General features: G+C 31.8%; 3 protein-coding genes, 1 long non-coding RNA gene and 1 pseudogene across 15 annotated transcripts; 1 reads left to right on the top strand and 4 right to left on the bottom strand.

Annotated features, from left to right (window-relative positions):
- Positions 1 to 5,286: 5,286 nt before the first annotated feature.
- LOC111317574 (basic leucine zipper 43 pseudogene) lies at positions 5,287 to 6,254 on the bottom strand (annotated as a pseudogene).
- A 6,537-nt stretch (positions 6,255 to 12,791) lies between these two features.
- On the bottom strand, positions 12,792 to 14,865 carry LOC111317575 (fe(2+) transport protein 1-like). The gene is made up of 3 exons (XM_022920011.2): positions 14,257 to 14,865; positions 13,730 to 13,879; positions 12,792 to 13,566 (listed from the first exon to the last, which is right to left on the bottom strand). The coding sequence occupies exons 1-3, from the start codon at positions 14,863 to 14,865 to the stop codon at positions 13,261 to 13,263; spliced, it is 1,065 nt and encodes a 354-aa protein (XP_022775746.1). The 3' UTR covers positions 12,792 to 13,260.
- Positions 14,866 to 15,426: 561 nt separating this feature from the next.
- On the top strand, positions 15,427 to 40,310 carry PHYLLO (2-oxoglutarate decarboxylase/hydro-lyase/magnesium ion-binding protein). Of its 12 annotated transcripts, none has more exons than XM_022920930.2 (29): positions 15,427 to 15,610; positions 15,703 to 15,903; positions 16,327 to 16,547; positions 17,614 to 17,731; positions 17,888 to 18,004; positions 18,577 to 18,678; positions 19,263 to 19,322; positions 19,503 to 19,571; positions 20,195 to 20,299; positions 20,370 to 20,564; positions 20,914 to 21,012; positions 21,250 to 21,819; positions 22,027 to 22,225; positions 22,855 to 22,878; positions 22,964 to 23,157; positions 24,301 to 24,368; positions 24,846 to 25,004; positions 30,404 to 30,529; positions 30,624 to 30,755; positions 30,841 to 30,958; positions 31,150 to 31,305; positions 31,493 to 31,738; positions 31,931 to 32,098; positions 32,223 to 32,366; positions 37,279 to 37,740; positions 38,166 to 38,465; positions 38,554 to 38,711; positions 38,825 to 38,932; positions 39,674 to 40,310. In XM_022920930.2, the coding sequence occupies exons 1-29, from the start codon at positions 15,458 to 15,460 to the stop codon at positions 39,936 to 39,938; spliced, it is 5,037 nt and encodes a 1,678-aa protein (XP_022776665.2). In that variant the 5' UTR covers positions 15,427 to 15,457; the 3' UTR covers positions 39,939 to 40,310. The 12 variants fall into 12 exon arrangements, with proteins under 12 accessions (XP_022776665.2, XP_022776661.2, XP_022776663.2 ...); XM_022920926.2 differs by having other exon boundaries at positions 16,327 to 16,361; positions 16,460 to 16,547; positions 17,603 to 17,731; positions 22,027 to 22,251; positions 22,855 to 23,157; XM_022920928.2 differs by having other exon boundaries at positions 16,327 to 16,361; positions 16,460 to 16,541; positions 17,603 to 17,731; positions 22,027 to 22,251; positions 22,855 to 23,157.
- A 1,265-nt stretch (positions 40,311 to 41,575) lies between these two features.
- LOC149520199 (uncharacterized) lies at positions 41,576 to 42,377 on the bottom strand. The gene is made up of 2 exons (XR_016327367.1): positions 42,150 to 42,377; positions 41,576 to 42,032 (listed from the first exon to the last, which is right to left on the bottom strand). It is a non-coding gene; the product is annotated as an uncharacterized LOC149520199 (long non-coding RNA).
- Positions 42,378 to 63,910: 21,533 nt separating this feature from the next.
- On the bottom strand, positions 63,911 to 64,402 carry LOC111317732 (Defensin-like (DEFL) family protein). Its single transcript, XM_022920148.2, has 2 exons — positions 64,351 to 64,402; positions 63,911 to 64,238 (listed from the first exon to the last, which is right to left on the bottom strand). The coding sequence occupies exons 1-2, from the start codon at positions 64,400 to 64,402 to the stop codon at positions 63,988 to 63,990; spliced, it is 303 nt and encodes a 100-aa protein (XP_022775883.2). The 3' UTR covers positions 63,911 to 63,987.
- Between the last annotated feature and the right edge of the window lie 7,687 nt (positions 64,403 to 72,089).

Below are 72,089 nucleotides of genomic sequence, written 5' to 3' on the forward strand. Positions count from 1 at the left end.
GGTAAACACTTTATCTGGATACTGTAGTTATATTTCAAGTAAAATTAAATACTCCTCAATAATTGGCACCAAATATTCCTGATTAAAACTGAAGCATTTATAGGATATATCCCAAAACTGTATAGCTGTCTTGACCAGTTGTTCATCAATCACTACTAAAATGAAAGATGCAATTTGCCCATACTTCTTACAAAAACTTTTTTTTCTTTCTTCATTTAACTGACTCCAGATGATAGTTAAGTCTTTTAAATTATTTTGTGTGAGATCCAAATGTACTTTTTTGGGTAACTCAAACACATAATCGGTGGGCAAGCAATCTTCACTTCTTTGTTGGGTTCCTTTTGACCAAATATATACTTCATTATATGCTTCACAGGAGACATTGATTGAAGATGAGCAAATCTGTAGTTTTACAAAATCCATAAAAATTTTTTAGGAGAAAGATGTCCTAGAGAAAATACCTTAATGCAGAATTATATAATATGATTAATGTAAAAAAAAAAACAGAAAAAAGGAAAAGAAAATAAAATTGAGTTAGTGAGAATGTGATTTAAAATTAAAAAAAAACATTTTTTTGTAGATTTTTTTTATTTTGTTTTGTTTTCATTTTTTGTTTGTGTTTTTTATTACACACAACCTTTATTCCTACATGTTTTGGGCTTAGGTATTTTCTGTAAAAGGGTGGGTGAGGCTCTACCTAAGGTTAGTTTCCTAGGCTTAGTATATGCTTGGTTTGGATTGACATGTGTCTAAAGGTCTCCAAATTATTCTTCAGTGTCGTCCATGTTGAGCTAGTAAAGTACCATGACCTTACATATTATAGGCTACAAACGAAAAAGGTTCAATTTGAGTGAAAGTATTTCGATGGCTATTGCGGATGTTATCACCTCACGAGAGCATATGTACTTTACTTCTTCCTATAAGAAAAGAACTCCGATATAGAGCTCATGCATGAGGTGCAATGTGTCATTGTGTATGCATATGTTTCCTAATTTATTGAGAATAACACATATAAAAATACATAAAGGGCATAGTAAAAGAAACGTGTGTGAAATTTTCTTTTGTGTTTTGTTTTCGATTTCTTTTGTTTTTATTTTTTTTTTGTTTTTTGGTTGCTTGAATAAAAATATAGGAAATAAAAAATTAAACATCAATTAAGACTGTTTAAATAAAAAATTAAAGATAACACTAGTTAATTTTAGCCTGACTCTTGAAAACAAATGGCTTTCCTAGTAAAGTTACCAAGCTGTCGTAACGATTTTGTGTCCGCCCAACAAATTTAGAAAAAAACGAAAAAAAAGAAGTTGCCACCAATCTTTTTTTTGCTAGGTGCAATTGGTCACCTATTAAAACTTATCATTTTAATTAGATTTTAAAATTAATTAAAATTTATTAAAAAGATAATTTTATGGTCTACGAAACAGTCTGGGTTCGAGAGTCGATTACGTGTGGAAAAAGATTAGCACTCCTACAGTGCCCGTTTAAAACGATACCAATTAATTATGTATTATCCATTGATTTTGATAAAAAAATAGTCTTATTTTTGGTATTTGAAAAATAATTTTCTTAATTTCCTTTGTTTATTAAAATTTTGATTTTTTTAATACCTTTTATTATTTTTCCATATTTATTGTTCAAATTTTATTTGAGAAAAATAAATTAGAATCATTTTTATTAAAATAATTCTTAAAATGTTTCAGTATGTTGGTAACATTAGAAGAACTCATTTTCATCTAAAGATTTATTAGGCATCGCTTCTCGAAATATCTTAAAATCTCATCATCATAAGTTCGAATTTACTTTTCGTAAAAACTTTATTAAGCATGCAATGCAAAATGCTGATATGTTGATGCATGTATTTTATTCTCTTTTTTAGAAATTTTATTGATTGTTTTATTTTTATTTAAATCTTTGAAGAAAAGAGAAAATTTTATTATATTGACGATTTTCTATAAATATTTCAATATACTGGTAATATTTAAAAAAATCTTCTCACCTAGGATTTTGTAAAACATCATTACTCGAAATACTTTTAGAATCTCATTATTGGATAAATTTTTTCTACATTTATCTTATTATTATTTTTAATTTTTTAGTAAAAAGAAAAATTTTTATTGTGTTAAAATTTTTTTATAAATACTCCAATATACTGGTAGTATTTAAAAAAAATCTTCTCACATAAAAATTTAGTAGGTATCATTACTCAGAGTACCTTTGAATCTCATCGTCGGATAAAATTTTTTTTCTTACATTTTTATTATTTTTATTTAATTATAACTTTTTTACCAATTGTTTTATAAGGTTTATTCCAAATTTTAACAAAATTATCAAAAAAAATTTTATTATATATTTCATCATTTATTTTTTATTTATTTCAACAAAAATTTATTCTAACAGATATAAATATTTTTAATATGCATGAATATTAATAATAAAATTTAAAGTAACGAAAATAATATATAAAAAAATTCAAAAAATTCAAAAAAAAAATTTTTTTACTTGACCGGTCCGGTCATCATTGGTTTGGTTAGTTTGACATAGTTTGATTTGGTCTGGGTTGATTCAGTTGGATTGATTAGAAGTCAAATAAAAAGGTGGGTCATGGGTCGGTGCGTGGACCCCGGATCAGATCACGAGTTAACGTGCGAATCTTTAGGGCTAAAATGGTATCGTTTTGTCTTTATTGAAACAGCGTTGGTTTGGCTCTTGCAATCAAATTTTTTTTCGATCATTTCTTCCCTTTCCCAGAAAAAAAAACTCTCTTTTTTTTTTTTTCAGGCAAGTTAAGGGCTGGTGGCTGTTTACTACGACAGTCGCTGTGTTCCTTGTCGTCGGTGAACTCCGACCATCGTATCGATCGTCGAAAAATCTCAAAAAACATCAAAATGCTCCCCACAGCCTTCAGAGTCTAGATTTGAGTCTGATTTTACTAAAAAAGGTTCTAAACAATGCATATTTGACCTGAAAGTTTAGATCGAAATTTTTTTATTTGTGTTTGTGTTATTTTTTTTGTTTTGTTTTATTTTTTTTGTTTGACGTTGTGGTCCTCGTTTTGAGAGGTTGAGTTTTTTGCTTGATTTGTGTTTGCTTAGCTCGTTTTGTCTTGGATTTTTTTTGTTTGACAAAAAGTTTTTTTGAATCTATCAATTTTTTTTTTTTTTTTTGCTTTTGCAGAGCTTTTGGGTTTTTTAATCGATGGCTCCCATTTTTTGTGCAGGCAATGAGCTCTATTTATAGAGCTTTTTGGGATTCAAATCTCATATTTTCAACCGACCTAAACTTTTAGTGGTCAAAATTTATGTTACGAAATTAGGCAAGGTGTCAAGTGGCTACCAGCAGTTAGCGGTGGCGTTGTTTTTGGACTTTCAAGGAGGATGCATTTAATACATTCATATTTTAGTCCAACCAATCAAAACAGAAAAGAAGAAGAAAAATAAAAAAGAAAAAAATATAATAATAATAAAATACAAAAATGTTGTTTACATGCTATTGTGATGCTGATTGGGCTAGTTGTCCAAACACTAGACATTGTACGATGAGTCATTATATTTTCTTAAGTTCCAATCATGTTTCTTGGTATACTAAAAAGCAAGTTTCTGTTACTCAATATGGTACTAAAGCAAAGTATATGACTCTTTTTATAGCTTCGCTAGATATATTTTGGGTTTCTTATATATTGGATGAGGTTAGATTTCCTCTTGCACTACCTTGTTCTGTATATTATGATAATATGGGTGTTATTTAATTTGCTATCAATCCAATCTTTCATACTTGTACAAAACATATAGAGACTTCTTATCATTTTGTTCAAGACCTTGTTTGCAAGCATTTTCTTCAAGTCCTTTTGAAATATGTAAATATGTAAATATTTTATCAATAGTTGTACATTTAATTATGTGTAAATATATATGTACTCTCTCATTTTATAAATATACAAACCATAACCCTAAATAAGATAAAGCAGAATATTTGTTCTTTACATATTCATTCCAAATAAGCATTGTTGGAAATTTTTTTGAAGTATAGTTTGATGCTTTCTGAGATATAAACTTTAGAATATCATTAAAGCATAGCAGTTGAAGATTATAAGAATCAAGTGATTATTCATAATCTCAACATGTGAAATAGCTTATGATTTCATGGACATAGATTGGTTTGAGAATCAATGATTCTTAAGAACTTAATTATTTTTTGCCTGGTCTGAAATGATCTCCCAAGAAATGGCAAATCTGTTAACTGCTATAGAGTGTTCGGTTAGCAGACAGGTCAAGCAAAGGAACCATAACGAACATTGTAACAATTATGCTAAAAAAAATAGATGCGTTAACAAAAAACTAAGTATATTCTGCATTACTTGTTTATCTCTGTAAAGAACAGACGAAGCCTACAGGTTGTACCCATTTGTGCAGAAACTGGTTAGTGGCGCCATCACTTGGACGAATATCCATAACATAGGAGCAAGCATGGATTGCACGATCATACACGTAACAACGAGAAAGCAAGAGAGATATGGATAGGACTTGCTAATGCAGTTGGATCTGGCATGGTGAAAAAGGGTATTGTTCAAGCAGGCACCTGAAGCGTAGGCTGTGCTTGATGTCGCTTCTTTTTGGTGAAAACAATGTAAGCTGGGCTGAACCCAAGCTATGCAGGCAAATTGATGCCCTCACAAAAAAGCTGAATTGGGTTATGTTAGTGGAGAGCCTTTTCAAGTGTTTTGCCTGGTATAGTAGTTATTTGAATGATTAACCACTAATAGCAGCATCTCCACCACCATTTGTCCACTTGCCCCTGTTATTGTAAGCAACACTAGAGATTGGACTGGCTATGGGGCCTCTTTGTGGCACGACTGGATCTTGTTCACACAAGGGCCACCACTCTAAAAGCAGCTTGTTTCTTGACAATTGTATACCGCACATGATAAAAGAACAAAAAACGTTTTTCCCCTTATGGCAGTAAAATTGGTGAAATATAATTCATATTATGCGTCAGGGTTTTCTATTTTTTAGTCTCTCAGTGCTGTATACTGTTTTTTTCTAATCCATATTTCAGGTGAAATTCTATAACCAGAGTTGGTGGGGTTCATAAAATGATTAATAGATAAAAGTCATGATTGAGTTTTTGATTTACTTCTGATGGACCACTGCAGATATCATTTTCACATATTCAACTCTGGAATGTTATGCGGCGAGAAGAGCTGCAAACAGTTGCTTCAAACCATGGACAGTTTACTGAACGTCTGTAGACCATTAAGCTGATGAGTTAGGATAAAATGATCAAAAGATGTTATTGCATGATTTGATTCTGATATCATACAGATCAAACTAAGGCAAAGTCTTGATTAACAACCGTAGCAAACTGAGGTACATATATAGTAAGATAACTCTCATCTCAATGAAGCAAGTCTACAGAGTTAGCAATGGATTGGTTTGTCGACTCAGATCTCAGGTGAGCAGTGTTGCAGGGAACCTCTTCCAGCTCTCTCAATGCAAGAGAATATGGACTGCCGATTTTTAGGTCCATCAGCATCTGGCGAAGATCAGAGGCTTCTTCCTTGAGCCTTGCATTTTCTTGAAGAACTCGGTCATGGCACTCTGATACATGATTTAACTTGTCTATGAGACTGTGGTTCTCGTTGCGAAGCCTAATCACCTGTGACCACAGTTCATCCAGGTGCTTCTGTTTCCGCATCCTTGACCTACGAGCAGATTCTCTATTAGATATCATTCTTCGCTGTTTCCTTTCATCGATGACCCCGAGCTGGTGTTCCTCGGCTTCATCTGAAGTTGAATTATTGCTGATACTTGAGGACTGTGCAGTGAATTCATGAGCAGGCAGTGGGATGTGGGAATTAGGTAGACTGTTTAAGAATCTACTGAAATGAAAAGCTGGTATTGCATTTTGCATCATGGCAAGGTTGGCTGGAATCAGGATCGGGTTTTCTGGTGCTAGGTAGTGAAGTCCTGTGAGCTCACCAGGAATCATGGTTTAAGTTCTGCAGTAGATGCCTGAAGCTGAAGCGTTCCAATTTGCTGCAGTGATTGTTGAGCCTTTGAAGGTAGAGGAGGACGGAATGAATCGGGGAGGTCTTATAGGAGGAAAAAGGTTTCTAAGGTGGGCCAGTTTTGGCAACAAGTGTAATAGTATCAGAGTTTGCAAGAGCAGAATTGAAACATTTATCATTAATGTATAAATGTTGCTGTGGTAGCTGATGCACCACTTGCTTTACATCACATACATTATTTCTAAAGGAAAAAAATGCTGCTCTAGGTGTTTCAGTCATGATCTAGTGACACTTATGTATGTATGTATGCATGAGATTAGGTGTGTGAGCACGCCATAGAAATTTCAGATTTGGATAATCATCTGGCATCTGACATAATGCTTAAAAGAAAGAAAACTTGCTTACGGAAGTCATAATTTGACAAGAAGAAAAAAAAGGCAATTGAGAAATGGCGTTGAAGTCAATGTCAATAGAGTGTTTCATACTTCAAAACTCCAGCAGGATTAAGGCTTTGTGCCTGATGACGCAATGAAGTCCAGTTTAAAAGGTAAACCATTAAATAAAACATAGTTTCTGACTAATTTTATTATAATCAGATGACTCATTAAGCACTTCACTTTTAAGACTGGAGGGTCCCATAAGAGTGCAATTATCTTGATAGTTTAACATCAGGACCGAAATCCCAGCAATCCCATCGTCTTTCATTGAACTGAACTGGGCAAATTTCAAACATGATTCTTGTGGATGCTCGTTATCCTTATGCTTGATTTCTTCAATCTTCCCTGTTTTTCCTATTCTCTGTCATTTGCATATTTTGATCTCTCAGGGCAAAGTTTAATACACCAAAGTAATGGTTTAAAGAAATAGTCCTGATTCCATACTAATACTTTAATACTTGCCTGCAATTGCTAACTCTTAGACATTGACTCAAGAACACTATAGAACAGTTATCTTGCAATTTACATGTGGGAATAGTTCGGTGCCTCTTTAACAGGTTATCAGGGTTGTAATTCTTTCATGACATATCATCGATTGGCACATTCACCATCCAAGTTCCTAAAGTAAATTTTTTATTTTTTAATTTTTTTTATAACTGAACTATGAAATGGCAGCATCTTTGTCAGCACATAATCAGTTGTTTGTTGATGATTAATAATTAATACATTGATGCTAATCTATATCCTTTATTGCCCACTTTCAAAGTTGATAAGGGAGAGATTATAAAAAATAAGATTAGATTGAAATAGTCTTGGCAAATCTCAGAGGCAGCAACTTGCAAACGCATGTTTTCTGCTATTTGTTAATGGAGCACAATATTCTATCCACATCTAATTCGTTTTAGAGTTTTAATAACACTACGAAGCTTAGGTGATTCCGCACTAAAAGACTAGATGCGAGTAGGGGAGCAACATAGAGAATTTATCATTACGACTTCATGTCTGTGCATGAATGCAAGAGGAGAACTGCTATAAAAGAAATGATGACAAAATATTTATATTTGAGTTAGAGAATGTAGCCTTAATTTTCCTCATGTCCTAGTCCTAACAGATATCTTGATGCCTTATCCCCTTTTTAGCTAGGCTCTGCTGATGTCAAATGCAGCAAAGTTATGCCCCACCTGTTAATGAACTAATTGTAATTACAAAGGCTGCCCTTAAGAGGGTAATATAAATCTCAGTGATCTTGGACTAAGCTATTGCAGAAGATTGACAGGCTATAAGGGTATTGGGAGATTTTGTCTGAGTGTGCAATGTGTACTCAACTGAGAAAATAATAGTCATTGTGTTTGGATGCTGTTGTTGGCATGGATCACATACCTATTTGCTAGATCAGTAGAATGAGAATAAGAGAGGTTGCTTTATTCCATTATCTGAAAGGATAAGGAGAATGCAGAGATTTGTGATCTCTTATGAATGGGAAATTTGGAAGCTATTCAAAATCTTTCATGTATATAAATATACATTATACTTCTCAGATATATATGAAAAAGAAGAATCAAAGCCAAACTTTTTGAGCAACACATGAAAAACTAAAGCTGCCAAAAGGAGTTGGATTGGGCCAGACAAGATTGACTGATAGTAAGTTTTGTGGGCAGAAAAATATACAAAACTTGGATGGGTCATTCCTACAACTTGATAGCTTGTGGGTACCATAGTATATGCAATTTGTGGAAGGTGAATGGCAAATTGGCTGTTCATCCATGATTTCAGGTGCAGAATATGAGCAACTGACATATGTCACTGATAATTTGACTACACTCTGCGATTGAAGATGAATTTTGTCCTGTTAATCAATGTTGGTGGTATCAGCCACATTCTTTCGGCCAGGGAACATCAATCACTATGGGTTGCGAACTTGTGGTAGCAACTGATAAAAGAAAATGAAGTATGTGAAATGTTATCATATTCCAAGTGCAGCTATACTTGGAACCTGCAATTGCACTAAATTAAATTGGTGTGCTAAGGTAGTTGTGGCATGCAATATGGCATGGAACTCAAATCCTTCACAACACTGACCATGCCCTGCAGTCCATAGAAATTAGCAGACTTTAATCCTTCACATCACTGACCGTGCCATACAGTCTATAGCAATTAGCACTAATTCCAGAAAACTTCCCCTTGATTTCAAATGTATTTAGTTTTTAGCTAAAGAGATGGATCAAGAGAAGGACTATGACACTAGAAAAGCTAACTCATGAATATGCAAACACCTTTTGAATCACATGTATCAATTGCATACACCATACAGGATTAATCCTATGTTTTGCCTAAAATTGGACCTCTTTCTTCGATAAACGAAAATGGCTTGATTTGATTAATCATTGGCAAATTGGAGATGAGCTAAGGTTTTGGGGACCTACCAATTAAAGAAAACAACAAAAAAGTTTGAAAAGTAAAGGAAGAATAAAAGGTATCATAAATGGCTTACACAATTGCTTTTTCTTTATCCTCATACATGCCTAGCCTAAGATGTTGCTATAGCTAGTATACAGACAGAGGAGGAGAAGGGGCACCACAAATTTGAAAGAGGTGCTACGTACGGAGGGGGACTGGATTTAATACCTAACCCATTTTGTGCCAAACATCATCTTAGAGGGCAACATTGGAATTGAAACACGTAATTCTGCCCCAGTGGGCCCTTTTTACTAGCGAACATGATGGGTGCCTGGTGCACCATTTCTGCACCCAATTGCACAGCCTGTCAACTCAACCCATTATATGAAGTCTCTCTCCCTTGCACACTGGTGCCTATGTCCATAGAATAACTTGTTTGTTTCCAAATTCACAATGAAACTAAGGCTTAATACCATGAATATTCAAGATGACTACTATATTTCACTGCTAGTGAGTTTTATATATGCAATATCTTAGGAAAATTTTCATCAAAAGAAAGTGAAGCCATGACAACTGTTAGGGGAGTCTGCATATATATACTTGCACATTGGCAAACAATAATCCATCATGGATATGGGCTATGCAATATAAGGTGTGCATTACTTTTACTACTGCCTCTGAAAATTTTGTTGTCTTAAAGAATTGGCTACTTCAGTAATGGTAGGAGTCTCTTGGAAATTCCGTGACCACACAGGCTACCATATCAGCATCTGCTTTCAAACCCTTTTAGGCTTCTCCATCATGGAATTGCAAAATATTGGTACCATCACCTGTACCAAATGTGCACTGTCTCCACTTTCCCCCCACTTAAACAACCTCTACTTTTTTTCTCTCTCCCCTTTTGATTTCTTTCGTGAGGTCATCACCATTTGCAGTGATTGGTTCAAATCGGATAAGCTCATCACATCTTTCCTCTTCTACTAAATTTCATGATCCCCATTCCCCATATTTTATTAGAATACAAGTTGCATTTTCATCAGTTTTTTCTTTACTGATATTTTTCAAAGCCTTCACACTGCCTTGTTGTCAATGACGCATAGTTTGTCTGTTTTATAATAATAATGGTGGATGGTGCATTTAGAACATTAATGACTTGCATGCTTGTATTCTGACGCTTATTTAACTTTATTAAGGTCTTAATCCACTAACAATGTGGATACTAAAGTTGTTTAGGTGCTTTAAAGAAATGTATTAGTTTAATTAGTGATCTCAATATTATATAAATCAGTACTACACCTTCATTACCCTTCTGGATTTTGTTTAATAGTGCTATGTTTTGAGCTTTGATAGCCCTAAGGGCTCCTACAGGAGCCATTCATCAATCATTAATTGGATTTTTTTTTCATGAAAGGAATGGTGTCCCCATCATATTCTTCCTAGTACAATCCTATAGTCACAGTGTTGCCAAACTTGCAACCAGTAGACGTGCTCAGTGATCAATCTCTTTCTATCAGAATATTCATCAATGATATGACGGTCCACATCTCTTGTGAATTTGTCTTGCAAGTAATCCAATGGAAAGACCTAAGTTCTTTCTGGCAAGCCATTGGTCGCTTGCTTAGTGATCTCATACCATATTCCTGAAAACGAATCAGCATTAAGAGGTTGATATGAGCAACCTTCTTAATAATATATTATTTGAATTCCCATAGGAATGACCGAGGAGACTCTTCAAGTACTCTGAGCCACAATTCTCTTTGGCCCCACGTATTAACTAGCCAATTCACTAATACCAAATACATAAGCAATATGCTCATACCGGTTTTGTGGAGATGTATGATGCTTTTCTTACCATCATCATCACTTTTGAACCTAACCAAAAAGGTGGCGTAAGCATGTCAACTTCAAAACTTTGGTGTCTCCATTAGCAAGTAAATTGCATCAAGGGATTAGCTCAATTTTCAAACAGTTTACAGTATGGTTAACTAAACCATGGTTGTTTATATGTGAAAAGTAGTCCAAGTTTTATCCAACTATGATTTCCCATTTATGACATTGCTTGATCTATTATAGTCCAAGATTCTTTTAGATATTATGTCTGCCGGTTAATTTGTCCTCCAATGCTTATGTGCAGAAGTAACATATAATATAGTAGCATACTGTACAAAGATATGCTTTTTTCTTATATCAGAATAAGAAATAAATAATAAATTAGAATATGAATCAAATTTCGTTGAATTTAGTCTCATTATAGTTGATCTCACTGCTTAAGCAATACATACAAAACATAAATGTGTCAAGTAGCAGGCTGGCTGCTTTACTGCAATTGATTTGGTTGCCCCATTTTAGAGCATCTTGCACTTAATAATGGAATCTCTTATAAATTTTTCTGCCAATTAATAGTTTTTTCCTGTACCACATTTCTAGTTCTTGGAGATTTTTAGAGTTTATTGCAGATATACTTGGTGTTGACTTTACTCTCGAGAAAGATCCATGAAACACACTCCTGTGTTATAGCTAATTCCTCATCCTCTCAATGTGAAGTCATTTAGGGAGCAAGAAGTGCTATGCAAAAGGTCTTGAGTGGTAATGAGTGCATTTTTGATTGCACAAGGGGACACTTTAGGCCTATTGGCCTCCCCATTTTTGAATAGGACAAAACTACTTGCCTTATATATTTCCTTTCTCACACATTGAAACATATAATCACATTATCAACTTTGTCAATAATTCTGATACTCTTCTTTTTCTTTATAATTCTTTTGATATTGTGGTCACTGTTAATGTTAGCCACTTGCTCTATCTTCATCTTTAGAAACTAACAAGATTGCAATATGTATTGTTCTAAACAGCTTTAACTATTGATCCATCTGAACTTATGGACAAAAACAGAAACAAAAGCATTATCCATATCTGAGACCAGCTTTTGACTCCAATCAATCCCTCAAAGTCTAATGGATGATTCTAGTAAGTTTTTATGCAATTGTAATTAACCTGTTAGGTACTTGTTAATTTTATGTGCAGTGAATTGGCATTTTATGATTGTCCGACATATAAAACTGTATATAACTCGAGGGATGAAAGGGATACTTCAAGATTTCTAGCAATTTATTTGACCTAGCAAAAGGTGTATGTTAATCAACAAACAAAGGATAACAGGGCACATCATCAACCAGAGATGTTAAATGGTGGAAATGGAAAACTTTTCCATATGCTGAAAGCGCTCTGTCGATCTCATTGTTTTGAGGAAGGGTTTTGTATAACATTACTATATTAATTCATAGAGTAAGTCTGTCCTTATAGCTTGCCAGGTTGCCTATTCTTGCACCAAAGAAACTTTCTGGCTATAAGCATTGGCTTAAAGACATCTATATCTGAGTAACATTAGCCAGTTTTAATTATAATGATAGTGACAAAATTGAAGTTTGCAAACTTATCTGATATTAGTTACGGAATTGGAATGATTATAGATATATACTTGCTGATCAGCCGTGCAATTTGTCATAATTAAAGCGGTAAGGCCAATAGTTGAATGACAAATTGAGAAAGCGAACTGAAAGGTCCATGTTCAAGCATGGACCTAATTCCACTGGTTGCTTCAAGAGAAGCTGACGAAAATAAAATCCCATTGGTTTTATTTGCTGTCATTTTTGCAGCAGAACTCAGTGCCATCACGAGCGTGTAGGCATGCACTTTTCCATTAGTTTCTCATGCTTACAGCACCCACTATAGGAACTTTTCTGCTCTTACCTCAATATTTAGTTTGTCTTGGTTGCTGGCATGTGGCTAAGCCTAGAGCCTAAAACTTATTCCACTCTCTTGACACTTTACTGTGGAGCTACAGGGTTCAAATCAAATAGGCCAAAATTGCTTTCTTGGGTCACAAGTGAGTCAGGAACCTTGACAAACTGCAAGGCCTTGCCTTCCAAAATTCTCTGAATCCAGGCAAACGTAATCGTTGATCCTAGTCAAAATCAAATTGCTGTTTTGATCAATAATTCATGAGTTAAGATTTTGGTGATTGAGTAATTGTGATGTAACCAAATTTACTTGGCCAGAGAAAAACCTTGTGTTTGAATAATGATAACTTATAATATGTTATTTCACCTTTCCTAAATCAGTTGACAATCACAGAATTTTCATTTTGAGAAATTTAAAATGCCTAAAACTTGGAAGTATCGTTCCTCTCTGCTCTGCAATAAATCAGGCAGAATAGAGTGCTGACTTGGTTTTCTTTTTGGTCAAGAATGCAAATTGAACGAAAAACTACTAGAACATAAGATTATAAGATTAACTTTCTAGCATAATGCCCCCATTAATTAAACTGTATCAAAAACAGGAGTTGACAAAGCTGATATGTTGAACACAAACTCAAAAGGAAAAAAAAAATCAAATGCAAGACAGATTATGTAGATGAATTCACTAAGCCCATTTTGCCATCAATGCCATAATTCCAGCACCCAGTAACACTGCAATATATGCCCAAGCCTGGAGCTTCATATTTGCTTGAAGCTTAAGCCCCATAAACTCAGCAGCCAAGAGATCTACCATAGCCATATAATTCAGCAACCCTGCTGAGCAAGCATTTAGTAATCCTACTACAATGAGTGCTGTCGGGCTGGTCTCACTGTATACACTTGACAAACCAATTCCTAGAACAATTCCAAATGGAGTTGTGGTTGCAAAGAAGAATGCCATTACAAATTTTGCCCTGTCCCGATATTCAGCCTGCAGAATCATGTAGAATATTGTTCATCAGTAACATATATAGTACTCAACAGTAAAAGAGAAAAAAATAAAAAACCATATGAAAAGGGATGAAAGCTACATATAGACTAGCTAGAACAATAAAATTAAGAATTGAGTATGGAAAAAGAGATGGATCACTCACCTGGAGTATGCATCCTCCAAGTCCCATTCCCTCAAACATTTGATGGAAGCAAATGGCAGCAATTAGTGGTCTTATGGTGCATGGATTATCAGAGGCTCCAATGGCAAGACCTATTACCACTGAATGAACTACAATTCCCAACTCTAGCACCTGCATTTGCAAAATAGATGGTGATTAGTTGCTTGCATGATTATGTAAACAAAATACAAAGATAACTCTATAGGCCAAATTCTCTGTCAGATACATTGATGTACTAATGTCATAGACAATTAATGGACTGATAATTTATAACTTGGCAAAAGCAATATTTTGATTTGCTTCTAAATTATAGAAGCCGATCACCATTCACCAGCAAGCTTCTACAAATCAACCAGTACTGAACCTAAATTCAATGAATGAGAAAAATTCTATGAACCCAAATTCTCATTAATCTATATTTGTAGGGCCATGGTAATTAGTTAGTTCTTTCCTTTTAGGTCACAAAATTTTGATACTCATCATTTTTACTGTCAAACTCAATAATGTACCTGAGCAATTACACGATGCCTTAACAATTGTGCTTCTTTGTCGTCCTCGACAACGTTACCTAGTGCATGGCCATGTCCATGTCCATGTCCGAAATTCTCCACTTGGCCGTTCCCGTTTTCCAACATCCCACCATTATCAGCCACAAGAGCTTTAGCAGAACGTTTCTTGTACATACTCATGGCAAACGAATCCACCATAAGGGTCAATAAAGCCGACAGCATTGCCACGAAAGTCGTGAAAGGGAACTTCTTCCATGGGTTTTCAGGCAAACAATCGGACATCAAGTCGTTAAAAGAGTCCGGTAATACGTGCATGTACCCTGTTGCTAGAATAACACCAGAAGCAAATGCCTTTACCACCATGAATAGGTTCCTTTCGGGTCTAATTGCTGGCACTACACGAGAAAGCAATGGTGAGCACACACCTATCATACTAGCGACTAGAATTGAACCAATTGCAATGAGTTTTAGTTTGGTAGCTTCTGCTTTGTCATGGCATCCATGCATTGATTCTGCTTCACATTGAGCAAATGCAAGTGGGGTTGATAAAAGGATGAGAATAACAATGGGAAATGAGAGTACCGCGTGAGATTTTGACGATGAGGCCATGGCTGCAAAGAAAGAGTAACACAAATATATGAGAGCTTAGTGTTGTGCTTGTCAGTTTACTATAAAATATGAAGTATTTGAAAGATTCATGCATTTATCATTTCGCTAACAAATGTCCCAGGAAGATTCTAACAATCTGTTTGAAAATGTCAAAACTGCTGATGTAAATTTTTTTTTGTCTAAAATACCCTCAATTGTCTTCCGATGGGGTGAATAGATATAATTAAATATATGGTAATTTTCATGAAAAATTGGGGTATTGTGTCAATTGCGACTAGGGACTAAGAAAAACTTGCGCTAGGCTTATGTTAATTGTGGCCCACCACTGACTTTGACCTCTCCTATTTCACCAGCACACGTCAAACAACTGTCTTTTGCTGACGTGGATTTTTCCCGATTAATTCATACATTTTTCTGATAGAAAATCTACGAAAGGTTGAGCCCAGGATTTAGTCGGTGAAGCCCAAGTTTTTAATTTAGAGGCCCAAGGCAGGAAAACCACCTCCTGTTTTCCATCGATTTCATTTCATCTTCAAGAGTCTGAAACTTTTGCATCTTCTCAGGCTTCAAATACAAACTCAAAAAATCTCTAATGTTATTACTAAGAGACAACCTTTCTATACCATTTCTGGTATTAAAACCAAAATCCCATCTTAAAAACCATGTTTTTCACGCCAAAAAAGAAACCCAATTTCCAAGACTTCCACTTTTCAGAAAAAAAGACTTCCTTTCCTGCAATCTCAAGGTGTTTCCTTTGTTATTAATTTTATATTATTTTAACTTATAGTTTGTTTGTAACTGGGTTGTGATCGTTTCCTGTTGTTGGGATTTGATTAGATGGTCAATGGGGTGAGGTTTGATGTTCCTGTAATGGATGCTAATGAATTGGAAGATGGTGATTTGATGATGGAGACCTGCATTACACGCACTTTGCCTCCAGCTTTGACACTTGAGCATGGTCTCCAGGGTATTAAAGAGGTGGTGGAGGAGTTGAAGCTTAATCCTCCTTGTTCTTCTTCTGGGGTTTTGAGATTTCAGGTATAGCTCACACACAAGAATTTTACTTACATCGAGGGTATAGGAATGTATGGACATAATTGCTGTTTTCCGGATTATGAATTTAGGGGTATTATGGTTATTGTTGTAGTAGAAATTTTCAAATTCGTGGTTGTTACATAATTACAATGGGATTCTGTTCATTTAAAGCTCCATTTTTTAAAGTCAATTTGCATCTCAAGACGATTTCCAATGAGAAAAGAAGCTCCTTTTATGCCATATCTTCTAGATATGGTTATGGTGTGCAAATTTGTGTGATATGAATATATAGGTATGTGAATCAATACATACATAATTGATGTGGTTTATTAGTCAGGATAAGAAGAAACTATATTTTGACGAATAGATTGTTATTTTTTTGATTAATTTGTTAGAATCAATGCAATATAACTGTTGTATTTGCAGGTTGCTGTGCCCCCCAGTGCAAAAGCGTTAAATTGGTTTTGCTCTCAACCAGAGTCTTCTGGTGTTTTTCCTTTGTTTTTTCTTTCTAAGGAGATGAATAGTCCCACATGTAAATCATTATACCTGAACACAGCTCGTGGAGTTTTTGGAATTGGAGCTGCTGTTTCCTTTACAAACTCTTCTTGTGTCCCAGGAGAGCTCGGTTCCATCAAAAGGTTAAGGTTATTCTTTTTTTGACTTGTGTTTCTTCTTTTTCTTTTTCTTTTTTTTCTTTCTTAAAGTTCTTTGGGCAGTAAACATGCTGTCATAAAATGTTTGAGTTAATATTCTTGATATCCATGTCTATCAAATGATTCTTTCAGTGTGCCCTTCATCATGTGCTAGTTTTGTAGTGATTTGTATTGCGCCTAGTTTTAGCTTATTGTTTTTGACAAAGATAGAACACAAGAACATTATATTCATACATTTGATTTATGCTGAAAAATTGATAAAAGGAGAAGTGGTGTGTGATGGAAGTAGCCAGAAAATGATCATGCTTTAATCTACTGACTTTTTGTTAAATGTTTATTCTTTCCATTGGTTCATGAGCTTTACAACTGTAAACAACTTTGATTTACATCTGTCGTGGCATATGGTGACCGAACTTTAAAATTTTTGGTTCAACAGTTCTTCACTTACTCTGTTCTAGCCGTATTTGAGCATATTGTGGCCCTGTATGCATTTTTTAATGATTACTTGAGCATCATAGCTGTTCTTATTTGTTTTCTGGTACAACCGTAGCTTTTTTTTTTTTTTTTGGGTGCAACTGTAGCTTTTTTAAGAAACAACTTAATTTGTGTACTACAGTAATAACATTAAGTTGAGATTTTAGTGTAATTTCTACATTGGTGGGATAGTTATGTACAGGTGAAAGTTTGGATATTATTGACTCCTCTATGAAGTTAGTGTCTCTTTCCTGTTTGACCTGGAAAAATTTGTGTTTGGTTCTACCCTAAACTGCATGTTTGGTGTGAATGCAACTTGATTGTACCAACTCACACAGTACAACTACTGAAGGACCTCCCTGGAGTATGAACACTGAACAGAGAAAATTGAACCTTGAAGTTCAATGTTCTTGAATTATGGTTTTCCAATAATTAAATCTAGACGTGTAGTTTTTTTTTTTTTCCCAATTATGTATTTTTATTAAATATTTCTTTGGGAAGGCACCCGTTTTTTGATTAGTGGAAGGACTGTTAATATTTACTTGTTCCCATAGCTAAAAAATATACTATAGTTTGTCTGCAGATGTCTCTCAAATGATTCAATCCTTATGTCAACTTATGGTTTTGTGGATATTAATTTCAACACGGAATTGTCTTCTGTTAAGCACATGGCTGGTTCTTTTTACTTTTTCATTCCTCTGGTAAGCTTCTTTGCATTTTGCACTTCTTTTATGCAGTTCATACCTTTTTTTTATTTTTTTACCTAGTTAATAATTTAAGTTTGAATATTATGTGATTACTTTTAATCTCCTGCTGAAAGCGCTGCATATATTTATGGTTTTGCATTGTTTCATCAGATTGAGTTAGATGAGCATGATGATATCTCTATTTTAGCAGCCACATTGGCATGGAGTGATTCTTGCTTGTGTACATTTGAGCAGGCCATTCATTCTTATGAATCAGCCCTTTACCAGGTGCTCATATGTTCCCATCCCTTATCATGTGGAGTCTTACTTTTGGTTCATATAATCTTGTAAATTATGTTAGGAAGATGATTTCTGAATTCCAGTTGTTATAATATTTTGATACCAAGTTCAAAGGACTAATTAAACCAAGATGCCTAAACTTCTATGTTGACCCTTAAATTTTATATTATGGCACTTGTATGATGTCCCACATACTTTCTGTTACATGAAATATTTTAGTATTTTTTGCTAGGAAATTATAAAACCTTATTCTTAGTATTTTAGAATTAATTAGATTTATTTAGTGTATATAATTGTCTTTCACTCTATTCTGCATTGTAAAATTTGGCTAAATGAATAAAATATCAAATTTTAAGCTAAAACAGAAGCTCCGTTGACATGTGTGGGCATTTGGTTTTTCATGTAAAACATATTTTCTTGATTTTAAAGTTGTAAATGTAGTTGTTGAAACAATGATTTAGTTTTTCTACGTCTGGTTGGATATTTTGGCAGAAGTGGTTATGTTTTTCACTCTCAGTTCTTTTTTTTGAAGCTTCTGTATTTTTGTTGAATTTGTTCAGGCAAGTTCTCATTTTTGGCCCGCTACAGAGAGATGCCACTCTGAAGGCATAAGAGCTGCCATTAGAAAACTTAATATGGTTGAGGATAAAACCGTGCAAATGGTATGCATTCTGCATTCTGCACTCTGCTTTCTCTTCCCTTCTTTCCCAAGTTATGTATTGTTTGCAGATTCTTGTTTGGATTCAGTGACTTTTTATTTTCTGCTGCCTGAACTTTTGATCTTTGCTTCTTTGAGGATGCTGACCAATTTTGGTTCTAGCAAATTAGACTTTCATATGGTAATCTGTAAGCTCTCAATATTTTGAAGATTTATGTGTAAGTGTTAAGTCCATGCTCCAAACATTTGAGTTGAGAAATTAGATGCTTTATTGTTGATTTAACTAGAATTTTCTGCTCTCAGCATAGTTATTTTCTGTTTTGATCTGTTGTCAGCCTCTTTCTGTTTTTCTTGAAGTGGTCCAAGATGCTGTGTATAACCTTTTTTGGTATATTGTAATTGTTTCGTCTTTATTCTTACCCACTTTTCTGCTCTTCATGTTGAAGACTAAAAACAAATGATTGTGATTTATGTCTTCAAACAAAATTCTTTGTATGCAATTTTCAGTTTGTTTCTAGGAAAGACCAAAATTGAGAGTTATGTCAATGTTATTTTTAGGTGTTATTATTGATCAGAATGTTTTAATAGGTATATATGAATGCTATCTCATTGAGCGGAAGGGATTTTGGAACTTATCCCATGGAACTGGTATCTCCTTCTTCCTGGTAATTATTCGTGCTTAATTTTTTGTATTCCAATTTGCTTTAAGTGTGGTTTTATTTTTAGTAATTTTATAAGCTACAATTTAAAGTCCAACTATTGTTTATTGTCCATAGTTAAACTGAATTGTTATTTGAATGGTCTTAATGTAATAATATTTCCTTGCAGAAAGGGGCATCTTCTTTCAGGCAGTTCTGTTGCAAGTTTTCGCCAACTGTTGGTGTTGCCTGCAACATGGTATGATGCTTTGTGCTGGTTACTTTGGAAAGCATGCTTTTAAATATTTTGTTTGGGCAGCATGTGTAAATAATTGAAATTTGAAATAAAAAACTTTGTTCTAGTATTTTAAGACTAAGTGTTAGAAGAAGGAACGGCAATTTGTGGCAGTTTCAATTGGTTTTTTGCACAAACGCTTTGTTATATAAAAAATGTTTCGTTAAATATAACTGCAAGGTTTTGAATTGCTTCATTTAAGTAAAGAATTGATTGCTCTTCTTGCTGGTGTTGTATGCTACGTATATACGATGGAAAACATTACCAATTATTATTTTCTTCAATAAGTAAATTTTTGTTTATCCAAAGAAGCAGGAAGAAAAAATTGAGATGCATGAAATTTGTAGTTATGAAGATACATAGAAAAGAACTTGAAGGCCTAATTTTTTAGGATTAGTCAAACTAAATAAAGTTATCATCTTTAATTTTACCATTAATTTTACCATGTATCAAAGATAATAACCTTCATATGCCTTTTTTCCACGTCCATGCAGCAAATGATGCTGGTTTTATGACCTTTATAAAATGTTGCAATAAACAAACTGGATGATGGTTTTTGATGTTATATCTCTCTTTTGGATTGTCAGTTGGATTGTGTCAGTGAAATGACCTATTGCATTCAAGATCATGCAAATATCAATGTTGTTTGGGCATCAATTATAATTGAAGAGTGCTCTCGCCTTGGTTTGACAGTAAGGCTTATAACCCATTGTCTGATATGTCTTTACTCAGCCGCATTTGCCTGATAATTCTTCATTGCAGTATTTTTGTATAGCTCCAGGATCCAGGTCATCCCCTCTTGCTCTTGCTGCTTCTCGTCATCCATTAGTAACCTGTATTTCATGCTTTGATGAGAGATCACTAGCATTTCATGCTGTCGGGTATGCAAGAGGATCTCAGAAAGCGGCAGCCATCATAACTACTTCAGGCACTGCAGTTTCAAACCTTCTTCCAGCTGTGAGTTTCAATGGACATCTATGAAAAATTCAAATCTTATTTATTGCCAGTCAAGGAACATCATATGGTCAATAATTTTCCATTTTTTTCTTTAATCAATTTGCCTATAGGGCTTTCACTACTTATCTTCTTACAATGTATTCTGCATAATCATAATTATGGAAGTGAAAAATCTTTAATTTGCGCTCTCTGTCCTTCTCATTTACTTACTTGAATTAGTTCCATGTTAATTTTTTGTGATTGTTTATCTCATTCTCTAATTTTATCCACTTTATCCAAATATTTGGCATACTTATCTTTATATTGCATTTCACCTAATTAATGTGTTTTAATTATTGATAATATATAGGTTGTCGAAGCCAGTCAGGACTTTGTACCACTTCTGGTACTCTCAGCAGATCGTCCTCCAGAGCTTCTGGATTGTGGAGCAAACCAATCAATCAATCAGGTAAAAAGAAAATTGAAATAATCTATTTTAAAATTTATTTTGTATTTTTCTTGTATCACAACTGTTATTTCTCTTATATCCTACATTTATACCTATACATCCATTTTCATATTTATTGGAATTTATTTTGTATTTGCTTGTATGGCAACTGATTATACTCTTAAAATCTGAATATATATATATATATATCCATTTGCTTATTTGTGAATAACATCTTTCTCTTAATTTGTATGCTAGGTTAATCATTTTGGTTCTTTTGTAAGGTTCTTCTTCAGTCTTCCTCCCCCCACTGATCAAATCCCTGCACGGACGGTGCTTACCACACTTGACTCTGCTGTTCACCGGGCAATGTCTTCACCAATTGGTCCTGTTCATATTAACTGTCCATTTAGGGAGCCATTAGATGATAGTCCAAAAAATTGGAAATCAAGCTGTTTGGAAGGACTAGATACTTGGCTGTCTAATGCTGAACCATTTACCAAGTATATTCAAGTGCAACATTCTTATTTATATAATAATGGTACTCATGGCCTAATGGCAGAGGTTCTAGAAAAAATTCAAAGGGTTGACAAAGGGCTGCTACTCCTTGGTTCCATCTCTACAGAGGATGAGATATGGGCAGTTCTTCTCTTGGCAAAAAACCTTCAATGGCCTGTTGTGTCGGACATATTGTCCGGCGTAAGGTTTAGAAAGCTCTTGTCTTCCTTTCCTGAAGTTGAAGAGAATATCTTTTTCATTGACTATCTTGACCATGCATTGCTCTCAGATTCAGTTAGGGATTTGGTTCAGTTTGATGTGATTGTTCAGGTGTGGCTTCACTTCTTTCCTCTTTCACAGGGTTTACTACCCTATTATTGTTTTTCCCCAAAATGTTTTTGTTTACTGTTGATAACAGTTCATGAAATAAATTTTGCTATCTTATATCTAAGTGGGTATTTCATCATTGATACCAAGTCATTCATAATCATATTGCTTTCTTCTTATTGATTTCTTCTGATTCTTAATTATAAACAGATTGGTAGTCGGATAACAAGCAAGCGTATCTCTCAGATGCTTGAGAAATGTTTCCCATGCGCATATATCTTGGTTGACAATCACCCATGCCGTCATGATCCTTCACATTTTGTAACGCATAGAATCCAAAGCTCTGCCATTGAATTTGCTAATATTTTACTGAAAGCCCAATTTCCACATAGAAGCAGCAAATGGCGTGGTGATCTTAAAGCATTGAATATGATGGTTTTTATCTAAAGCTGTGATTCTCTCCATGTTTCATTTAGCTTTGTGCTGATTATTTTATTGCTTCATCCATAGTCTCTGCTTTCTTGAGTTTTATGTTTTCTTTTCAGTCACTAGGAGATATGGCGCAGTAGGTTAAATATGGTTGCACCTTGTCTTTGGTTGGTCTAGCTGGCAGTGGCAACAATTCAGGACTAAATGAATTCATAAAATGTAGCTAGAATAGTCCTTGAATACCATGTTTTTGTATCATGGCTACTTGTTGATAATTTTTTATGCTGTTCTGTATTCAGGGCATTTAGACTGATTTTCATCTTGATTCTAGGCTTTAGCTTGATGGTCTATAGGGGAAATTCGACAGTACCTATACGGCATCTCGTGATTTTGCATTTATTGTGTTTTCCCTTTGTAGTAGATGATGCAGAGAGTTTAGTAAATATGATTTGCATCTAATAGTGGAATAAATGAGAGTGTATAATGAGATATAAATTTTCTTTATAATGACTGATAATTATTTTCTATGTAAATTGGTCATAATTTTGTCTATTGTTCTCGTGTTCCTCCTTTTGTGTACCTCTGAAGTTCTCTTCCCGTCTATTGTAGGTTGGACAGGAGATATCATTTCAAGTTTGTGCTGAACACCGTTTGTCAGAACCTTATATAGCACATGTAATTTCAAAGGCACTTTCAGCTGAGTCTGCTCTTTTTATAGGGAACAGCATGGTAATACGTGATGCAGATATGTATGGATATAATTGGACAAGTGAAAATCGCGGTGTTGCAGATATGGTGTTGAAGACAGAATTACCATGTAAGTGGATATCAGTTGCTGGAAATAGGGGTGCTAGTGGAATTGACGGTTTGCTCAGCACAGCTATTGGTTTTGCTGTAGGATGCAATAAGCGAGTATGTAATCAATTTAATCCTTTTGGCATTTTTGAAGCAATTATGCATGTTACTTTTGGTCGTATTCATTGATTTAGGGGACTATTCCTTCTTCCTCTTTTCCTGTTTTTGTTGTACATGGAATGCAAGAATGATATCTTTCCTAAAGGTAGCAAACTTGGTAAAATCTTTGAACTTCTAAGTGACCACTTTTAGCTTTCTTTTTCTTTTGCCCATAATTAATGAAGCTAATTTCATGAAACTAGGGAAATTGTTGATAAGTTTTTGTTTCTTTTCTTCTTCCTTTAAATAATAAAATTCTCTTCAGATCTGTTGTGATGTAATGCTTTGTGATTTATCAGAAACCTAATCCAGAATAGCCGATGAACAATTTTTTACTATTTTATAATGTCTATCGGAGTTGTTTGTTAAATCCTTGTGCTATTTCGTTGCATCAATTCTGGTTTCCAAAAGAATCCCATTGGGAGAAGACATATGTGATTAGTTACTTGTTTGTGCATGGAGGCTTTGCACTCTTCTCTAGTTGGAATGCCCATTGTTTTTTATTCATTTAAGTTTGCCTACATCTCTATCTGGTCTGTTACTTTTCAAATTCTAGTGAAAATTATACCTAATATGAATCGAGTTACTCAATCCCACAAAATTTTAGCTAGATTAATGATTTGAAATATATTTCAAAAAAGGGGGAGAAATTCAACTGAGCATTGACTAACATAAACTAATCTATGTTCTAGTTGTCTATTTGTTGGACAAGACTGACATGACAGTGTATATTGAGCTTCTTACACTTACCCCTTCTATATGGAAATTTAGCTATTGAAATTAAGCTGATCTTCTTTTCCTTCTTTTGATCAACATGTACCTTGGGCTACCTAGTAGGGTAGTCCAATTTACAAGTTCTAATTAGCATCTTCAGCATTCTTTAAGGCTTAATCTGGAATTTGGGTATATGGCTCTTGTCTATATATAAAAATTGGTAGCAATTTTTTGTTACCTATCTAGTTTCTGAAAAATGAGATCAACCGTAAATTCCTTTCATGAAATAAATATTTATATGCATTATATTATGTTTTCAGTTTCTCTTGTTTCAATATTCCATTTTAGTTTTCCATTTTAAGTATATTTATAAAAATATATGTTTAGGTGCTATGTGTGGTTGGAGATATTTCTTTCCTTCATGATACAAATGGATTGGCAATTCTGAAACAAAGGTAAGATTCTTTGTCCTCCCTGTTTTAAGCAATAATCTCTAAAAAAAAAATCTAAAACGAGAGGAGTTCCAGTGCTGGTAAACAGGAAGTACACAAGAGAAGGGACCAGAAGAAAAGAAAAAGGAATTCTAAAATCTAAAGCATCTGAAAACTCAAAATAATAATGGGTAAAAGTGAACTTTGTGTTGCAATTCAAGAACACACATGAATTAGACATGACATGCTAGAACTGCCTTTAGATGATGCCATCAGAACTTAGACTTGTTAGTTTACTGTTATAATCTCATTACTTTAACAATGTTTGTGTCTACAGGTGACACGCATGTAATCAGTGCCTTAGAGAAAATTTGATGGTTTCCGTTCTCTAAACAGTTGTTTAACAATTCTGATTTACCTTATAATGATTTATTCTTATCTATTTCATGGTGGAATGTGGACCATGGAAAAATTTTTTACATTCAATTTATTTGTTTAAAGGATGTTGCGGAAACCAATGACGATACTTGTGATAAATAATCGTGGTGGCGCAATATTCAGCCTCCTCCCGGTTGCAGATAAAACTGAACCAAGAGTGTTGAATCAGTATTTCTACACTTCCCATAACATTTCAGTCCACAAACTGTGTGAGGCACATGGGTAAATCCTACAACTTTTTGTTGGTTTGAAATAGTTCTCATGATGATCACATGATCATCATGCATGGATTGGATGGTTTTGACCCCATTTTTTTTGTTTTGAGTTACATATGGTTTATATAATAGTTTCAACATATGTTTGAATATATGATATAAAATGAAGACTGTGTCTGGTAATTTCAAAAAATCCAAATTTTCATGTAACTTTTTTTACTTAAAAGCAGAGAATGCACTTATAAGTTGGAATGTATTGAGGTTGTCTCAAAGTCATGATTTGTGTAGGAAACTTAAAGGACAATTGTCCTTATTTCTTCTTATTCAATCTACAATGAAGGAGTATCTCTAAATAAATAGGAATACAAAAGTTCCTTATTTGGAAACAACTTACATGAAACAAAAAACAAAAAATAATAAGAGGAAGGAGAATTATTCTATTCTAAAATAGAAACAAATATGTAAAAATTTGATAATTGGAATGGTTGACTAAATCAGAAGAGTAAATGAGAAATATTTCCAAAATAAGCTGCACTAATGTAGGAGAATCAGATTTGCACTAATGTAGGAGAATCAGATCTGCACTAATGTAGGAGAATCAGATTACTACTCCATCTCAAGCTGGTTTATGAATATTAATCATATTCAGCCTGGATTTCAATCCGACAAAAATGCTTATAGGAAGAGCTTTAGTCAGAATATCTGCAATTTATGAACTTGTCGGGATATAGGCTAGTTTGACCGACTCATTTTCTATCTTTTCCTTTATGAAATGTCGGTCCAGCTCTATGTGCTTGGTCCTATCATGATAAACAGGATTTTTGGCAATACTTACAGTAGTTTTATTGTCACAAAACAGTGTCATAGATGTCACAGTCTGAACTTTTAATTCTCCAAGTAACCTCATCAGCCAAATTCTTCACAAATACAATGGGACATTGCTCTAAACTCAGCCTCAGTATTGCTTCTAGCTACAACAACTTGCTTTTATACTTCTCCAAGTGACCGAATTGCCCTCAACATAAGTGCAATATCCATTAATGGACCTTCTATCTTTTACTGATCAAGCCCTGTCAGCATCTGTGTACACCTCAACTACCATGTCCCTTGACTTCTTAAAATATAGGCCTTCACCAGGACTCTTTTTTAGGTACTATAGGATGCGATGAACAGCTTTGAGATGCTCCTTGATTTAATTATTCATGTATCTACTTACCATTTCTACTGCAAACCTGATATCAGGTCGTGGGAGAGGTAAATAAGCTTCCCCACTAGTCTTTGGTATCGCCCTTTGTTTGTGAGAAAGCTTCCATTTTCCCTTCCAATTTTATCATTTGAGTCCACCGGTGTATCAGCAGGTTTGCATCCAATCATGCCGGTTTATTTGACTAGATCAAGTACATATTTACATTGAGACACTGATATTCCATTCTTAGATCGAGCCACTTCCATCCCAAGGAAATATTTAAGGAACCCCAAGTCCTTTCTTTCAAACTCCTTTGCAAGGAGTTTCTTCAAATCATCTATTCCTTCCTTATGATCTCCAGTGATTATGATATCATCCATAAACAATAAGAATAATTGTTTTTCCATTATTAGTGAACTTAACAAACATAGTATGGTTAGATTGACATTGAAGGAATCTATAGCTGTTCATTGCCTTTGTCAACCATTCAAACCAAGCTCGAGGATATTGTTTAAGTTCATATAAAGATTTTTTAAGTTTGCACGCTTTGCCCATGCTATCTTGCCTTTCAAAGCTAGGGGGAATTTTCATGTAGACATCCTCCTCCAAGTCACCATTTAAGAATGCATTCTTGTTATCAAGTTGGCGGAGAGGCCAATCCAAGTTGGTTGCTAGTGACAATAGAACTCTAATTGAATTGAGTTTGGCTACCAAAGCAAATGTCTCCTCATAGTCTATCCATCGGATTGAGTGAACCCCTGTGCAACAAGTTTAGCTTTGAACCTGTTTATACTTTCATCTACATTGTGCTTTATTGTGAAGATCCACTTACATCCAACCGTGTTTTTTCATTTGGGCAAATCTGAAATATCCCATGTCTCCTTTTTCTCTAGTGGCTTGATTTTTTCAAGAACTGCTATCTTCCAATCTGGTTCATTGAGGGCTTCCTAAATATTTTTTGGAATTTGTATATTGTCAAGGTTAGTAGTAAAGGCTTGAAAGTTTGGATTTAACTTGTCATATGAGATGTACTCGCAGCTAAGGTACTAGGTGCTTGATTTCACACAATCTCTTAATGCAATAGGAATGTCAAGGTCAATAGTTGGCTCACAAGTTTCAGGTTCAGATTCAATTGGGACATTGCCTGTGTTAGTTTTAGGTTTTTGGAGACATGGATCAGGTTGATTTTTAGTGTTGGGCTATGTACAATTGTCCACTTCTTGCATAACCTTAGGGTTTGAAGAGTCAAGAGTTGTCTAAATAGGTTGGGTTTCGGAATCTGCATGGCTGATAGGTTAGGTAGGTTGAGAATCTAGTTTTGAAGGGGTTGGTCGGGAATCTGGTAAGGAATTTGGTTTTGAAGGGGTTGGTTGGGAAATTGGCAAATCAATAGCTAAGAATTGATATTCCTAAGTAGTATTCTCTCCCTGAATATCATTCTTGTTATGGTATGGAAGATTCTCAAAGAAGGTGACATCCATAGAACTATAGAATTTTTTTGTGATGGGTGACTAACACCTATAGCCTTTTTGGTTTGGGGAATAATTGAGGAAGATGCATTTTAAGGCTTTGGGATCAAGCTTGCTATGGTTTTGTTGGCTAATATGAACAAAGGCAATGCAACTAAAGAGTGATGGGAATGGTAAAGATCAACCGAGTTTGTGGGTAGGAAGCAAGGAGAGTTTGATAAGGTGTTTTAAAGTCAAGAACTCGAGAAGGCATTCGGTTAATCAAATAAGTTACAATGAGGATAGCTTCTAAAAAATATTTAGGCATATTGGAAGTCAACAAGAGGGATCTGGTCACTTCTATCAAATGTTTGTTTTTGCGTTCGGCAACCCCATTTTGCTGTGGAGTGTCGATGCAAGAGCTTTGATGGATAATGTCATGCTTGGTCAGGTAAGGGCCGAGAATAGAGTTGAAGTATTCCCTTCCATTGTCAGTTTTTAGGACTTGGATTTTGGCTTGGAATTGGGTTTGTACCATGCTATTGAAGTTTTGAAAGATTGGCTAGCCTTGGATTTTTCTTTCAAAAGGAATACCTAAGTGAGTCGAGTATGATCATTGATGAATGTAACAAACCACTTAGAACCTATGATATTGTTAACTCTTGACGGTCCCCAAATGTCACTGTGAATCATTGAGAAAGGCTGGGATGATTTATAGGAAAGGCTAGGGTAGGTATTTCGAGTTTGCTTGGAAAGTTAACAAGTTTTACATTGAAAATCTTTAGAGATGTAATTGAATAATAAGGGAAATAGCCTTTTTAGGTATGAAATATTTGGATGTCCTAATCTATAATTCCATAACATCATAAGGTCATCTTTACTAGTACTAGAGGCTAAGGCTGTACAAGAGTTTTGTGGTCTCTCAAGTGCATCATCTTGAAGAAGGTAGAGCCCTGCACACATTCTAGCACTGTCAATAATCCTCCCTGAGCCCAATTCTTGAAATTCACACAAGTTGGGAAAAAATTTAGTAACACAACATCTGTCATTCATAAGCTTACTGATAGAAAGTAGGTTATAGCTTAAATTAAGGACACGAAGGATAGAGTTGAGTGTTATGTATTTCGAAACTACAATAGAACTTGTTCCTGCCACCTTTGAGAGAAAGCCATTAGTAATTTTTGCAGCAGAACTATCATAGCAAGGTCTATATGTGTTGAATAAGGATCCATCTCTAGTCATGTGATCTGATGCTCCTGAATCAACAATCCAAGATTGTGTATTTTCCCATTGAACGCTTAAGTCGTTTAGGAAATTACCTTTTGTGCTAGTAAACTAGTTTCAAAGGTTGCAGACTTGTTTTGAAGGGTTTGTTGGAGTATCATCTCTATGCGACTTTCCTTATGCCATGCCTCTGCAAAAGAAGAGTCTCACTCCTGCTAGCCATAACGGAAACTCGTGTGGCTATAGTGTAATGGTTTAGGTTGAGTTGCTCTGATACCATGTAGGAAACTTAAAAGACAATTGTCCTTATTTCTTCTTATTCAATCTACAATAAAGGTGTGCATCTAAATAAATAGGAATAGTGAAGTTCTTTATTTGGAAACAACTTACATGAAACAGAAAACAAAAAAAAGATAAGGAAGGAGAATTATTCTATTCTAAAATAAAAACAAATATGTAAAAACTTGACAATCAGAATAGTTGACTAAATCAGAAGAGTAAATGAGAAATATTCCCAAAATAAATTAGGAAATCAGGCTACACCAATGCAGGAGAATCAGATCTGCACTAATGTAGGAGAATTATATTTCTACAATTTGAAATGCCAATTACATCATAACTTAGGTTCCACCGAGATTTCTTAATTATGTGTTTAAACAATTTGTGAAGGCAATGATATTTCAGCTTATTTACATTTTAGGTTAAAAATCTTTTGCAGTTCTTATGCAACTATATATTTCCTTTTCTTTTTGTCTTCAATACAATTAAAAGCTGCCGTAAATTTGAAAATATTTCTTGTTATTAGAAGTCTAAATCCATGTTGTATGCTGAGATTTTGAGGAGTAAGTTGGAAAGCCCTTTCCTCAAATCAAATTCTGAGAACTGAAATTTGATCAGCCAAACTTCTAAATGGCAGGTTGAGGGGGTGGGGGGTGGGGAAGACTTCTGAAGGTGAACAAGCTGATAGCACCAAACATGAATTATATTTCTTCTTTCTGGACCATTTTGTACTAGCATACTAGAGTAATAATGAAATTTGAGTTAAGGAAGATGAAGGTAGGCTTATGATGGGGACAATAGGAGTCATTTTAAAAGCTTTTTTGGTCATAAGAAATATGGAAAATTGATCCATGCTGCTGATTTGGCCAAGCTGAAAGTAGGAAATATGGATGAGTTTAATCATGCTATGACAAGGTCAAATGAGGGGTATGAACTGAAGCTGCAAGAAAGAGCCTGATTATAATGTATTCAGTTGAAGATATATTCCTTAATAGAGCTTAATGGTGAAAAAATGTACATCACTAACTTTGTTCAGGTTGTCTTATTCTAATTTATCAAGAAAAAAGCTTTGACATCATTTTTAAGAAATCTGAGTGATCCAGGTCTTTCTGGAATTGTGTTTTGTAAGACAGTACATCATACCTATTCACTTATTGTGTGTCTTTGTATATAATGAGGATTAAATAATCATGCTTAAATTGCAATCTACATGTGCCTTCTCATTAAGGTCTTATGTTGGTGACCTCTCAATTGTTGCTAAATACACAGCGTGAAGCATTTGGAAGTAAAAACGAAAATGGAACTACATGATGCTTTACTCTTATCTCAGCAAGGAGAGACAGATTATGTCATTGAAGTTGAGAGCTCTATTGATGCTAATGCCACTTTCCACAGGTAGCTAGGTTCTAAAGATTCTTGAGTAATTATGATTCCTTAGTTAATAGGTCAATGCCTGGATAATCTGCTGATATATCTCTCTCTTGATCAGTTATTTAAGAAAATTTGCTTGCCAAGCAGCAGATCATGCTTTGGGTATCGTTTCAAAACTTTCTGTTCCAGAATCCACGTCACAAGGGTGCTTTCATTGCAAAGTCCATTCAATGAGTTATTCGCTCTATAGGTAATGCTTTTGTAAGAAGAATAGATTTGAAACTTTCTTATCGGGGATTATTTAGTATATGTCTTTCAAATTTGTGTGGTTACAGAATTTCACTTTGTGCTCCACCTACATCAAGTATGTTTGATCATGGCTGCACTAGATTTTATAGAGAAGGTTTTATTTTGTCTTTGACTCTTGAAGATGGACATATCGGGTATGGAGAGGTTAGTTTCTGTTAAATGCATTATTTGTTTGTTTATAAGTTTGTATGTTATTATCACTGTTTTTTTTTCCTTTTCTTGAAATAATTATTCTATCTTGATTAGTTAGTTTCCTTATAATCTTCTGTAACCCTTGTTATTATGTTAGCTACCAGTCAGTCCTATTTATTTTTGCCTTACTCTGCTTTAAACAGGTTGCGCCTCTTGAAATTTGCCATGAGAACCTGCTGGATGTAGAAGAGCAACTACGTTTTCTTTTTCATGTGATGAAAGGAGCTACACTTAATTATTTTCTGCCAATGCTCAAGAGTTCATTTTCTTTTTGGATATGGCAAAATTTAGGAATTCCGGTAGGCAGATGTATCTTCTTTCTGTTAATAAAACATGTGTATCTAGTAAACAGAATGTCAAAAAGGAAAAATGCTGGAAAACAAAAAATTAGAAGAATGGTCGCTGCTAAGTGCATATCTTTTTGAGATTTTTTTTTTAATGGGTCCTGATCTTCAGTGCTTGGCTTCTTTAATTATTGTTATGCAGGCATGTTCACTCTTTCCAAGTGTTAGATGTGGTTTGGAGATGGCAATCCTCAATGCTATAGCAGTAAGCCAAGGTTCAAGTTTATTGAACATACTTCATCCTCATAGGGAAAGAGAAAAAGAAAAATCTGAAAGATTGTCAAGCATTCGGATATGTGCTCTTATTGATAGTAGTGGAACCCCAGAAGCGGTTGCTTGTATTGCTGTTGGTCTTGTGGAAGAAGGATTTACTGCAATTAAGATAAAGGTGAGTTAAACCTAAGTGATTGTGCTATTGGTATTGCAATTGACTTATGTTAACTGGTTTCTTTTTCTGTCTTTTCTCAAAAACACTTGCCATTTTTTTCCAAGCCTTCTGAAGCATATGATTAGTTAATTTTATTGAGGTCCTGTGTATTTTTAAACTGAATTTGGTTCATTGATTATTCTTCTACAATAGGTTGCACGTAGGGCAGATCCTGTCGAAGATGCTGCTGTTATACAGGAAGTAAGAAAGAAGGTTGGTTGCTGTATTGAACTTCGTGTGGATGCCAATCGTAACTGGACGTATGAGCAAGCTATTCAATTTGGCTTCTTGGTGAAGGATTGTGACCTGCAATATATTGAGGTACAATTTTTAGAAAATTAGTAAACATGACTGCTTTACTCCCTCATTGGTCACAAGTTTATTACTGATTTGGGTAACAATTTTGGTATTTCAGTTGTGTGACTTTAACATTCATATATTTCAGGAGCCTGTTCAAGATGAGGATGATATTATAAGGTACTGTGAAGAAAGCGGCTTACCTGTGGCATTGGATGAAACTATTGATAATTGCCCAGAAAATCCTCTGAATATGCTTGTCAAGTATAGTCACCCCAGAATAGTTGCTTTGGTGAGTGACATTAAATTAGAGCTTATTAAATCAACAGGGCATGCATCATTTACTCATTTATTCTTGGTGACATCATGTGGTGGTGAGGCACTGTTAATTAGATATGTGTTTCTTATTAAGTTGAAGCACTCTCTTTCTAAACCTCAACCTTTATGCTTAAATTTGCCCATCCAAATTGTAAGAATGTTGAGCTAGAATTATGCAATCACATGGTTAGAATCATTAAGATAAGCATTTTCCTTACAAGTTTTTTGTATCGGGAAATATGCTAGAGCGCAGGCTAGAAAGTGCATTTGTCCCCTCCATGGTTGTTGATATAGCTACTGCAATGATCAGTAATTAAGTTAATCCATGAGAAGTTGAAAGCCAACATCTGTAATACTGGTTTCCAACATTACAGGAGCATTATTTCTGTTAAGTATCCATCATTCTTATTGTTGCAATCATCATAAATCATAATTGCTATCATCATTATCAAGAGCAGCATGCTTCTGATAAGAGAGCAGCATAACTTACAAATGGGAGTTAGCATGCCATTTCTTTGATAATAGGAAACTACTCTTCCTTGTCGCATCTTTTAGAGCATCAAAGTGACTTTTATCTAGAAGTAAACTGTGGAAAAACTAAGAAATAAATCAGTGTGGAAACTGAATGTATATTGAAAACTGCTCATTGAGAATTATACAAGAATCTTAGGTTTATATACAACTAACTAGGGGTTAAACTAGGAAACTAAATCTTCCTAAAAAACTAATCCTATAATTGAGGGATTGTCTATCCTAATTTTAGGGATACAAATACTTAATTCTAGAGATACAAATATAAATATACAGATTACAAGATTACAACCAGTTGTAAATAAGTGTTTTCCCACACTTCCCCTCAAGCTGGTGAATAGGTGTTTTCCATTCCCAGCTTGGAAATAATTTCTTGAAATGTTGCACTGCTGAGACCTTTAGTCAACACATCTGCAAGTTGACCCTTGGTTGATACATAAGGTGTACAAATCAACCCACTGTCTAGTTTCTCTTTTATGAAATGCCGGTCTACTTCAATGTGTTTTGTTCTGTCATGTTGCACAGGATTGTGTGCAATGCTTATTGCATACTTGTTATCACAGTAGAGTCTCATTGGTCTATCCCACTTGATCTTCAAGTCTTCTAGGATAATCTTTAACCATAGTAGTTCACAAATTCCTTGAGCCATTGCTCTGAACTCTGCTTCAGCACTTGATCTTGCCACTACATTCTATTTTTTACTCCTCCAAGTCACAAGATTACCACCTAAGAAAGTGCAGTAGCCTGAGGTGGATTTTCTATCAGTTACTGAACCTGCATAATCAGCATCTGTATATGCTTCTAGAATTAACCCCGAATTTCTTTTGAATAAGATTCCTCTCCCAGGATTGGCCTTTAAATAGTGCAATATATGGTAGACAACCTGTAGGTGCACTTCTTTAGGACTATGCATAAATTGACTTACCACACTCACAGCATATGCTATATCAGGTCTAGTATGTGAGAGATAAATGAGTCTTCCAACTAATCTTTGGTACATCTCTCTATTTACAGCAGCATCTTCATTAGCTTCTCCAATTTTATGATTAGGATTTATAGGGGTATTTGCAGGTTTACATGCAAGCTTCCCAGTTTCCTTCAGAAGATCCATCACATATTTCTGTTGTGAGATGAAAATACCATGCCGTGAGTGAGCTACTTCAATTCCTAGGAAGTATTTCAATCTCCCTAGCTCTTTTATCTCAAATTCTCTAGCCAAACACTGTTTTAGAGATTCTCTCTCTTTTCCATCATCTCCAATTACAATTATATCATCAACATACACTAATAGAACTGTGACTCTCCCTGAATCAGTGTTTGATAAACAATGTGTGATCTCCTTGACTCTGTTTATATCCCATTGCTAGCATCACTTTGGCAAATCTCCCGAACCAAGCTCTAGGAGACTGTTTAAGGCCATATAAAGCTTTTTTCAGCGTGCATACTTTGTTTGCTTCTAGATGACCTCCAAATCCCGGTGGAACCTTCATATATATTTCTTCTTCCAAATCACCATGTAGAAAAGCATTCTCTACATCAAATTGTTGAAGCTGCCAATTGTAATTTGCAGCCAATGATAAAATTCTAACTGTATTCATCTTGGCAACTGGAGCAAAGGTTTCCTGGTAATTCACTCCATAGGTTTGAGTGTAGCCCTTAGCCACTAACCTGGCTTTATACCTTTCAGCAGTACCATCTGCCTTGTATTTTACTGTGAAATCCCATTTATACCCCACTGGATTTTTTCCTTTAGGCAACTCTACCAGTTCCCATGTCTGATTTTTCTCTAAGGCCTCCATTTCTATTTTCATGGCTTGCCTTCATTTTTCACTGGATAATGCCTTGGATAATGTAGTTGGAACAGAAATAGTGTTTAGGCTCACAAGAAAATTTTTGTGGGATGGTGAGAAATTTTCAAATGACACAAAATTAGAGATTGGGTATAATGGATGCTTGGTACATTCTCTGGTTCCTTTCCTAATGGCAATAGGCAGATCATAATCACTAGTTATAGTTTTAGGAGATTCATGCTCATTTTGAGAAAGAGTCAAAAACTATAGTTACCTCATTTCCAGAGTTAGGATCAGGTTCTTGGACTGGCACTGGTTTAGGATCTGGAACTTTCCTTCTTGAGTGCACCTGTAATTCCTTCATAGAATCAAGAACAATATTTTCCTTTGTCACATCTTCCGTATTTGGAATGGGTTCAGACTCAAATTCAGTGTTTGACTTGGGCTCAGTAGAAACAGGTTTCGACTCAGAAGAATTAATAAGTGTAAATGTTGAAGAAGGGGGCAAATCAAGCAAAAAGAAGTCTTTATCCTTATCTTCCATGAATGAAGTCTCCCCCTGAAGATAAGGTTGAGTAAAAAATGGTTTATTTTCTTCAAAAGTGACATTTGCAGACACAGAATTTTTTGGTAGGAGGATGATAGCACTTATATCCTTTTTGAGTTGAAGAATACCCCGTAAAAATGCACTTAATCGCTCTTGGATCCAATTTTCTCCTGTTATGACTGTGAACATGAACAAATGATGTACAACCAAATATCCTAGGTGTGAGATTGTTTGTGGTATTGAGGTTGGGATAAAATTGTGAGAGTAGTTCCATAGGAGTTTTAAATCCCAAAACTCTTGAAGGTAACCTATTTATAATGTGTGGCAGTGAGAACAGCTTCCCCCCAGTAAGATTTAGGTACATTTGCTTGAAAAAGAAAGGCTCGGGTTGTGGCTAGTAAATTGCTATTTTTCCTCTCTGCCACTCCATTCTGTTGTAGAGTATTAACACAAGATGACTCATAGATAATTCTCTCTTTTTGGAAATAGGGGGATAGACTCTGGTTGAAGTAGTCTCTTGCATTGTCAAACCTAAATCTCTTGATTCTCACTCCAAATTGATTTTGGATCATGTTTTGGAAGCTTAAAAACACACTATTCACAATCTGATTTGGATTTAAGTAAAAAAACCCAAGAGACCTTGGTACAATCATCTATGAATGAAACAAATCGTCTCACACCAGAAATATTAGGAATTGTAGAGGGACCCCAAATGTCACTATGAATCAAGTAAAAGAGAGTAGAACTTCTTTTGTTACTGATTGGAAAAGACACACGTCTATGCTTTGCAAGTTTGCAAATATCACAATGAAAATCTTCAACATTTAATCCTTTGAACAAAGAGGGAAACATGTTTCTCAAAGTTCCAAAAGAAGGATGTCCAAGACGAAAATGATAAAGCCAGATTTTGTCTTTATTAGAAGATTTTTCAGAAAGAAATGACAAAGGTAAACTATTCTTGATATTACTTGTGTTATTTGATGTCTCAAGATAGTATAGTCCATCCTTCTCCTTAGCAAGTCCAATCATCTTCCTCGAACTCTGGTCTCGAAATTCACAATAAGAGGGATAAAAAGTTACTTTGCAATTCATATCTCTGGTAAGTTTTTGTATAGATATCAGATTAGTAGACAATCCAAGAACATGAAAAACATTTTTGAGAACAAACGAGGGATTAACTTGAACATCTCCTAATCCTGCCACTGTAGTAAGTGAACCATCTGCAACAACAATTTTCTTATTACTAGGACACAGGTTATATGTACTAAACTTTTGTGATGAATGTGTCATACGGTCTGTGGTCCTGAGTCAATGACCCAAGAACTCGTAATAGGCTTAGCCAAGACATTTAATCCATGAGAACCAGAAGCTTTACCTGAACTAGAAACCTTACCCAAAGAACATACCACAGTAGGCTTTTCAAGAATTTTCAATAAGTTTTTCAGTTTTTCAATCTCTTCCCTGTCGAACTCTCCTTGTTTCTGAGACATCTGTAGTACTCCAGTGATTTTCTCAGTTGACATTTCCTCAAATTGGGTGGTAGTGATATCTTTCTTTGAAAGGGTTCGGCAATGAAGGCCTAAACAGGATTTGGCAATGAAGGCCTAAAATAGAAGTTAGCAATGAAGACTGAAAATTTTGCTTCCCAAGAAGAGCCTAAAGCTCTGATACCATGTGGAAAAACTAAGAAATAAATCAGTGTGGAAACTGAATGTATATTGAAAATTGCTCATTGAGAATTGTACAAGAATCTTATTTTTATATACAACTAACTAGGGGTTAAATTAGGAAACTAAATCTTCCTAAAAAACTAATCTTATAATTGAGAGATTGTCTATCCTAATTTTAGGGATACAAATATTTAATTCTAGAGATACAAATATAAATATACAGATTACAAGATTACAACCAGTTGTAAATAAGTGTTTTCCCACATAAACATTATTATGAAATTCTTTTACCTCAAAGTGACTTTTTGCTATAATCCTGATCTTCATTGGTTTTATTCGTCCTTTCAGGTCATTAAACCAACCGTAATTGGTGGATTTGAAAAGGCTGCAATGATTGCACGATGGGCACAGAGACAGGGAAAGATGGCCATAGTTAGTGCTGCATTTGAAAGCAGCCTAGCTTTGTCCACATATATTCAGTTTTCCTGTTATCTGGAGATGCAGAATGCTGACACATGCAAATTGATGAATAATAAACTAGCTCCTTCTGTAGCTCATGGTCTTGGGACATATCGCTGGCTTGAAGAAGATGTAACAACTGATGTGCTTGGCATTGGTTGTAATTCATTTACTGGCTTTATAGAAGCATCTGTTGCTGGTGCTACCCATCTCCTGCACAAATTTCAAATGAACCACAATGTTATTCATAGAATGTTTACTGGTGAAGAGGTCCTAAGATACCAGTTGACTCTGGATTCAAATGATTTGTCCTTTTCCATCAATGTACTAGAGATTGGTCAAAGAATTGAGGTATGAAACTTGATGACATTTATTACCTCTTTCCTTTTTTCCCTTTTGCATATTGGAAAGAAACTATCATTGAATAGTATCTTATCCACAACGAGGGGGCAATTGTGAAATTTCATTGGTTCATCTCTTTACCATTATTATGTTTATCTTAAGATATTAATGCTTGTGAAACTTTATTGCATATATTTGTGTGCTTGACTGCATTTCTGTTGGTAGGGAACTGTGGTTGGAAGATGCCCATGCACTTGGGTTTTACTTGTGAAAGGAAACTTGAGACATGCTGTAGCAATTGTCTGTGCACTTGGTTTTACCTGCAAAAGAAAGCTTGAGACATGCCATAGCTATTGCTTGTTTTGAGTGATGCTGCACTTATATTTTGTGCTCCCCTATCGAATGTTAACCATTCCATAACTTTACTGATGCAGGGTAGTTTGATTGTATTTCTTCATGGTTTTCTTGGAACTAATGAGGAGTGGGTTCCTATCATGCATGCCATCTCAGGATCGGCAAGATGCATTTCAGTCGACTTGCCTGGCCATGGGGTAACAAAGATAAAGAATCATGGTGATGACAAAGATGCACAGCCACCAACATTGTCAATTGAGATAGTTGCAGATTTGCTGTCTAAATTAATTGAACACATCACTCCGGGTAAAGTTACTCTTGTTGGATATTCTATGGGAGCAAGGATTGCATTGTACATGGCACTTATGTTCAGTGATAAGGTACATTCATGGAGTTTGAGGTATCAGGTATTGGTTGTCTTTGAAGTAAAATATAATATTTGCATTGCTAATAAGCATAACTGTTTAGATTGAAGGGGCAGTTATATTATCTGGAAATCCTGGATTAGAAGATACAGTTGCAAGAAAAATTCGTAGGGCTAAAGATGATTCTAGAGCTCGCTCTCTTGTTACACATGGTTTAGAGCTCTTCTTAAACACCTGGTATTCAGGAGGCTTGTGGATGAGGTGCTTTCTTGTCTTTTTGTTTTAGCACTTTGAGCTTTTATGCTAGCCTAAGTTACATTAAAAAGTGCTTTGCTTGTACTTTGGTTCACCTCTAGACTGATTTCATTGAACAGCTTGAGAAGCCATCCCTATTTTAACCAAACTGTTGCTAGACGGTCACTGCACGATGACGTGCGGGGTCTTGCGAGAGTTTTGTCTGATTTAAGCACTGGAAGACAGCCGTAAGCTCTTTTATTTATTTATTTTTTGTAAATATCCTTATATAGTTTAAGTTTGTTAATAGTCCAGGTTTTATTTGTGAAAGTGAAAGCTTTTATGAAGGTTCCAAAGCAAAGCAGCACGATAAAAAGAATGTAAGAGTCATGTATGACTTTTGAGTCTGGCATAGACAATCAATCTTGAAGGAAACAATGATTATATTCGGAACAATGTTTTGGCTGCAAGCTAGACAACATTAAAGCGAATTAGTTCTCTAGTCACTGAACTTGTATCCAATTGCATAGCATCTTGAAATATTATTCTCATGCTCTCTTTCCCTGAAAATATTTTCATGATTGGTTAGTTAATGATTACTTGTGAAACAGCTTATGTAATTGTTAACATTGGATGCATTACCCTAAATATGAAAAAGTCTACCGCATATGACACTATCAAACTATGAGATTAAGTTTAGTCTTCAGCTTCCTCATCCCTTCACTTTTCTTCTTAGCACACACCTTGTCTAGTTCCATGTTGCTGTAAATGAAGCCTAACCCCATTCATTTAAATACGCCATGAGGAGACACTGAACCAACGCTTTATTCACCAAGCCAAGGAGGTTTGGTGCAAAGAGTGCTCCTTGTATATACATCAACAACCTTACTGCATTTTGATTTTTTTTATATCATATGAGAACATAATGTTTCTGAATTGAAAGTACTTATAAATGCATGTCTTTTAACATTTTTTAAAATTAATTATAGGTCATTATGGGAAGACTTGAAGCATTGCAAAAGACCTCTTATGCTTATTGTTGGAGAGAAAGATGAGAAATTCAAAAAGGTGGCTCAAAAGATGTGGCACAAAATTGGTCATGGTAGTATCGACAGAGATGATCCAGTAAGCAAGCTCCATGAGATGGTTGTGGTTCCCAACTGCGGGCATGCAGTCCATTTGGAGAACCCTCTCTCCATCATCAGGTTAGTGAGACAATTTTTGACCCGTCTAAAAAATGCTCAGTTCCAATAAAAATGCGTCATATATTTGGAGCCCTTGACAAAAATGCATACTTTTCTGAACGTGATGAAAACCAATAAAATTCATGTTAAGTTGGATGAATAAGTTTTCAAGTTTGTTCAAGCTTTGGTCACTGTCATTGTGCAAGGAAATTGGCCATTAGCTATGTAATAAAAGTATAAAACTGCAATTGGCTACTGCCATCGTCTTGCACCAGATCTAGAACTACCCTCAATGGTTTATGTAGCTATAAATCTTGTTCTGTTTTTAGTGAGATCTGTTGACTTTGAATATCATTCCGTTGTGAATAAACCATCTTATCATAGATTCATTGTGAATCTTGAAATTATATAATAATGGAAATAGCAACTTTAGTCATCTTTATATCCGGTTTACTTGTAAGTTTTATTGGGCTTGGCTTCGGATAACCCCCAACAATTAAGAGATCCATTCTAGAAAAAGGGAACTAATTGAGGTAATAAGCCTCCCAACATACCCATTTCCCCATCTATTATCAGCATGTGCGGTTGCTGTAACGATTTTTTTCTTTGGTTTTTTATAATTATCGTGGTTCTATCCATTAAAGTGTATTCTCTTGAAGACGGATTAAATGGCTAAGTTGATCTATTAAGCAATTTATGCATGACATATTTAATAGATAAACTCAGTGACTAGTACCAAATTGAAACCAAAATAATAACTTGAAGAAGAAAAATGAAAAATGAAAAATTTCATCTATAACAAAAGATAGTAAAAGATCTAAATTTTTTTAGTATAAATGAATTCATGGAATGAGAATATATGTAGGAACAGATTGAAATTGAAATTTATTATATGTTATTTCTATAAATGGTTGCATGAATTAATTAAGTTTTGGATTTGAAATCTTTTTGCCCTTTGGGTCTGCAGACATCCATGGGTTTCTTAACGACTCAACCAAACCTTAACTAAGGTAAGACTAGGGGAAAAAATGTTCCCACCATGAATTTTTTTTTGTCGAGAATTCTTGTTAAAAGAATTGGTGAGTAAGGATTGATTGAAAACAAAAGGTAGGTATAGAGAGAGTGGATTGAAAAGGAAAGTGGATAAGGAAGGGAAAAAAAAAAGCAAAGGACATAAGAGAAGCTGTGGAGCCTACGATTATGGTCATTCAGAGGAGAAAAGTAAAGAGTGAGATTACGTGAAAAGATATATTCATACTATTTTATATTATTGGACTGGCTTAGGGATGGAACAATGGACGGATCTTTGGTTGGGAATCAGAGTGAAAGGAAGAAAATTCAACTTTGCAGTGGAAATTTGGGAAGTAGTGGACTAATTACAAAGATACCAACAATTTTTGTTGGACGAAATCATAATGTCTTTCCATTCTTTTGTCTCGTAAAAATTGCACTTATAATCAAACAATTTCAATTATAATTATATAAATTAAGAAGACAATATATAATTTGATGAAATTCATATATAAAAGATTTGAATTCAAGATCTCAAGACTTAATCTAGTTAATTAATGTAATCACTTTTAAATAGTAATATTTGATAAATTTAAGATTTATATTTTAATACTTATAATTTTTTTTATCTTTAACTTGCGGTATTTTATATATATATATATAAAACTGAATTGGAGATTTAAAGATTTCAAAACCTGCAATAAATCAACTTTAGTTCTTGTAGATCAGGCTGGTTCATTTTTTTTTTTCTCTTTTTCTTAGTTTGGCTTTAAAGGAAAAAGTAACTTTTGTGAAAACAATAAAGCAAACCAAAGCAAAATAAAAGTGCCATTTTATTTATTCACTCTATCAAATTCCAAGATATGGAGAAATCTAATTCCACAATAGAAAGTGCTACAGCATTCTAACAGTAAAAAGACCATTCCTTTCCTAGTAACGCCCTTGATTTCTTCCCATATATATTGTCAATCTATTAATTCCGAAGAAGCCATTGGCAACGGCGAGGTTTGAGTATGATCAGCTCCGTCGCAAATGCACATGCAATCAACGCAGCGGCTAGGAAACCCTTGACATACTGAATTGCAGTCTATCATACGCGGACAGCAAAAGGGTCCTCTTGCTTCAGCTTCGGGCAACCTCAACAATGGCGATCCTGTCAAACAAACAAACAAACAAACAAACAATCTTACTAAAAATGGTGATAGAAGATTAAAAAAACCAAAAGATGTAAAAGAAAAAGAGAAGATCAGGGGAGGGGACAGAAACCAACCAGATGCCATGAACAAGAAGATACAGATAACCAGCTGCTTGCCCCAAGTAGTTCCTTCCATTATTATTATAACGGCTATGGTATTGCTTTGCCTTTTTGGCACTGTTGTTAGGGAGATTTTGATTGTACAGGAATGGGTTTTATTAGGCAATACTTATAGAGCCTAGAGAGAGCAGTAAATGTTTTATTTCAAATCGTATCTAACTTTTTATGCTACCATATCTGATTCAATTAATTTTATCTGTATATTCCTAAGTTGACTCTTTTTTCCTAATTTTTAATTTTTCAAATATTTTATTTTCACACAAAACCAAAAAAAATTTAGCACATGTAATACTATGCTACATCTATAAATTAGATTAAAAGATGTCCGAAAATTTTAGGCTTGCAGGCGTTTGAATTAAATAAACAAAATCGATAATTTATAATTTACTTCAATTCGTTCGTATAATTATTTTTAAAATATTATATCTAAAAAATTTAAAACTCAAATTAGTCATGTGATTTACAATTCTTTCATCTATTTTAAGATTGAGAATTTTTTGTTATATCATTGTCTTAACGGATGGTGAATAAATTGTATGGTTGAATTCCCATGCTAGGCTGATTATAGAGAAGTAACTTAGTTCCATTATCACCTTAGGTTAGAGCAACATATACCATTTTTTTACTTTTTTTTTTTTTGGTAATAATTACACCATCATTTCCATTTTCTTTGCCATTTTATAATAGAATTTTATATATTTGAAGATATTTCACCGAGTCATAAATTACTTGACATTTTTTTAATTCATGAAGACTCAGCTTATTATTTATTTTACAAGATTCAAAATTGAAACCTCCGTCATATTTAATCAAATTTTCAATTGATTGACTTCCTTGAGAAAAAATGCTAATGTTATGTTTGTCACAAATATTTTTTTTGAATATCTATCATAGTCTGTCACCACTTGGCTTTAACACATTTAGGCCAACATATTAATTCCCGTCAATGACTTAGTGATGTTTGGTATAAAATAATATCGTTTTAAAATTCAAGATGATTTTTTTATTATAATTAAATTATTGTGTTCGATAATAATTTAAAAATTTTATATAACAATAATTTTAATCACTAAAAATAATTAGATCATTTATGAAATGATTTGAATTCCATCCAAAAAAAAATGAGAAAAGTTATCTCAACAATTATTTTAAGATAAATTTAACCTCATAAAAATAGTTTGAAAAACATATTTCTCTTCAAATTCTTATTTAATTTTATAATTAAATTGATTTTTAATTATTTTAATTATAAGACAACTTATGTGACCTCAACCTTTAATAGTTTTGAATTATTTTTCATCAAAACTTATTCATATCTTATAATTTTCTACAAAGGATTATTATTATTATTAAGCCAATCAATTGGAAAGGACACTGCAAGGATTTGTTATATTATTAGGGAAATAGGAAGAAAAGGGCCAGAGAGTAAGCCCTCTCCTACAGCCACAACAAATCAAAGCAGAGGGAAACAAAGCAACACACCCCTACAAAAGGAAAAACCAAAATCATAGCATGACTCCACACGGCAAAACAACACACAGCCGGACAGAAAGAAAGATCCAGAAGTCATACGCCATAGCCATTTGGCATTGGCTTCGCGTAATACATTAGTAAACAACACAGCTCCAATCTCACTCATTGGAATATCAATTTTTCAGAAAACTTACGAAAGTCACCGAGGCCTGTCCACGACTTCGTTCTTCCACCAGCTAACAGCAATTTTTGAGTCTGATTCAATAATTACACATTCTTCTTCTTCCACTTAGCTAATAATTAATGGGTTCGTACGTTATAAGCTGTTCATTCAATAAAAATTGAAATTGTTACTTTCTTTTTAAGTAATTTTATCATATTTTGAGGGATTTTTGGTGATTTTTTTCAATGTAATATTAAATGCAGTCATTTAAGATTATTAATGATTTATAATATTATACTAAATATATAATTTAATATCACTAATGATTAAATAATGATTATAGTTTTATCATTATAATAATTAAATCACTACATTGATTTAAAAAATGATACTTAACGTTAACTTAAAAAAATCTATTTTCTTATAATTAATTCCATTGAAATTAGATTTTAGAAAGGAAAATGGATTGGTATCATCTATTGAAAATGATTGAAGATTAAGCAAAACAGGTTTGATCATGATTATGGATCAAATTATGTAATTGATAAGTTACATGGAAAATAAGTGGAGATAGATTTCTCTCTCTAAGTGAAAATGATTCGAAATTATGGAATTGAGCACGAAAAGTTCCACTACTTTTTTTTTTATTCACTTATTTCTTTTCCAACATATATAAGCAGTCAAGGACCCTCATTTTTAGTCCTTGAATAAAAATAAAATAATTTTTCAGGCACCACACTGGTCACAGAAACAAGAACCACCTACACAGTTATGGATTACGCAACCTGGTGGACAAGGTTTGGCACAGTCAGCATCGTTTTCGCATTTAGCATCCACAATCGATACAACGTTAGAGGCTAGCTCTGAGGCAGGCAAGCAACTACATTTGCCAGTTTTTAAGTCACAAAAGCCGCCATGTTTACATATGAATGCGCACTCTATGTCACGAGAACATTCTCTTGCTACTGAGTTTGATACACCTGCAAATTAAATAACAATGTTTCATCATGCAAATACTTCATTTAATCGATTTATTAAATTCTAAATATATAATGATCAAATATTGAAATAGAGAAAAGTTATATATGCTAACAAGAAGCTACAAGAAACATGACAAGAAGAGAAGCAACGCCAAAAGAAGCCATAGTCTTGAAGATGAAAAGAGATGAAAATAAGATTTAATTCTCTGTATTTTATATATAACGCAGATGAGAATGAGCTGATGATCTTAAACAAAGTGCGGCCTGTATTGGGGATTTTATAGCAGAATTTCCATGCCCTGTAACATTTATAACCTAAACGCATCTAAGTCATACGTTACCAGTAGATGATATACTTGCCAATTGTGTATAAAAAAATCCTTGGTAGAGATTTTGCAATTTAAATCATACATCACACTTATGGCAATAGAATAACTGCACTAATGAATCAAATATAGTACTATATATGGACGAAAAAAACCGTTTGTCTTATCATTTTATCCTAATATGGTAATGATTTATTGATTTTATTCTAATTTTGTAAATTAATTTATTTACTTATGAATTAAAAGATCTTGCTTTTCCAAATTTATCCAATAATACATGTCATGTTAATGAGTACAATAATTGAAACAAAAATATGGAGCAAGTGCATGACTACGTTTTCCATTTGAAAAGGATGCATCTTTTTAATTTTGGTGCATAAAAGTTCAGGTAATTGGAGGTTACCTAATATTAGGATCAAAGTATGCCATAAGCTTCAGTGAGTATTTATATTGGATTTATCGATCGCCCACCAAGAGACACTACATTTTTTTTCATTTCACGAAAGTAATAATAATAATATATTAGTTTAAGATTCAAATTATGGCAGTCTTAAATATAAATAATAATATATAGTTAGTTATTTCATGCAGTTTTCTTTAATAAAAAAAGAAACAAAACATATAAGAATAGTTTTTTTATTAGTTGGTAATTTAGTTAGGATCAACATCTAGATAAAGAGAGAGAAAAGAACCATCTTAATATTATTAATTTTTCAATTCAACGTTGAGGAATTATTTTGAACTTAAATTATCAAGGCGTCATATAACTTTGTTATCTAATCTTTATTTTTAATTTTATAATTTTATTTGAGAATATCAAACAAAGAACACAAAAATAAAAAATAATAATGTCAGGCCGTAATCATCAAAGGGTGAATTCCTACTTATGAAGAGAGTACTCTTTCAAATTTAAAACATATCAATATCATTATATTAAAGTTATCCCTATTAAATTTAAATTTTTCATTTGGATTTTTGAGCTCTAATTTTTAAACAACTAACACTTGCCAAAAATAATGATTTGAGGGTTAATTAAGGTATGTAATTATAAGAGTAAAGTTGAATTTGACTTTGTTATTATCTTTATACTTTTTTGTTATTTGCTTTTTTCTTACATTAGAAATTAAAAAAGGAAAGAATTTTGTGAAAAAATAATTATTATGTGATCATAGTTATTATGTAATTTATAATAATTATTTTTCAAAAATAAGGAAATAGAATTATATTAATATTCATATTCATATATATTAAAAAATATCAAAAATATTATTTACATAAACAAATTAACATTTAATTTAATTTAAAATCATTTTAAAATATTAATTAAACAAATAAATATTAAAAAAATATCGTCGGTGAAATGAGGACAATATTCTAGTATATATTATAATTAACTTAAACATGATTTTATTCTAATTTTATAATTATGAAATATAAAATATAAATGATGATTTTGTATTAGATGTGTTTGGTAGAATAAAAAAGTGGAAGGATGAAAAATAGAAAGAAAATGAATTTTAAGCGTGTTTAGGAAAAAAAAGTGAGAAAAAAAAAAGAGAAGATAACTATTTTGACAGTTATTCTCAAATACAAATAATTTCAAATTGAAAAGATAAGAAAAAATGGAAGAAATGTGAATTCGTGTTGCATATTTACAAAATCTATGTTGAATTTAATAATTCAATATAACAATTAATCAACCCTAAAAACTTAATTTAGAGAAAAAAATAAAAATATAGGGAAAGTTTTAATTATATGAAAAAAAAAACCCGTCTTAAATTTTTATTATTATTATTATTATTATTATTATTATTATCATCATCATCATCATCATCATCATCATCATCATCATCATCATCATCATCATCATCATCATACGATTCAAGTGGATGGAGACCAGAACTAAATAAAAGAAATAAATTCAACTCCCTCGAATACGCAAGCAAAAACAAAAGACGCAGATTTGAACAAAAATGAAAAACTTTATTTTATATTATAGAAAATTACATCTCATTTTGTCTTTATTTGTTTGATTGTTTAGGAAGCATAACTAGAAACGCATTGTCCATTAACACAGCTTTGGAGAGTGCATTTAGAATCACACTTCTTGTTGCAGTCAGAGTCATTGGAACAACTTATTTTTGTTTGAAAAACAGTGCATTGGCATTGCCCATTGATGCAATGTGCAGTTCCCCCATGACAGTGAATTGCTTTGCAGTCTTGTTCACTGTGGCATGGCAAAAATATCTGCCCTCTCACTCTCTGTACCATTGAAAACGCCATTGCTGCAAAAACAAAATTACATTTAATTTAGTATTATAACATGAACATTAACATTACACGCCTAATTTCCATCACGTGTTCTGAACTTGAACGAGTTCCACAACCCCAGGAACCATTGATTAAGCATGCATATGCAACAGAGAAAAATGTACAAATTATCAATTGGTTAATTTACTGAGAGTAAGAGAGGACTTACATGATGCAATTAGCAAAAGGATAAGAAATTTCATATTAAAGCAAGCTTTTTCCATAATAATGTTTAGGGATTGGAATTCTGAGAAATTAAACTGGTGAAAGGAAGGGTATTTGCTGATTCCCTACGATGAATATGAGGATTTCTGATTGATCAAATCACCACTGTTTATATAAGGTGGGATATTATGACCAAAACGCTTCCATAACTGTAATTAGTAAAGTCTCAAAATGTTTGGACTTGTAACGTTTCCTGTAGAAGCTTCTATACATTTCATGATATGGCAAGATATTTAAGTGACTTAAATATATTGCCATATATATACATTTTCATCCTCCTAATTTTGGTAATGCAGTGTAATAATGACCAATCACATGGTGATAGTTTTTTTTTTTTGCCTATATTAAATAGGAGTTGGTAACTGAAGAAATGAATTAATTTAGATAAAAATACACCAAAAACTTCATTAAAAAATAATAATGCCCCTTAAATCATTTGTATGATGATAAATAAATTTGGCCATGGGTCATGTCCTATTTTAGCTGAGTTTTGAACAAAGTTTTTAAGATCGATCCAAACTTAAATTATTATTTTATTAACAAAAACTATTTTTTAAAAAAATTCAATTCTAAAATATAATTTTAAATATTAATCATTTACATTATAATTTAGAGTTCACCATTTTCTATCATCTTCAACTTGTCCAAGTAAAAATAGAATATAAGATATTATAATGAATGTACACTCATCAATTGAAAATGGCAAGAATATACATCGCAAAACAGGATTTCAGTGGTCATCAAAACTAACCCAAGGAGGCAGGTTTCTCACTCAAGAAATATAAAGTTAATGCTGAAATTAGTGCAAATTAAGAAAATTAGTCGCAAAATGTGTAATAGCTTAAAAGTGGTCAGTTTCCCTTTTTTCACACCTTCTACCTTTGAAATTCTGTCGGCGCCACCAACAGTTACAGCACCAGAAGGCCCAACTGCAGTTATATAAAGTGATGCATCTTTTGATGGTTCACCCACCTGTTTCAGAAGAAAAAGTAAAGATGATTCAAATGAATTATGGTCTTTACGTATACACTCTAAAGGTTCATCCAAGGTACACCATGGTTTCTCAACACACCAATCAAAATTTTCAGTTAAAGAAAAAGTAGGACCTATTTGAGTTTAGAAAGGATAATAATTCCATTATATTCAACATAAAGCTAACTCAAAATCTTCAATGCACGTACGGTATAATATTTTGAAGATCAAAATGTGTCAAAGGTCTTGTACTATTCAAATTTTAAAAATTTAATCATTTAAATTTAAAATAATTTAATCATTATATTATTATAATTTAAAAATTTTAATTCAATCACTAATAATATTCATTTATTCATTTAAATAACTGACATGATTATTGACGAAACATTTTCATTAGTTGTATTAGTTTTAGTGGATTAAAATATTGGCCTCGTGACCCACATAAATCCACATCATCATTAATAATTTATTTAATTTTTATTCTCTAATTACATCTCCCTAATAGTTTCTCTAAATATCATAAACAAAAAAAAGTCTGAAATTAAAAAGGCAAAAAGCGATTTCTTGCCTGCAAAATTCCTAATCCTTACCATTCAAATATCATGTTTTTTATGTCGTTTCATTCCCTTATTCTTCAATATATATATTGCAGCTCTCTTAAAAAAAATTCCAAATCACAGAAACTAGAAGCTTCTCCGTCGTCGCCGTCGCCACCACTTCGTCGATCACCGTCGTTGGCTCGCATCTATTTGAGCCCAATTTTTCACCAAAGCTTCCTCTCGACAGCCCCTTCCCCGTTCCAAGCTTAGATTTTTCCAAAATGGCCTAGATCTACCTATATTTGAAATCCAATAGTAAAACTTTAAGTCGCAAAATCTCCTCCTACCACTGTCAGATCCTTCTAAGATTTTGATATGTTGCTACCCTTTTCCCACTCTTCGTTTCTACCGTTCCGATCATCCAAAATTTTAGCCGCCGTGGACCTCCTTTATACTGCAGTCGCTCATTCCGCCAGCGATAGCCCCTCTTTTTTGTCTTTCCTTGTTCTTCCTTCTTTACTTCTTTATAAATCCAAACCAAACCCACCTAAGAACACCTATAAACCCATGAAGTCGTCCTTTTTTGAAACCAAAGTTGCTATTTTATATATATATTTTTTGATGTGTTGGTGCTGCTTCTCCCTTTCTAGGGGATGCGTTTTTTTTTTTTTTTTTTGCTTGTTGGTGATGGGCATTTTGCTGGTTGATGGAGCGCTGGTACTGTGGATTGGTTCCATAGTTTCGGTGGTGGATTAGTGGGTGATGGGCTTAGGTAGTGTCTTTTTTGGTTGTGGGGTATGTTGTCAAGATGTCGATTTGGGATTTGAGAACAAATGAAAAACAAAGGACTTGAGAACAAAGGATTTGGGTTCAACGGTTCTTCTTTCTATTTTTTTGTTTTGATTTCTTTCAATTTTAATTTTTTTGTTAATGATATTAAGAAAATATTAAGTATAAATAATATTTCAAATAAATTGTTAATGTTGATGTAGATTTATATAAGCCACGTAACTAGTATTTTAATTCACGTCAACATAAAAAATAATAAAAATCAATGAAAATCTCACGTCAATAGTTACGTTAACCAGTTACGTTAACCATTAAATTGATAAAATTTAATATTGTTAATAATTAAATTGAAATTATTAAATTATAATAGTAGAAGGATTAAATCTTTTTAAATTAGATTAGAGAGATTGAATTGTAAAATTTCAAAAAGCATAAGGATTTATAGCATGTTTTGACCTATTTTAAATAATATTGTACAATATCATTTAGGATGAATTATTGTAAAAAACACTATCACTTAAGACCTTTTGATTTCCAAATCAATTGTGTGATTCATTTACAAAATTTTATTATTGATTCTAAAAAATTTGTTAGTAAGAATTTAATATATTCGACTAATTTATAAAAAGTATAATTTTGTAAACTTGAGATTTTATAAAATATTATTTTAATGATTATTTGAAATTTTAATTTAGTTTGATATTTATTGTTTTACATGCTTATGAGATTCATTCTATTAGCATACAACACTATTACATCTTAAATTTTTGGGTTTGAAATGTGACAAATTAATGATATTAGGGCTAAATTTATGATTCTGTGGATATTGGAGTTCTTAGTGTGATTGATATTTAAACACAAGTTTTGAAATTTGTGATGAAGATAAAGGTGATTGACGTGGATAAAAAAAATAATGACAAGTTTGTAAGTAATTGATTTTTGTATTAGTTTTGATAAAATAGTAACCTTAAGCCCAAGGTTATTAAAGAGATGTATTTTGATATTTGGAGAACTTATACGTGGAATTGAGATAAGACTTTTTATTTCAATGATTTATTTTAAGTTTTGTTTATGGATCTCTCATAAATCATTAAGCACTATTTTTGTTGTATCTTGGAGTCAAAATTTGAAATATTTGAGTTGTTGTGAGATGATAGATCTATAAATGAAGTGACTTTGATGGGATTTTGATAAGTTGAATATTATATGTCTAAGAGTTATTATTTGAATGAAAAAAAAAAAAAAAGATCTTTTAAGGACATCTAATATTGAAATCAAATTCTTGATATATAAAGGTTTTGAAGTTTTGTTAGGACATGTGGTGAATCTTTGACTATCGAACTAATTGTGTTTCTATGATATTAAGTATGAAATGTAGGAGTTGACAAGAATTAATACTGTTAAATTTGAGGTACTTTTGGATTGATATTTATGAAATTTTTATGAATATTACTATTATTTTTTAAATTTGTACTTTTGGTTAATTAAAATTATGATGGATGTAAGAATATTCACTTAATTAGGCAAGATTTTGACTTTAGTGAATAGCATCTAAACTTAATAACGTTAATTTATATTTTGAGCATTTGTTGAAATTCAGTCATTAGATATATATTTTGGGGTATTATAAAATGTTGACACTTAATGTGATTACATTAGGATTATAACTTTTGATTGAGATAGAATGTAAATATCATGTAGTAGTGTTTAACAGAGAATATCATTTGTTATGGTATAAGACATATGCCATGATTTTTTAAAAGAAACTAAGGCTGTGATCATTGAAAGATGTCTTTAATGAAGTACATTTTGAATGAGTATTTTGAATTATGAGATTATGTTTTGTTGAGAATAAATCATTTTGCAATAAGCATAGAGGATATATTAGATAAAATTCTTTTGTCAAATTGTTAATAATAATATAATTGGTTACAAAGAAATTTTGAAATATTATGATGCTACGAGCTTTGTGAAGAATTCTCTTGTGATACAAAAAATTGATATGTAGAATTCGAAAATTATTAATATATGAATTTGAAGTTGTATTGGGCATTAAGAAGTTACGTTTGAATTTGTGATATAAAACTTAAGGATATAATATATTTCATTAATTGGTACTTATTGCAGTTTATGATGATTAAATTAACGTTTGCGGTAAAAAATAATTTAAGCTTGATTACATGACTTGGTGTTCCATGGAATTTAAAGTCAATCTTTCTATTTTTATTTTGAGTGTTTAGAATTTGAAATGGTTAATATGATTAATTTGTGATTATAATTTTAAATTAAAAGGTAATATGAAAATTGTTGAATAATGTTTTATAGATATTACATTTATCATGTGCTTATGATGTATTTTGTGTATAAAGGTTACATGTTATAAGTACAAAAAATGATTTCTAAAATGATAAGGTCAATTTTAATGATTATTTTATTATTCGATAATTTTGAGTATGAATGCAATTTCAAAAAAAATTTAAAAAATTACGATATAAAGCGATATATTTTGTTAGTTTTTATAATTATACTTTTGATATGAATTGTATTATTTAAGTATATTAGTAAACAACACAAATCCATTCTCACTCATTGTGACGGAGAGTGAATGTGAAAAAGAAATTTTCATTTTGAGTCTCTTATTATTTAATTTAATATTATATTAGATTGAAAAATAAGAATTTCTCTCTTTTTTAATTTAAAAAAGTAAATGAAAAATATTTGAAGTGGATTTTTTGACTGGTGAAATGAAAAAATATTCTCTGGAGTTATTTTATTTTATTTTCATCTTAACGAAATATGACAAAGAAAGAAATATCAATTTTTGAGAAAACCTCCGAAAGTCACCAAGGCCTGTCGTCCACTTTATTCTTTCTCCTAACAGCAATTTTAGAGTCTGACTCAATAATTACAGCCACCTTGTTCTTCTTCCACTTAGCTAATAATTAATGGGTTTTTATGTTATAAATTGTTCATTCAATAAAAATTGAAATTGTTACTTTCTTTTTAAATAATCTTATCATATTTTGGTGATTTTTTTTTTCAATGCAATATCAAATGCAATAATTTAAGATTATTAATGATTTATAATATTACACTAAATGTATAATTTAATATCACTAATAATCAAATTATGATTATAATCTAATCACTATAGTAATTAAATCACAACATTAATTTCAAAAGCAATATCTAATATTAGCTTAAGAAAATCTATTTTCTTATAATTGCTTTCATTGAAATTAGATTTTAGAAAGGAAATAGGATTGGCATCATATATCGAAAATGATTGAAGATTAAATCAAACAAGTTTGATCATGATTATGGATCAAATTAGGTAAGTAGTATAGGACCCTCATTTTTAGTCCTTTAAAAATTATATAATTTTCCTGGCACCACTCTCATCACATAAACAAGAGCCACCAAGACAGTTATGGATTTTGCAACTTGGTGGACAACCATTGATGCACTCGGTATCGTTTTTGCATTTAGCATCCACAGTGGGTACGGGCAAACAATTACATTTGTCGGTTTTTAAATCACAAAGCCCCTGTGTTTGCACTTGAATGCACACTCTATGTCACATAAACATTCTTCACATTGTGCTATTCAATTTGATACACCTGCAAATTAAATAATAATTTTTCATCATTTAAATATCTTATTTAACATATTTGTTAAAGAGACTGTTTTTTATATGCCAATGATGAGATTTTTAAACTTCACAAACAGTATTAAGAACCTATTATGTGCACTTTTTATTATATTAATTTTTTATTTTTAATAATTTAAAAAAAAATGTGGCAATCCCCTAATTTTATTGGTTAAGTCTAAAAATCTTCACCGACAATATTAAAAACTGTTGTATATGCTGATATATAACGACTGAAATATTGAAACAGAGAAGATAATAGATATACTAGTTTTGTATGAGAATGTCAAATAAAAAAAACATAAACATAAAAGAATGACTTTAATTGATTCTCTACACTCAATTTTTTTGTTTATCAAATTGATTCATCTGTGACTATTACTTTTGATATCTTGTGAAATTAAATTTTAAAAAACATTTGTTAAAAAACTCTGGACTTTTACATTTTACTTTAATACTATTATATAAAAATAAAAGTAGCAATTTATTATTTTCCTTAGTTGCCATGCCACTTTTTTTTTTTTTTTTTTTTTATGTTAGGACCTCACCTTAGAAGGCGCAAATACATGTTAAATTTGAGTCCAGCACATAATCAATAACGTATTGTTTTTGGAATGATATCAATAATCTTTGATTTATGCCAATGTATATATATTGTAAGATTGGAAGATATGATGTATGGCAAAGATGAATTAAGTCTCTTAACACCCTTGTTATTCACTTATTTCTTTACCAATTTTTGGTACAAATTCTATACTATAAGTGATAAAATTATTGAAAGGCCTAAATTTGAGTTCTCAGACTGAGACACCTCTGATAGAATGAAAACAGTATGTTTTCAGGCACTACACTCGCAGAAACAAGTGCCACCGAGACAGTTATGGATTTTGCAACCTGGTGGACAAACCTTGGCGCAGTCAGCGTCGTTTTTGCATTTAGCATCTATAATCGGTACAACGTTAGAGGCTAGCTCTGAGGCGGGCAAGCAAATACATTTGCCAGTTTTTAAGTCACAAATGCCGCGATCTTTACACTTGAATGCGCAATCTATGTCACGACAACATTCTCTTGCAACTGCGTTTGATACACCTGCAAATTAAATAACAATTTTTCATCATGTAAATATTTCGTTTAACCAATTTATTAAATTCTGATATATAATTATCAAATATTGAAATAGAGAAAGACTATATATACTAACAAGAAGCTACAAGCAACATGACAAGAAGAGAAGCGATACCAAAATAAGCCATATTCTTGAAGCTGAAAAGAGATGAAAATAAGATTTAATTCTCTATGTTTTATATATATATTGTAGATGAGAATGAGCTGATGATCATATACAAAGTGTGGCTTGTATTGTGGATTTTATAACAGAATTTCTATGTCCTGTAACATTTTTAACCTAATTACATTTAAGTCATACATTATAGTAGATGATATCCTTGCCAATTGTGTATAAAAAGAATCCTTGGTAGGGATTATGCAATTTAAATCATACATCACACTTATGGCAATAGAATAACTGCACTGGTAAATTAAATATAGTACTATATATGCACCAAAAATACCATTTGTCTCATCACTTTATCTTAATATTTTTTTCCACATCTAATATGGTAATAATTTATTGATTTGATTCTAATTTCTTGTTTAGAAATTAATTTCTTTACTTATGAATTAATAGGTCTTCCTTTTCAAATTTATCCAATAATACATGTCATGTTAAAGAATACAAATAATTGAAACAAAAATAAGGAGCATGTGCATGGCTACGTTTTCCATTTGAAAAGGATGCATCTTTTGTTTTTGGTGCATAAAAGTTCAGTTAATGGGAGGTTACGATAAGAGTATTGTCGTAACGGTTTTGTGTCCGTCTGACGAATTTAAAAATAAAATAAAAAATAACGGAGTCACTACCAATCTTTTTTGGCTAGATGCGATTGACCACTTACTAAAACATATTCTTTTAAAAAAATTTTTTAAAATTAATTAAAATTTATTAAAAAGATAATTTTACGGTCTGCGAAACAGTCTGAGTTCGAGAGTCGGTTACGCGTGGGAAATGATTAGCACCCCCATAGCGCCCATTAAAAATGGTGCCAATTAACGTGTTATCCTTTGATTTTGATAAAAATAGTCTAATTTTCGGTGTTCAAAAAATAATTTTCTTGATTTTTTTTATTTATTAAAAAAATTTATTCTCTAGAAAAATAAATTAAAACCTTTTTATTGAAATAATTTTTAAAATGTTCCAGTACGTTGGTAATATTAGAAGAATTTTTTCTCACCTAGAGATTTCTTAGGCATTGTTTCTTGGAATACCTTAGAATCTCATCTTTGAAGGCTCGAATTTATTTTTCGTAAAAAAATGTCATGCATGTAATGCAAAAATATTACCATGTTTATGCACACATTTTATTCTCTTTTGTTAGAAATTTTATTAATTATTTTATTAATATTCTTATTTAAAATTAAAATTTTGAAGAAAAAAGAATTTAATTATATTTAAGATTTTTTATAAATATTCCAATACGCTGGTAATATTTTACAAAAAAATCTTCTCACCTAGAGATTTCTTAAAGCATCTTTACTCGGAATACTTTTAGAATCTCATCATTGGATAAAATTTCCTTTTTCCTTATTTATATTATTATTTAAATTAATTAATTTTATTTTTATCAAGAAAATAAAATTTTATTATATTAAATTTTTTTTATAAATACTCTAATACACTGGTAGTATTTTAAAAAAACTTTTCACCTAAAGATTTCGTAAGCATCACTACTCGGAATACTTTTAGAATCTCATCTTTGGAGGTCTAAATTTATTTTTCGTAAAAAAATAATGTCATGTATGCAATGCAAATAATAACATGTTGATGCACACATTTTATTCTTTTTAAAAAATTTTATTAATTATTTTATTAATTATTTTTATTTTTAATTTTGAAGAAAAAAAGAATTTTATTTGTATTAAAGTTTTTCTATAAATATTCCAATACACTGGTAATATTTAAAAAAAATTTTCTTACCTAGAGATTTCTTAAAGCATCTTTACTCGAAATACTTTTAGAATCTCATCATTGGATAAAAATATCATTTTTCCTTATTTATATTATTATTTAAATTAATTAATTTTATTTTTATCAAGAAAATAAAATTTTATTATATTGAAATTTTTTTTATAAATACTCTAATACACTGGTAGTATTTTAAAAAAACTTTTCACCTAAAGATTTCGTAAGCATCACTACTCGGAATACTTTTAGAATCTTATCTTTGGAGGTCTAAATTTACTTTTCGTAAAAAAATAATGTCATGTATGCAATGCAAATAATAACATGTTGATGCACACATTTTATCCTTTTTAAAAAATTTTATTAATTATTTTTATTTTTAATTTTGAAGAAAAAAAGAATTTTATTTGTATTGAAGTTTTTCTATAAATATTTCAATACACTGGTAATATTTTAAAAAAATTTTCTTACCTAGAGATTTCTTAAAGCATCTCTACTCAGAATACTTTTAGAATCCCATCATTGGATAAAATTTATTTTCTTCTCATTTTTATTACTTATTTTTATTATATTAATCAATTTTTATTTATTACTTTAAAAAAAGAAAATTTTTACTCTATTAAAAATTTTTTTATAAATACTTCAATACACTGGTAGTATTTTTAAAAAAATTTTTCATCTAGAGATTCGTAAGCATCACTACTCGGAATACCTTTAAATCTCATCGTCGGATAAAAATTTTCTTTTTCTATATTTTTTATTAGTTTAGTATTATTATTAAATTTATTTTTATATTATTTTATTTTTAAAGTTTATTTTAAAAATTAACAAAATTATAAAAATTTAACCACATATTTCATCATTTAATCTAACAAATATAAATATTTTATATATGTATAAATATTAATAAAATAATATATAAAAATAAGAAAAATTAAAAAAAATTTTTTTTACCTAAACCGGATCGGTCAACATTTCGGTCAATGCACGGTTCGGTTCGACGGTTCAACTCGGTCTGGGTGAATCAACGATTTAGTACCGATTCGATTCGATCTGAGAGGTTCGGTTCCTATCCAGTCAGACCGTTCAGAGGTTGATGGAAAAACGGGTCGTCAGGTCGGGTGCTCGGAACCCGGATCAGGCCACTGGTCGACGCGCGGATCCTCAGAGGTTAAAACGATGTCGTTTTGGGCATTAGTGAAACGACGTTGTTTTTGGTTTTGACAGCTTATATAAAACCAAAAATTTTTTTTTTCGATCATTTTTTCTCTTCTTTCCAAAAAACAACTTCGTTTTTTTCTCTCAGGCAAAAAAAAATCAAGACCGACTGGCTGTCGTCGTCGCCGTGCCGTCGCCGTTCGTTGGTCACACGCCACCGTCATCGGTGGTCAAAAAATCTCAAAAAATACCTAAAAAATCCTCTTCGACACCCTAAACATAGATCCGAGCTTGGTTTTTCCCGAAAGTAGCCCAAACAACCCAGATCGACCTTCAAAGTTTCAGCCAAAAAATTTTTTTTGTGTTTTTTGGTTTTTTTTTTTTGTGTTTTTGTAGGTGTATTTTTGGTGTTGGGTTTCCCGTTATAAGGGACTGTTTCTGTTTTTTTTTTGTGTTTTTACAAAAAAAATTTTTTAACCGAAGCTTTGTTTTTGTAAAAATTTTTGCCTTTTTTTTTTTTTTTTTTCGGTTCCCTCCTTTCTCGTTTGCAAATAACCAACTCTATTTATAGAGCTTTTTGGGATTCAAATCCCAGATCTTCTGGGATTTGAATTCTATTTTTTTCAATTGAAAAATCACACCTGCCGTTCGTGATTGACGGCTTGAAGGTCGACCGTTGACAGCTAGTGGCGGTGATTTTAAACTTTAAGGGTTGTGCATTTAATGCACTAGATTTGAATTGGATAAAGAAGAAGAAGAAGAAAAAAAAAAGAGGAAAGAAAGAAGAAAAAAGAAAAAGAAAAAAAACGTAAAAAATAGGAAGAAAAAGAAAAAAAATTAAATAAATAATAATAATAATAATAATAATAATAATAATAATAATAATAATAATAATAATGGTGTTTACAGTTGCCCCTCTTTGCCTATTTCTGTGAATCACGAATAAAGCAAAGACAAACAAACAACCATTTTGCTTGGAAAGATGAAACATTGAGAAAAAAAAGAAAAAAAATTTTTTTTTTGGTTCGACAGAAAATGGTTTTTCTCAACAGAGGTTCAATTGATATTTTTGAAAGTTTAAAAGGCTCAACAACTTTAAAATTTTCTTGAAAAAGCTCCTCTCAACAGAGGCTCAACAACTTTAAAATTGTTATCTTGAAAAAGCTCCTCTTAGCAGAGGTTCAAAAAATTTTTTTTTTTTTTAAATGCTCCTCTTAGCAGAGGCTCAACAACTTTAAAATCTCATCTTGGAAAAGCTCCTCTCAGCAGAGGCCCAATAATTTTAAAATCTTTTTTGGAAAAGCTCCTCTCAATAGAGGCTCAACAACTTTAAAATCTCATATGTTTTCAAATTTGAGTTCTCATATTTGAACAAGTAAATTTCTTCTTTTGAATTCTTTTGTTTGATCATTGTCTTTATCAAAATCTTGTTTTTCATTAAGAAATAGAAAATTTCTATCTTTGTTACAACTTTTCACGGATGCATGTACTGAGTGCTCTAAATGTAATGCATGTAATGCAATCAAAATTATGCATTATAGTAAAAAGGTTCTCGAAATCTCTCGCTTTTGACTTATTTTATCAAAATTCTTATATGACCAATCTGTTCTTAACATCTGACCATAATATTTTTCTTCTTCAAAAGTTTGCAACATCAATGTCTTGTCATGCTTTTCTCATCTTTTTCATTTGCCTTTGTTAACTTTAAAAGTAATGCTGAGATATTTCATGTTTGTTTTTCTTTTCATCATTTTAAGTTCAAGACAAATAAAATGCAATCACACATTTCTCTTATTCACTTGTACGATGAACAAAAATATCAGATAAAGATAAATGAATGGATAGGCATTATTTTCAAAAGAAAGATAATGTATTTCATATGGCTGATAACAAGTGTACGTCAAAGTGTTTGAGTTGAAGCAAAGGTGTCAAAGAATGATCATAAGATAATCATGAACAAAATATTTTCAGATTCTTTTTAAAACTAAATCAAATGACTTCTTTGATTTTTCAGAGTTCGTCAAACTACACTTGCCCTTGCATTGTGGGATCTTCTTCTGATGATACTTCTACTTCACATCCAAGCCGTCTTTTCAGCTTAGATAAGTCATCATTTTTTCTTTAAGTAAAATATTTCTTTACAACATTTGAATTTATTGGGGTAGACAAGTCACCTCCATCCATTTCAGATTAAAATCAATGCTCCACCAGAAAAGCTTTTTTCACCACATACGGGCCTTCCCAATTTGGTGTCTATTTCCCTCGATTATCATGTTGATTTGGAAGGATTCTTTTTAGCACTAAGTCTCCTTCCCTAAAGTAACGGGGATGAATTTTCTTATCATATGCTCTCATCATCCTCTTTTGATATAATTGACCATGGTAAAGTGCTAACAGTCTTTTCTCTTCAATGAGGTTTAACTGCTCATAGCGATTTCGAACCCATTCTGCTTCCTCTAACTTTACCTCCATCAGGACTCTCAATGAGGGAATTTCCACTTCGATCAGTAGCACGGCTTCCATTCCATATACCAAAGAGAACGGCGTGACCCCAGTAGATGTTTAGACTGATGTTCGATAAGCATGCAAAGTAAAAGGTAACTTTTCATGCAAATCTTTGTAAGTTTCAATCATTTTTTTTAGAATTCTTTTGATATTCTTATTCACGGCCTCCACTGCCCCATTCATTTTCGGACGATATAGTGTCGAATTACGATGACGGATCTTAAACTGAGTGCATACTTTATTCATCATTTTGTTATTTAAGTTTTTGACATTATCAGAAATAATTATCTCTGGAAGCCCATATCTGCATATTATCTCTTTTTTTATGAACTTACATACCACAGATCGGGTCACGCTAACATATGATGTAGCTTCTACCCATTTGGTGAAGTAATCAATCATCACAAAAATGAATTTATGCCCATTCGAAGCTTTTGGAGTGATGAGACCAATGACATCCATGCCTCACATAGAGAATGGCCACAGAGGAGCCAAAACGTATAATGTTGATGACAGAGCATGAATCTTGTCAACATAAATCTGACATTTATGACATCTCCTAGCATAATCAATACAGTCGCCCTCTATTGTCAACCAATAATAGTCAGCCCTCATAATTTGTCTAGCCATCATATGACCATTTGCATGTGCCCCACAAACTCCATCATGCACTTCTTCAATAATTTTCTTTGCTTCAGCTGTATTTACACATCTTAAAAGCACTTGATCTTAACTTTTTTTGTAAAAGATATCTCTATCAATGAAAAAACTTATAGCCAATCTTTTGATAGTCCTCTTATCATTTTCTGTTACATGTTCTGGATATTATTGGCTTTTAATGTATTACATGATATCATGATACCATGGCCTCCCATCAACTTCTTTTTCAACACCTGAGCAATGTGTTGGTACATCTTTTACATCCAACTTGATGGGTTGGATTTCAGTATTTGCATCTATTTTAATCATTGCAGCTAGAGTAGCCAGTGCATCTATAATTTGGTTTTTTTTTTCTGGGTATATGCTCAAACTGAATTTCTTTAAATTGCTTGACCAACTCAGAGATGTAGTTATGGTATCGGATCAACTTAGAGTCTCTTGTCTCCCATTCACCTCGTAACTGATAGATGACTAGGGTTGAATCTCCAAACACATCTAACACTTTGATCTTTTTTTCCATTGCTGCTTGTAGACCTATAACACAAGCCTCATATTCAGCCACATTATTTGTGCAATTGAAATTTAACCTGGCTATGATGGGGTAATAATACCCATCAAGAGATATCAAAATTACCCCAATACCATGACCCAAAGCATTAGCAGCTCCATCAAAATACATCTTCCATGATTTTTTAACAAGTTCATTTTCTTCAATGGCCATCACATCTTCATCAGAAAAATCTAATTTCATTGGCTCATAATCTTCGACTGTACGATCAATAAGGAATTCAGCTATTGCACTCCCTTTAATAGCCTTTTGAGTCACATAAATGATATCATATTCTGAAAGCATAACTTACCACCGTGTTATTCTTCTTGTCAATGAGGGCTTTTCGAAGATATACTTAATAGGATCTAGCTTTGCTATGAGCCAAGTAGTGTGATAAAGCATGTATTGTCTAAGCCTTCAAGCTGTCCAGGTTAATGCATAACACATCTTCTCTAATGGTGAATACTTTGACTCATAATCAGTGAATTTCTTACTTAAATAGTAAATTACTTGTTCTCTCTTATCAGTTTCACCAGCACACATCCCATTGAATTTTTATGCACTGTCAAGTACAAAATCAAAGGTTTTCCTGGCATTGGTGGCACCAACACAAATGGATTTGATAAGTATTCTTTGATCTTATCAAAAGTTTCTTGGCATTCGTCATTCCATTCTCTAGGATTATGTTTTCTGAGAAGCTTAAAAATATGATCACACTTATAAGTGAGCTGAGAAATGAAGCGAGCAATATAATTTAATCTCCCTAAGAAATCTCGTACTTCTTTTGAGGTATGAGGATGAGATAAGTTTTGGATAGCTTATATCTTATTTGGATCAACTTTGATTTTTTTTTCACTGACTACAAAGCCTAATAGTTTTCCTGATTTGGTTCCAAATGTATATTTAGCAGGATTCAACTTCAACTGAAATCTTCTCAACCTGTTGAACAGCTTTTTAAGATTGACTACATGATCCTCTCCTTCATGAGATTTTACGATCATATCATCCACATATACTTCTATCACTTTATGCATCATGTCATGAAAGAGAGTTACCATTGCTATTTGATAAGTATCACCAGCATTTTTCAACCCAAAAGGCATAACCTTATAACAGAATGTCCCTCACATGGTCACAAATGTAGTTTTTTTCATATCATCTTGAGCCATCTTGATCTGATTATAGCCTGAGAAACCATCCATAAAGGAAAATCTGGAGTGCCTAGCAGTATTATTCACTAGAGTATCGATGTGAGGTAAAGGAAAGTTATCTTTAGGGGTTGCCCTATTCAAGTCTCGATAATCGACACACATTCTCACTTTTCCATCTTTCTTAGGAACTGACACTATGTTGGCTACCCATTTAGGATATTTTGCCACTTCCAAAAATCCAGCATCGAATTGTTTCTTTACTTCCTCTTTAATTTTTAGTAGCATCTCTGGTTTCATGTGCCTTAACTTTTGTTGCATCGGCTTATATCTCGGCTTTAAAGGTAACTTGTGCTCTACAATATCAGTACTGAGTCCCGGCATATCCTGATAAATCCACGTGAATACATCTGCACACTCTATGTCACATAAACATTCTTCACATTGTGCTATTGAATTTGATACACATGCAAATTAAATAATAATTTTTCATAATTTAAATATCGTATTTAACATATTTGTTAAAGAGACTGTTTTTTATATGCGAATGATGAGATTTTTAAACTTCACAAACAGTATTAAGAAACTATTATGTGCACTTTTTATTATATTAATTTTTTATTTTTAATAATTTTTAAAAAAACGTGGCAATCCCCTAATTTTATTGGTTAAGTCTAAAAATCTTCACCGACAATATTAAAAACTGTTGTATATGCTGATATATAACGACTGAAATATTGAAACAGAGAAGATAATAGATATACTAGTTTTGTATGAGAATGTCAAATTAAAAAAAACATAAACATAGAAGAATGACTTTAATTGATTGTCTACATTCAATTTTTTTTGTTTATCAAATTTATTCATCTGTGACTATTACTTTTGATATCTTGTGAAATTACATTAAAAAAAATTGTTAAAAAGCTCTAGACTTCTACATTTTACTTTAATACCATTATCTAAAAATAAATGTATCAATTTATTATTTTCCTTAATTGCCACTTGTTTTTATGTTAGGTCCTCACCTTAGAAGGCACAAATTCATGTTAAATTTGAGTCAAGCATATAATCAATAACATATTGTTTCTGGAATAATATCAATAATCTTTAATTTATGCCAATATATATATATATATATATATTGTAAGATTGGAAGATATGATGTATCACAAAGACGAATTAAGTCTCTTAACACCCTTGTTATTCACTTATTTCTTTACCATTTTTGGTACAAATTCTATACTATAAGTGATAAAATTATTGAAAGGCCTAAATTTGAGTTCTCAGACTGAGAAACCTCTGATAAAATGAAAACAGTATGTTTTCAGGCACTACACTCGCAGAAACAAGTGCCACCGAGACAGTTATGGATTTTGCAACCTGGTGGACAAGCCTTGGCGCAGTCAGCGTCGTTTTTGCATTTAGCATCTACAATCGGTACAACGTTAGAGGCTAGCTCTGAGGCGGGCAAGCAACTACATTTGCCAGTTTTTAAGTCACAAAAGCCGCCATGTTTACACTTGAATGCGCAATCTATGTCCCGAGAACATTCTCTTGCTACTGAGTTTGATACACCTGCAAATTAAATAACAATATTTCATCATGTAAATATTTCGTTTAACCAATTTATTAAATTCTAATATATAATGATCAAATATTGAAATAGAGAAAGACTGTATAGACTAACAAGAAGCTATAAGCAACATGACAAGAAGAGAAGCAACGCCAAAAGAAGCCATTGTCTTGAAGCTGAAAAGAGGTGAAAACAAGATTTAATTCTTTGTATTATATATATATATATATATATATATATATATATATTGTAGATGAGAATGAGCTGATGATCATATACAAAGTGTGGCCTGTATTGTGGATTTTATAACAGAATTTCTATTTCCTGTAACATTTTTAACCTAATTACATTTAAGTCATACATTACTAGTAGATGACATCCTTGCCAATTGTGTATAAAAAGAATCCTTGGCAGGGATTTGCAATTTAAATCATACATCACACTTATGGAAATAGAATAACTGCAGTAGTAAATTAAATATAGCACTATATATGCACCAAAAATACCATTTGTCTCATCACTTTATCTTAATATTTTTGTCCACATCTAATATGGTAATAATTTATTGATTTGATTCTAATTTCTTGTTTAGAAATTAATTTCTTTACTTATGAATTAATAGGTCTTCTTTTTCAAATTTATCCAGTAATACATGTCATGTAAAAGAATACAAATAATTGAAACAAAAATAAGGAGCATGTGCATGGCTACGTTTTCCATTTGAAAAGGATGCATCTTTTGTTTTTGGTGCATAAAAGTTCAGTTAATGGGAGGTTACCTAATTTTACGATAAGAGTATGAAGCAAGTTTCAGCGGGTATTTATATTGGATTTATTGATTGTCTATTAAAATAAATTTTATCTTTTTCATTTCATGAAACTAATAATATTTATCAGTCTAAGAGACAAACTTTGAAAGTTTCAAATACAAATATTAAGAATAGTTTTTTATTAGTTGATAATTTACTTAGGATCAACGTCTAGATAAAAGAGAGGGAAAAGAATCATCTTAATATTATTAATTTTTCAATTCAACATTGAGAAATTGTTTTGAACTTATATTATCAAAGTGTCATATAACTTTTTTTTTTAAATTACACTCATTATCAATTATTAAATTTAAAATGATTTTGAAATTATTTTGAACTTATATTATCAAAATGTCATATAACAAAGAACACAAAAATAAAATAGAATCATGTTTGACTAGAGGTGTTCATGAGCCAAATTTGGATCAGGCTCATACTTAATATTAATAGTTTATATGCTTGTTCAGATTTGACTCAACTCAAAATTTTTAGTCTTAAAATTTTCTCAAATCTAACCCAAATTAAAAAAAATGAATCTCAAGCCCACTTAATAAAAAATGTGATTAAATTAAGTTTAAAGAGATTATATTCAATATATATATAAATTAAAAATAAAAACTATATAAAAATAAAAAATAAGTTTAATAAAATATATATAAATTTTTTTTTAATTTTTACATATATGTGAATTAATTATTATATAATTCACACATATATAAATAAATAATTATATATATATTTGTGAATTCAGACTAGATTGAGCAAGGCTTGGCCTTTAAATCTTTTATCTAAGGTCCGATCTAAAATTTAAACAGATTTAAAAATTGTGTCCAAGCACGTTTAATGATATTTACTTTTTTATTCAAACTCTTTCAAAACTTGAGTGAATTTTCGAGTTTAAACGAGTAATTCAACCCTTAAATAGGTCTATGTCTGACCATAATCATCAAAGAGTGAATTCCCACTCATGAAGAGAGTACTTTTTCAAATTTAATACATACATACATACATATCTATTATAACTAACTTAAACATGATTCTATTCTAATTTTATAATTATGAAAGATAAAATATAAATGATGGTTTTATATTAGATGTCTTAGGTAGAGTAAAAAAGTGGAAGGATGGATTGGAAGGATGGGAAGTAGAAAGAAAATGAATTTTGAGTGTACTTAAGAAAGAAATGTGAGATAAAAAAAAAGATAAGATAATAATTTTTACATTTATTCTCAAATATAAAAATTTTCAAATTGAAAAAGATAACCATAAGAGTAGAAAAAATTAGGAGAGATGTTAATATGTGTTGCATATTTACAAAAATGTTCATAGTATTTAGATTTTTTTATTTTAATTTACAAAAAATTATAATGATAAAATAATAATTTTTATTTTCTTTCTATTAATTTTTCAATTTTACCAAATAATGACCAGGTAAAAAAATACATGTTTTTTTTTTTATAAAAAAAAATTTGGAGGTAGATCAATTTCTCAAGTTAAGATAAGATGTGTTGTATCTGACAGTTTAAGACAGGTAGTTGCAGGTCATGCATTCGAGATGATCCCAATAAATAACCATTGGTAGAACTCGAATCCAATACTTCTTCATCGAGAAGGACGAGCCTTAACTGATTGAACCAACAATTTGTTGATACATGTTTTTTAACTTTCATCTTTCCAACCACAAAAATAAAATTTTCACTTTTTTTATCTTCCAATTTTTCATCTTTTCATATTTTTCTATCCATCCTAATAAACCTCTCTACCTTTAAAATATGTATTTACACACAATGCTATATGTCTTCTCCATTTTCAGCTTCGAATTTTAGCACGTTCCTTCTAGAGATGCATGTGTACTCAGAAAATAAGAAATCGGTCATCTTGATCCCTAGATTTAACTAAAAGATGATATTATATGAAATAAAATAATTAGAAGAGTGATTAAGTGACACTTATGATTAATATTTTAACAAATCGATCGTTGAAATTAACAATATAATACAACGATTAATCAACCTCGTAAACTTAATTTAGGGAAATAAAATAAAAATATATAGAAAGTTTTAATTATAAGAAAAAAAATACCGTCTTAAAATTTTTTTATTATTATACGATTCCACTAGATGAAGACTGGAACGAAATAAAAAAAATAAATTCAACTTCCTCAAATTTGCAAGCAAAAGCAAAAGGCGAAGATTTGAATAAAATGAAAAGCTTTATTTCATATTAGAGAAAATTACGTCCCTTTTTATTTTAATTTGTTTGTTTGTTTAGGCAGCACAACCACAAAGGCACTGTCCATTAACACAGCTATGGACAGTGCATTTAGGATCTCACTTCTTGTTGCAGTCAAAGTCATTGGAGCAACTTGTTTTTGCTTGAAAAACAATGCATTGGCATTGCCCATTGATGCAAAGTTTTTTAAGAAATCTGTAAATGAGAAATTTTCTTTTAATTTTACTTAAATTGTAAAATAATTTAGACGAAATTTAAATAAAAATAATTATATTTTTTAAAATAAAAAAATTAAAAATATATAAATAAAACTTAAAATTTTTGGTAAAAATATTTGATAATTATCTAATAATGAAATCTTTAAAAAAATTACAAATAGTTGTATTTTCATAAGATTTATAGGTGAAAGATTTTTTTTTCTATATTCAACCTAAATGGTAGAAGAATTTAAATGAGTCTTTAAAAATAATTACTATTAAATATTAAAATTAAATATTTATACAAATTTATATTGCTACTGATTTTTGTGTTTTTAATTCTCAACTTTATATTTTTACTTAATTTTAAGCATTTTGCTATACTAAAAGAAAATTTGTTTTAATATACTAAAAATGCTTTAAAGTAGTTTCGATTAGTCATGAATGTTATCATACAACCCAATTTGCCTAGGATGATTAGTGGAAGGTTTATCTTGTTAAATTTATATTTTTAGGGTAAATTTTAATTTTTGAATTTTTTTGAATTATTATGATGCTAAGAGAATTATATAATTTGCTACTTAAGTTTCAGTTTAGTTTATCAAGTAAGTGACTTAATATCTTTTCAACTTTCATTCCTTGAAAATCAATCTCAATGTGAATTTGGATTTTGGTATATTATATATGATATTTCATCCCTTTGGGTTATTAAATCAAGTTTAAGCATGCAAACTATGTCTATATGTGATTCGTTTGTTTTGAATCTAAATGTGATTTTGTTTTGACTTTGAACATGATTTTATTAGTATATCATAAATGCGTTTATGTATCTAGCTATGAGATTGTGATACTTGCATAAGATACTTTGAAAAGAAAAAGGAAAAAAAAAAAAGGAACCAGCTTTATACTATATAAGTTTTGCAAAATTAATATTGTTTTGTATATTTAGATAATCTAAAAATAAAATTTATTTTGTCTCTTACTATAACTATGCTCTATCCCTATTGATGAGAGTTAAATGTTGGCCATGTTGACATATATTTTAAGATTTAGTTACGTGCCACCAATAATATACTTCTATCCTATTGCACTAAAATAGTTGTTGTGATTTTATTCTGTCTCATTCATTAATGAGTTAATTATAATTGTCAATGCAACAATTTAGTTGCTTGTACTATACTTTTGTCCCTTTACATTAAAAAGAAAATTGTAATTCTGACATGTGCCATAGGAGTTAAGTGTGATAATAGTATGTTACGAGAAACTAATAAAATTTATAATTTTGTGATAATTTTATTCCGCTTTGTAATCTAAGAATTTGGTTTTGAGAATATGGTTTGTGAAAATATGTTTGTAAATACAAGATTATCCAAAATATTTTTAAATAATTTAGTTACTGTTTTAGCGTATATATTTTATAGCATGCTTAATTCAACTAAAGAGATGTTGGTTATTTATTGAGTTATCATACTCATTTTTTTTAATGTTCTTTACTTTTTTAAAATTTTGATGTTCATATCTTAAAAGGCTTAATTTTGATAAGTATTTGGATTAGCAAGATTAGTATCTGTCTTTAGGTTGGTATAGCTTTTGAAATGAGTATTTCATTATTGATCTTTAAAAATTTGTTAGTAAGAATTTTAGTATATTCTATTAACTTGTAAAAAAATAAAATTTTGCAAATTTAAGGTTCTATAAAGTGTTATTTTGGATATTATTGAAGATTTTGATTTAATTTGATAATTGTTACCTTGTATATTTATAAGATTTGTTTTATGATTACACAACATTTTTATGTTCTAAATCTTTGGGTATATGATGTTACAAGAATAATAAAAATTAGAAAGAAAATGAATTTTAAGCGTACTTAAAAAAGAAAAGATAACCATTTTCACATTTTTTTCCAAATACAAATAATTTTGAATTGAAAAAATAAAAGAAAAAGGAATGGAAGAGATGTGAATACATGTTACATATTTGCAAAATTGCTCATAATATTTAGATTTTTTCTTTTCATTATAATTTACAAAAATTTAAGATCGTAAAATAATAATTTTCTTTTCTTTTTTTTGGTTTTTCAATTTTACCAAATAATTGATAGGAAAAATTTTATATTTTTTCAGTTTTCATCTTTTCAACCACACCAATAAAAAATAATTTTTTCATAATTTCGCTTTTCTTCTCTCCCAATTTTGTATATTTTCATGTTTTTCTATCCATCCTAGTAAACCACTGTACCTTTAAAATATGTATTTACATACAATGTTATATATTTTCCCCACTTTCAGCTTCGAATTTTTCACACGTTCCTCCTAGAGATGCATGTCTGCCCAAAAAATAAGAAATCGATGGTCTTGATCGATCCCTAAATTTAAGTAAAAGATGATATTATGAGAAATAAAATAATTAGAAGAGTGATTGAGTTACACTTATGATTAATATTTTAACAAATCAGTCGTTAAATTTAATAATATAATACATCGATTAATCAACCCCACAAACTTAATTTAGAGAAATAAAATAAAAATATATAGCAAGTTTTAATTATAAGAAAAAAATAGCCGTCTTAATTTTTTTTATTATTATTATATATTCAACTGGTGAAGACTGGAACTAAATAAAAGAAATAAATTCAACTCTCTCAAATTTGCAAGCAAAAGCAAATGACGAAGATTTGAAAAAAAAAATGAAAAACTTTATTTCATATTAGAGAAAATTACATCCCTTTTTGTTTTATTTGTTTGTTTGTTTAGGCAGCACAACCACAAAAGCACTATCCATTAACACAGCTATGGACAGTGCATTTAGGATCTTACTTCTTGTTGCAGTCAAAGTCATTGGAACAACTTGTTTTTGTTTGAAAAACAATGGATTGTCATTGCCAATCGACGCAATGTGGTGTTCTCCCTGGACAGTCAATTTCTTTGCAGTTTTGTTCACTGTTGCATGGAATCGCTCTCTGTACCATTGAAAATGCCATTACTGCAAAAACAAAATTACATTCAATTTAGTATTAGAATTAAATTTAACATGAACATTAATGTTACGTACCTAATTTCCATCAATTGTTTTGAACTTGAACGAGTTGTATAACCCCGAGAACCATTGATTAAGCATTCATAAGCAGTAGAGAAAAATAAACAAATTATCAATTGGTTAAATAAGTGAGAGTAAGAGAAGGACTTACATGATGCACTTAGCAAAAAAATAAGAAATTTCAAATTAAAATAAGCTTTTTCCATAATATTGTTTGGGGATTGGAATTCTGAGAAATTAAACTGGTGAAAGGAAGGCTATTTGCTGTTTCCTGATGATGAATTTGAGGCTTTCTGACTTATCAAATCACCACAGTTTATATAAGGTGGGATATTTTGACCAAAACGCTTCCACAAGGGAAATTGCAATTAGTAAAGTCTCAAAAAGTCTATTTAGGTACATTGGATCCTGTAGAAGCTTCTATAAATTTCATGCTATGGCAAGATATCTAAGTTGAACATATATTGCCATATATATACATTTTCACCTTCCTAAATTTGGTAATGCAGTGTAATACTGACCAATCACATGGTGAATTTTTTTTTTTCTATTTAAGTATTGGAGCAGGTGACTGGAGAAATGAATTAATTTAGACAAAAATATACCAAAAATTTTATTAAAAACAATCGTGTGCTTGAAATCATTTGTACGATGACAAATAAACTTGATCATGGTCGTGTTATATTTGAGTTGAGTTTTGAACAAAGTTTTTTAGATTGATCCAACCTAAATTATTATTTTATTAACAAAAATTTTTTTATTTAAATTCAATTCTAAAATACATTTTTAAATATTAATCATTTACATTATAATCTAGAGTTCACCATTTTCAATTATCTTCGACTTGTCCAAGTACAAATAGAATACAAGATATGATAACGAATGCACACTCATCAATTGAAAATGGCAAGAATATACATCATAGGGCACAATGTGTGCCAGCAAAAAACAGGGTTTCAGTGGCCATCAAAGCTAACCTAAGAGGGCAGGTTTCTCACTCAAGAAATATAAAGTTAATGCTGAAATAGTGCAAATTAAGAAAATTGGTATCAAATGTATAACAGCTTAAAGTGGCTTGTCTTCCCTTTTTCCCCACCTTCTACCCTTGAACTTGTTCCCGTGCCACCAACAGTTACAGCACCAGAAGGCCCAACTGCAATCATATAAAGAGATGCATCTTTTAATGGTTCATCCACCTGTTTCAGAAGAAAAAGTACAGATGATTCAAATGAATTATGGTCTTTATGTATACATTCTAAAGGTTCATCATCATGGTCAATACACCAATCAAGATTTTCAGTTCAATAAAAAGTAGGACATATTTGAGATTACAAAGGATAATAATTTCATTATATTCAACACAAAGCTAACTCAAAATCTTCAATGCACGGTATAATATTTTGAATGATGTTCTTGTACAATATCATTTAGGATGAATTGCTATGAAAAACACTATCACTTAAGACCATTGATTTTGAATTCAATTTTTTTATTCATGTTACAAAATTTTATGATTGATCTTAAAAGATTTGTTAGTAAAAATTTTAATATATTCGATCAACTTATAAAAAGTATAACTT

Source organism: Durio zibethinus, chromosome 2 (assembly GCF_047325235.1).
Source record: "Durio zibethinus cultivar Kanyao isolate XHJ-2024 chromosome 2, ASM4732523v1, whole genome shotgun sequence".
Taxonomy (NCBI): domain Eukaryota; kingdom Viridiplantae; phylum Streptophyta; class Magnoliopsida; order Malvales; family Malvaceae; genus Durio; species Durio zibethinus.

Bases quoted from the DNA above. Each gene is read 5' to 3' on its own strand.
- LOC111317575 (XM_022920011.2), bottom strand. From the start codon at position 14,865: ATGGCCTCATCGTCAAAATCTCACGCGGTACTCTCATTTCCCATTGTT. The intron at 13,880-14,256 runs GTACATTATTGA...TTGCAAATGCAG, and splicing joins GGCATCGTGTAATTGCTCAG to GTGCTAGAGTTGGGAATTGT. The intron at 13,567-13,729 runs GTGAGTGATCCA...ATGATTCTGCAG, and splicing joins TTGGAGGATGCATACTCCAG to GCTGAATATCGGGACAGGGC.
- PHYLLO (XM_022920924.2), top strand. From the start codon at position 15,458: ATGTTATTACTAAGAGACAACCTTTCTATACCATTTCTGGTATTAAAA. The intron at 16,548-17,613 runs GTTATTCTTTTT...GTTTGTCTGCAG, and splicing joins GGTTCCATCAAAAGGTTAAG to ATGTCTCTCAAATGATTCAA. The intron at 18,679-19,262 runs GTATGCATTCTG...ATGTTTTAATAG, and splicing joins AGGATAAAACCGTGCAAATG to GTATATATGAATGCTATCTC.
- LOC111317732 (XM_022920148.2), bottom strand. From the start codon at position 64,402: ATGGCTTCTTTTGGCGTTGCTTCTCTTCTTGTCATGTTGCTTATAGCT. The intron at 64,239-64,350 runs GTTAGTCTATAC...TTTAATTTGCAG, and splicing joins CATGTTGCTTATAGCTTCTT to GTGTATCAAACTCAGTAGCA.